At 31.6% G+C, this 72089-nt stretch overlaps 4 protein-coding genes and 1 long non-coding RNA gene across 5 annotated transcripts in view; 1 reads left to right on the plus strand and 4 right to left on the minus strand.

Moving 5' to 3' along the window:
• The first annotated feature begins 1488 nt into the window (after nucleotides 1-1488).
• LOC130963417 (uncharacterized) lies at nucleotides 1489-8962 on the plus strand. The gene is made up of 9 exons (XM_057889538.1): nucleotides 1489-1801; nucleotides 2740-2842; nucleotides 4951-5576; nucleotides 5667-5914; nucleotides 6086-6289; nucleotides 6380-6472; nucleotides 6582-6689; nucleotides 7690-8083; nucleotides 8272-8962. The coding sequence occupies exons 2-8, from the start codon at nucleotides 2835-2837 to the stop codon at nucleotides 8074-8076; spliced, it is 1674 nt and encodes a 557-aa protein (XP_057745521.1). The 5' UTR covers nucleotides 1489-1801; nucleotides 2740-2834; the 3' UTR covers nucleotides 8077-8083; nucleotides 8272-8962.
• A 14103-nt stretch (nucleotides 8963-23065) lies between these two features.
• LOC130961933 (cytochrome P450 83B1-like) lies at nucleotides 23066-24775 on the minus strand. Its single transcript, XM_057887978.1, has 2 exons — nucleotides 23849-24775; nucleotides 23066-23763 (listed from the first exon to the last, which is right to left on the minus strand). The coding sequence occupies exons 1-2, from the start codon at nucleotides 24737-24739 to the stop codon at nucleotides 23152-23154; spliced, it is 1503 nt and encodes a 500-aa protein (XP_057743961.1). The 5' UTR covers nucleotides 24740-24775; the 3' UTR covers nucleotides 23066-23151.
• Nucleotides 24776-46097: 21322 nt separating this feature from the next.
• On the minus strand, nucleotides 46098-49850 carry LOC130963418 (cytochrome P450 83B1-like). The gene is made up of 2 exons (XM_057889539.1): nucleotides 48914-49850; nucleotides 46098-46712 (listed from the first exon to the last, which is right to left on the minus strand). The coding sequence occupies exons 1-2, from the start codon at nucleotides 49805-49807 to the stop codon at nucleotides 46098-46100; spliced, it is 1509 nt and encodes a 502-aa protein (XP_057745522.1). The 5' UTR covers nucleotides 49808-49850.
• Nucleotides 49851-52428: 2578 nt separating this feature from the next.
• On the minus strand, nucleotides 52429-53454 carry LOC130963419 (uncharacterized). The gene is made up of 2 exons (XM_057889540.1): nucleotides 53233-53454; nucleotides 52429-52989 (listed from the first exon to the last, which is right to left on the minus strand). Exons 1-2 carry the CDS (start codon nucleotides 53452-53454, stop codon nucleotides 52429-52431), a joined length of 783 nt encoding a protein of 260 aa, XP_057745523.1.
• A 15091-nt stretch (nucleotides 53455-68545) lies between these two features.
• Nucleotides 68546-72089, minus strand: part of LOC130961864 (uncharacterized) — a 4200-nt gene continuing 656 nt past the window's right edge. The window contains exons 1-4 of the long non-coding RNA XR_009079645.1: nucleotides 71980-72089; nucleotides 71826-71908; nucleotides 71596-71683; nucleotides 68546-69074 (exon numbers count right to left, since the gene is read on the minus strand). The exon at nucleotides 71980-72089 is cut by the window's right edge and continues 656 nt beyond it. This is a non-coding gene — a long non-coding RNA (uncharacterized LOC130961864). The remainder of the gene's footprint in view (nucleotides 69075-71595; nucleotides 71684-71825; nucleotides 71909-71979) is intronic.

Consider the following 72089-nt stretch of genomic DNA (forward strand, 5'->3'; position numbering starts at 1 on the left):
TGTAACCAGATCTATAAAGTCTTTAGGTTTTGCTTGCCGTTCATCTATGATCTCTTCCAATTTGCCAGCGTTCTTCTGCTAGGGTTCATCACCGCTGATCATTGTTTTACAGGTACTCATGATTTTATCTCTGTTTTTCTTTTCTATTTTTGTGTTTTGAATCCTAAATTTTGGTTATATGAAATTTGTTGCTGTATGTGTGCATTAGTGTTGAAGCAACTCTACTGTCACTGTGTGCGTTTAATGGAACTGCATGTGTATTTTAAATCTTCTGGTTGAACTTAAACTTGTTTTTACATACATAGCTTTGTGCAGTACCATTTTATTTTGGTTTTTTATTATTGTGGGAGTTCTTGTTTCTGGACCCAAGGAAATGAGGCAGGAGGTAGCGGCTGTTTGCTCATTTAATTTGGCTGAAAATCTGCACTTTGAGTCCTTTAGCTTTTAACTGGTGATTTTACTTGTATTGCTAGAAAATGTAAAATGCTTAGCTATTAGCCAGAGTTGATCTTAGTTAGCTTATTTTGAGTTAGGATTTTGTTATTTTTTGATAGTGTAAATTGATTATGTAACAAATGTTAGATCCTAGTTCCTAGCTACCACCAATGACAATGCGTCTAAATTCTAATAGTCTCCTTTGCTTCTAGAAAATAAAATCTGTCATAAGGAACACAATAAAAAAAAAGAAGATAAAAAGGTTTTTTAGTTCCATATCTTTTTTTAGAATATTAACATACAAACAGTTTAATATTTTATAAATCTAAATCATTTCATAAATGGTTACATCAAACTCAAATTTATATAACACCAGATGCAAATTGACATGGACTAAATTTGTGCATTGCTAAGGCTTCCACAGCTTTTAAGCACTGATATTTCAAGTTTTCAGACCCAAAAAAATGAGATCACTTCAGTTCTTGGCCAAACTCATATTTGTATACTTTATCTTTTTCAAAAACTGAATAAAATTGGAAAAGAAGAAGTGAAAATATTATTAGCTTTCAAAGTTATCTTTCCGACAAATTTAAATATAGGATTGATGCAATGCTGCTTCAATTCAAGCAGTATTCTGTTAATACAAGATTATTAACAAACACTAAAAAGTGTGTGTGTGTGAAAACAGGAAAGTGAGTGGAAGCTGCTTGTGTAACTTCTATCAGCATAAGGCTTTGCTTTGTTGACTTGTGTGAAAAAGACAAAAAGGTGAATTGGTTATTACTGAAAATTTGTTATATATATTTTATTAATTTATATGTAAATAATATTAATTTATATATATAAATTCTAATAAATATATATATATATATTTATATATATAAATTATTACTGATTAAATACTGGATTAAAATAATAATATTTACCGTTTATGTATTATTGGTCTGTTTATAAGAGAATTCAAGTCAATTTGTAAGAACTCTATTAACCATCTTTTTTAGACGGTAAATGATTCATTATGTGCTTGTATACCCATAACTCCATAAGGCCATACCCCACAATACAGTAAAGCCCCCACTCCACCCCACCGTCCCCCTTTTCTATTCTCTGTTTCTTTCAGAATCTCTCATCCAGAGCGCCTCAGTTTCTATTCTCTCTCTAAATCCAATTTTGCTACCACTAACTAGTATTCAAAAATTTCATCATAGGGTGCCAAAACCAATTATATTATTTCTGTGTTTGTGCCGTAGATTTACATTTATTTCTGGGTTCATATCCTAGCTGGATGGATGCAATGAGGTGTGTCAAAAGCTTCAGATCTGGGAAACCATTTAGCTGAAGAGATCAAGGCTTGGTAATGATACATGTAAGTATGTAACATATTGAGAAACCTGTGCCATGAACTATGAGAACTAAGTGGTGTGGGAACTGGGAACTTAAACTTAAACTCTGGTCTCTCCTTCTTATAAGTAAAACTCTAAGGCTCAAAACCATGGCTTAAAAGAGAGTGAACATATTCCTTCTTTGATGCTTTTCCTGGGGAATGAAATGGAATTAGTGAATTACCACTTTTAAGCATAAACATATATAAGGAGGACCAATTATGAGGACTGGGTCATTGGGTGGGGCAGCTAGCTACTGTGGTTGTTTTTAGAAATTACATTATTGAAATTGACATCCTATTCATAATGATTAGTATAGTAGTGATGACAAATTGAGAATAGATTAATAGTGATTAGTTCATTTATGCAGAGTAGTCCACTAAACTAATATTCTTAGTCCTGTTATATTTGCGCATAATAAAATCCAACTAACTAGGCTTCTTTGGATGGCTTCTTTCAACGCCACATATAACTCATTATTTTACAGGTCTCGTCAAGAAAGAAACTAAAAAAGAAAAAAAGAATTGTGGTCTGTGTTCTTTATTAGAAAAAAAAGAAAATTAATATTTTTTTAAAAATAATTAGAAAATATTTATTTTTTAAGTTTCTTTTTTTCTCATTTCATTTTATTTTTTATTTGATCTCCTTAATGCATCTAGATGTTAGTACTGATCATACTTGAAGACAGTTTTCATTAAATAATACTGCACTTAAAATAGACATACATTAATCCTGACTTGAGTTATAGTTTTAGTTCCAACTTAATAATTCACTATGTGGTTTGCAGATACTTAATAAGAACTGGATCTGTTCTTTTTTAAATTTTCTAAATAGAATCCTATGTGAATGAAAATACCTCATTTATGCTGATCCTGTTTTGAATGTTGGAAAACATAAAGTTTTTAGTCTTGTTCTATTTCAGGTTCTTTTGTCAATTTGCTCATTATTGACGGATCCCAACATGCTAAGTATGAAGCTACTGCACGCAGCTGAACACTAAGTGCAAATTATTGCGGCATGACCTCGTAAGATATTTCTATCTTATAGTTATTTGCTTTTATATGTTTATGTTATTCTTTTGCACTTTTTAATATATTTTATATTAAGCAACTGTGCATATATAGCAAGTTTCAGATTCCATTTTGATAAATAAAAATTGTTTTTAGTTTAATAGTAATATCACTATGAACAATTAGGTTTTCCCAGGACTCATCCAAGAACTGGATGAGTTTACCAAGACATAGCCAAGAGTTTAGAGACGGCGTCAATATATTCTTGGACTATGCTTACTCCGTTGGAAATCCTCAAGGAGAGGAAATTCTATGTCCTTGTGCAAAATGTTGCAACTTCCTTTGGGGTCAAAGAGAGTCTATTTATAGCCATTTAATATGCTTTGGATTTGTCAAGGGCTATACACGATGGGTTAATCATGGGGAAAGTGTAATTGGTATGGATGTCGATACTGGTGATACCGGTGAGATTTATTCATGCGATGACATTGAAGGCTTGCTAGACGAAAGGTTTAGGAATGTGGCAGATGTTGAGGGAGAAAAAGAAGGTATGAACGAAGATGCAAAGAAGTTCTATAATTTGGTTGACGAGGCTAGCAAGGAACTATATCCTGGTTGCAAGGAATTTTCTACGTTATCTTTCACCATCCGACTATACTTGTTGAAGTGTCTACATGGATGGAGCAATGCCTCGTTCACTTCCCTCCTGGAGTTGTTGAAAGAGGCTATTCCTAACTTGAATCTCCCTTCTTCTTTCAACAAAGCCAAGGCTATGGTGAGAGATTTAGGTCTTGATTATAAAAAGATTGATGCTAGGTAAATTGAAGACTATGTTAGGTAAATCCTACTTACCAAACATATTATTGAACTGTCCATTTCTTTTAATTTTTTTAATTATGAATCATGGAATTATCTCTAGGTTTTACTTACGAAAATCCTAATTTTGGATTTAGAGAGCATGAGGCTGATCAACAAGGAACAAGTTGGGTGAAAGCTAAGAACCATAGTATGAACTTTCCCTCATGGTTTAAAGCACGTGCCATGCGTCAGAATGTTCCAGATTGGATTAAGGAGCTTTCTAGAGGGCCCAACAAGATTGCAAAAAGATATTCGGGGTATTTTATCAATGGGTATAGATTTCATACTAGGCAACGTGAGGCAAGACGCAAGACGCAAAATAGTGGTGTAACTTTAGTTGCGTTGACTACGAGCTTTGCAAGTGCAAAAGATCCAAATCCAATTCGTGTAAAAGTTTCCTACTATGGCAGAATAAATGATATAATTGAGTTAGACTACTTTGGCAATTTTAAGGTTGTATTATTTAGATGTGACTGGTATGAGACTCAAGAGGATGGCTATGGCTCTTCGTATGTTCAATTCAACAAAAAATGCTATCAAGAAGAGCCTTTTGTGTTGGCATGTCAAGTACACCAATGCTTCTATGTGCAAGATCCATTTGATCAAAATAAACATTATGTTATGAAGTCAATTCCAAGGAATTTATTTAGCATAGGTGACGAAGCTAATATTGATCCCCAAGCTATATATGAAAAAGAGCCATCTGACCAGTCAATGGGTCCTTCTATACCCAATGATAATGGTGAAATTGATTTGATTAGGGGTGACTTGCACGAAGTTGTTATAGATGCTTCAAAAGGAGTTCTTCTTTCACAAGAATACAACACAGAATCAGAAGATAATTCCGAAGACGACATTGAATGATTTATACTTTTTTCCTTTATTACACTAAATAGTAGGGAAGTAGAATGAAATATGTATATACTTTAACTTTTTAATTGCATTAAACAGTAGGGAAGTGGAATGAAAGATGTATCACTTTTTTATATATGTGTCGTATGGCATGCCTTCTTGTTTATTACTATTAAATAGTAGTCTTCAATTACATCCTCAGCAAACAGCTCCTTCAGTTCCACAATGTTATCTCCTTCAGCTCCTTCTTGTTTATTACTATTAAATAGTAGTCTTCAATTATATCCTCAGCAAACAACTCCATTCAGTTTCTTAATGATTTATTAAAGGCTGAATTTGGTGTTGGGAAAGAACTTTATTTACATTGCCAAATTCTAATGTCTAATGTCATCTTTTATTTTGTTTTATTTCAGAAATACAATGGAAACAAGAACTACTCCAAAGCGGAAAAGACTGGTAAAACAGTATCAAAGCAACAAGCAATTCATGCAGAAAAATACAGCAGAAATTCATAAGAAACAGCATTTTATCTCTCCAATGATGGCTGGTGGTCATGGACAAAAGAGAGTGACTCCTATGCCTTCTAAGCAAAGCACTCAAAATGAAGTCCCAATTTCCAAAAGAATGAAAAGTATGCCGAACCAGAAAATTGGAGCTAGTGAAGAAGAACCAGAAAATCTTAAAAAGCGTCCAACCATGGGTATGGATAATTTTTTGGAGACACATGGGGTTCATTTGGAAAGAGAAGATGACGATTTTGAACCAAGTGCTGAAAACGAAAGATCTATTCAAGAAAAGCAACAAAATCTTAGGAAGACAAATACAAAATCAAGTTGTCAAGCCATGACACTTGATACATTTTTGGAGACAAATGGGATTCATGTGGAAGGAGAGGAGGAACATAGTGGAGCAAATGCTAATGAAGTTGGAAATGATGATGATGATGATTTCTCGGATGATGAGGACTATGTTGGTGAATATGAAGATGAAGTTCTTCATGGTGATGACAATCACCTTATGGAAACTAACAATGTTAAAGGTGCTGTACTTTATAATTATCATTTTACTTATTCATTAGCATGTATAGCTATATAATTCATTTAAATGGTTAAATTGCACATATTTATAGATACTCCAAAGACTAGAAGGACACGAGGAAAAACAAGGTGTGCTAAAATCCATGCAAGAAGTTGGGAAGAAAGAGAAGAGGTGACTTTTTATGAAGGACAAGCAGTGGGACCAACTCCAAGAAGAGTGAAGGATTTAACTTACTTTATTGGAACAATGGGAAGGAATAGCGATTTCATAACATTGATGTACACTAGTTGGAAAGCTGTGCCCCTCAAAGTCAAAAAGCGCATATGGAAATATATTAATGTAAGTGTTTTATTTCTCATCTATTTTTTATGATCTGAAATTTTTCAATTTCGTATGGCTTAGCTGTAGTTTTGTGAAAATATATAGCTGCTGTTTTACACTGCAGTTTTGTCTTTGTTTTTAGTGTTCTTGAATTGTCATTTACAATTTTTGTTTTGTACTTTTTCGTAGTCAAAGTTCATTCTTCCAAAAGAGGGGAAAGGGTGGGTGATGACTGGTGTTCGAGAAGCTTGGAAAGGTTACAAAACAAGAATCAAGGGAAAGCATTTTGAGAGATATAACAACATTGAAGATATGCTGAAAAATCGCCCTTTAGATATTCCAGAAGTTCAATTTCAAAAGTTAATTGCATATTGGAGTATTCCTTCTGTTAAGGTGAGTTGTAGAATAAATAATTCTGTTTCTTTGTCTTTTTTATGCTTTTGGTTTATTACATATAACTCCCTTTAATTTTGTTGGGTATAGGCTCTATCTTGTTTAAATTCTGAAAATCGTAAAAAGCAACAACATCAACATCGAATGGGACCTATAAGTTTTGCAAGAGTGCGTAATGAAATGGTAATAATTTTGATTTTTTATAAGTTTTTTCTTGTTGTATAATGACCATCTTAAAACTAGATAAATATTATTTTTGGCCATTTTTAATACTCTTTTCCCTTACTTGTAGCGTGAAATGAATGAGAACAAAGAAGACCCATCACAGGTTGATGTGTTTGTTGCAACTCGAACTGGACGAAAAGGAAAAGAGCTTGATTCAGGAACACAAGCTGTTATTGTAAGTCATAAAGTTGAAGTAGAACTGCCTTAATTTACAAATTGATCTAAAATAAAATTGTCTTAATTTACAGTATTATTTTAAGTCAGATTGTCCTGTATAAAACTTAAAAAGTATTGTTATAGTATGTAATATGTATATATCTTGATTTTAGAGCCTTCAAAGTCAATTTTTCCTGGAGGAGGATTCTTCTTGAAAGCTAATATAATTTATAAATAACTAATTAAGTAGATTTAAAACATACATGATCATGTTTTGTGGGGTCCATAATTAAAATATACATGTGAATTGCTTATGCTTTAATTTATTTAGATATAGCAGGCGAGAAGTCAAAGATACAAATGTTAAATGATATATTACCTCTTAATTCTAATTAAAATAACAGTGACTTGTCACAAACTCACAATAATGTCCCGTGTCCTTTTAGAGTTTGGGATTTGGTAGGCATTAATTTAAGACAGCTTGCTTTTTTAGGTTTGAAATTAATCAAATCATCCTTTAATTTCTGTCATCTATTTATATTTAGTGGGTAGCTGATATGGACATGACTGGTAAACAGAGCTCTCAGCCATCAACTTGAATAAAATGTGTGTTTCTAAAATACATATTATTAAGTGAATACAATTTTTGTGAAAAGGACAAAAAATCTAAGTTTTAACTTTTAATATGTTCATTATATCATTATTAAAAGTATTAAAAGTTCCCCCAATGAAGTTCTCATCTCAGAAACTTCCATTAATGCTGCATCCCTACTCTTATTTGCTTCCATTAACTCCCTCTTGAGTGTCTCAATTGAAACTATTCACATGTCCTTAAGAACTTGAGAAACTTTCTCAGATCCAGTTCTGTTTGGGGAACTCATCATCACATTCTTGCTATGCTTCTTCTTGAACCGAGGAAATAGCCATGACATAACACCTTTACTTTTAGGCTGTTTTGGAAAGAAGCATGAGAATCAGTGAGTGGAACAAGCTAAAATTGTTATGTTTTCTTTTAATAGGATAAACTTAAGAGCCACCAAGAAGCTGGAGACACTCCCGAGAAAGCATTTACTGCAGTATTTGGCAAAGAACAACCAGGAAGAGTTCGATGTTATGGGAGGACAATCACAAAAACATCTCTGCAGAAAGAACGGGAGATTGCTAAAATTAAGCAACAACATGCAGAGACTATAAGTTCAATGAAAACTGAACTTCATGAGACAAAAGATAGAGTCCAAAGTTTGGAGGATCTTGTGAAGCTTCTCTTGCAACAGAGTTCTCTTGGCACAAATATTGATGAAGCACTATCTTTATTACGAGCCAAGGAATCAACACATGATATAAATAGTAAGCAATGTTCGAATGGCAACGATCGTCCTTCCTCATCAACTCGTGATCCAAAGTGATGACCAGGTATAACAAAAAAGTTTGCAGTAATTTTTGTGATTTATCATTTATTGGGAATGGACTATCAACATTTTTGGCCTTTGCTTTCTCTGTCTTCTGCCATCTTACTTCATGGTGGCTTCTGCAATACACTCTTGCTATTTTTAATCAATCATCTTTTTTTCTTTTTCCTTTTTAATTACTTATTTTTGTAGCGTTGTGCTACTGTGAGGAAGAAAATTTTTTCCTCATTGCTGAAATAATGTGGCTATGTTGGGGAGTGATGCGTGTTGTCACTGCAACAGACTCTAGTAACTGCTGTTTCATTCGCAGGAATGACAGAAATTGTCAAGGGAGTTGTTTCATATCTTTATCTTTTCATTTTTTTCCCTTCAAATTTATGTTTCAGTCATTTATTTCTCTGTTGCTTTCTCTCAAACATAAATTAATTAATTTTATACGATAGTGATAATAAAAGAATAATCATTAAAAAATAAAAGAGAAAAATCTAATATAGCAGTAACGTTATTTCCTTCCACACCAAACAGTTATGTGAGTGAAGTCTCTTCCTGTGAACTTGTTCCTTCTGATTCTATGATTCTAAATAAGAACTACTAAGCTAATACCTTTTTGGAGCAATCATCGTTATCTGAATTGCATTTCTCTTTCTCAGTTTACTCAGGTACTTCATCAAACACATACCATGCATCATTTTCCGTTATTGCACCTTTTATGTTTCAATTTCTTTTTTAAATGCAACTTTAACTAAACCCCAATTCATTTAAATGCAGCAGTTATTGGACTCAGTGGAGGCAAGAGGATTTTGAGTTCATCATACCATTACTCTGATGTTACCGAAAAGCTTTCATTTGGCACTGATTTTGGATCCACACACTATCAGATTGTTCCAACAAAGTCAAGCATAGATATAAAATATGCAAATAGATTGACATTATTTTGATAAATATTAATTACTATTTTGTTATGACAATTATTGTTAGACAAGAATTTTATTATTTTGTTGAGAATTATTGATGAACATGTATTAGAAATACTAATTGAACTTTTTAATATCTATTTTAATTAGAATTTTATTTTTAGTTATTTTTTCTCTTTTATAATTATTTTTTATTGTGCACAAATTTATTTATTAATTAAAATAATTACACATGTATGAACAAAAAATTTTATTGTAAATTTTATTTTTTATATTTTTATTACAAAAATAATTTTTATTTTTATCAAAAAGGCAACCCTTTTATTAGTTGCATATTTTGAATATTAGACAACACTTGTATAGTTGCATATCCAAAATAAAAAGCAACACTTGTATAGGTTGCATATCCAAAAGAAAAGGCAATATTTTAAAGGGTTGCATATTCAAAACTAATAGGCAACACTGCAAAGGATTGCAAATTCCAACTTATAAGCAACACGTAAAAGAGTTGCATTTTATTGCAAATAGACAACACTTCAAAGGATTGCAAATTCCAACTTATAAGCAACACGTAAAAGAGTTGCATTTTATTGCAAATAGGCAACACTTTTTAGAAGTGACCAAAATACGAGAGAAGAGACAACACTGCAAAAGTGTTGTCTCAAACACACCTTTGAAGTGTTGTTGTTTTTCAACCAAAGGCAACACTTACCAAGTGTTGCTCTCAAAAGCGTTGCTTTTGAAACAAAAAAGTGTTGCCTTGATCTAAGGCAACGGCTGCATATGCAACGCCGATAAAAAACGTTGCCTTAGGCCCAAAAGTGTTGCCATTGATCAAAAGCAACTTTTTGTCAGCCTTTAGGCAACACTTTTTAAATGTTGCCTCAACCTGAAAATGTTGTAGTGAGATAATCTTATACATCACAAAATTATCTGACTAATATTTAAAGTATACTTACTTTAATATATATTTCAATTTTTTTATTTATATAGAATAAAGAATTAGAATAGTAGTTGATATATAAATAATAATAAATACTAAATATTAGCTTTTTTAAAATAAAAAAAATATACGAAAAGGAAAACCATCCTGTTCCAATTAAATCAACAATCCCGTTACATTATCAACAGTATTTCTGTCAATTTCTGTCAATTTTTATTTATGACTGTATTTAATGAAAGTGTCTTTATGAATATGTCTAATAAAAATGTCTTTTTTATGATTGTATCTAATGGAAGTATCTTTATATAGGTATTTTCTGGATATATCTCTTTATACGTATGTTTAAAATATAGTAATTAATTATTGTTGGTAATAAGTTGGCAAATAGTATATTAGTACCCTATACTCGCAGCTACGAGTTAAACTCTAAAATGGTATCTGAGATTGCCATCGTGTACTAAAATTGTCTATGTGATTCTAATTGCACAAATTACGTCCCTGAGATTGATAAAAATGTACCACGTTAGTCCGTGACCCATTTTTCATTAACGACGTGATGACATGGCTTGATGACGTGGACTGTTAGTGACACATGTCACTCCATGATTTAAGCACGTGTAATGGTATGATGATGTGTTGACTAGTGACACGTGGCATACTGACGTGGATGGTTGTACCACGTGTCACAGTGCTATTTGGCCACGCGTCTGTTTATACCACGTATTATAACAATATTCGTCCACGTGTCATCCATTATGTCATCATTGTAGATACACCAAATTAGTCATTTACTTTGCGTTAAGTGACTCATTTTAGTACATGAAATTGAATGTCATCACCAAACTAGTCCATTTACTAGTTTTTTCTCCTTTTTTTTCTATAAATTCAAAATTCTCAATATCTTTAAATCCATTAATTTCAATTCTATTTTTTCACATATTATTTAAATACAAGTGCTTTTATTAAAAAAATTTACGAGTACCCCTAAGCGCCGTCTTGGAGTTGACGTGAAGATATTTCAAGCACCCCCTATTACCATCTCCGACCTCGTTCGTCTAGACTAAAGAGGTCGGAGATGGTAGCGAGGGTACTTGAAGTGCCTTCAGTCTAGCACATTTACACACAATAGAAACGTGTATTTCATAAGAACTAAAAAAATGTGTATTTTAATTCTTGATTTCTTGTTAAAAACACGTTTTTTTTTTTGAAAAAATATGTCTAATCTGTTGTAAAATAAATAAATAAGACAAATGTACTAAATATAAAATAAAGATGTATAAATAGAAGATACTAGTATTAATATTCACCAATATAATTATCTCACTATAATAGAAGTAATTTATATATTGACTAGTATATTGCAACTTAAAAACTCACGGAGACAAATAGAAAGAGAGAGAGTTTTATATTTTATTATTGTGTGTCTTATATCTCAGGCTATGAAGCCTTATTCATACATGTACAAATTCATTATTTTCAACCTTTATTAAAAATTGGTCTTCGTAAGAATTTTAAGTCTCTCCCTTGAAAACTTCAGCCGCTCATATTATTAATGGGCATCCACCTCATTTGTTCTTAGCACAACACTTCCTCTTGGATGACCATTTAAGATTATGCCTCATTAAAATTTTACTAAAGAAAAATCCAATGGAAAAAATTTTAGTAAAGGAAAAAGAGTACAATATCCTTTGTGATAGGGACTGCTTCATTAAAAACCCTGTCAAGAAAAACCCGATGGAAAAAATCTGACTAAGGGAAAAAGAGTGCAGTCTCCTCCTCTTGTCAAAATTATTTAATATCTCAAAATCGGTGCATCCCAATCTGATGTACCAATCTTTCAAAAGAGGATTTTGGGAATGACTTTGTAAATAAATATGCTAAATTATCGCTTGAGCGGATCTGTTGGACATCAATTGTCCCTTGATTTTGAAGATCATGAGTGAAGAAGAATTTGGGAGAAATATGCTTTGTTCTATCACTTTTGATGTATCCATCCTTAAGTTGAGCAATGCATGCTGTATTATCTTCAAATAGAACAGTTGAAACTATCTTCTGATAAATCAGTCCACATGATGACAGAATATATTGGATCAAACTCCTGAGTCAAAAACACGCGTGACTTGCTTCATGTATCGCTAGTATTTCAGCATGATTAGAGAAAGTTGCTGCTATCGTCTGTTTCGTGGATTTTCATGATATAGTTGTACCACTATATATGAACAAGTATCCTGTTTAAGATATCCCTTTTGTGTAGTGAATCTGACAAGTATCTTGTATCTGCATAATCAACTAGTTGTGATTTGGATCCATAAGGATAAAACAATCCCATATCAACCATTCCATAAAGATATCAAAAAATTTGTTTGATTCCATTCCAATGTCTCCTGGTTGGAGAGTAACTATACCTTACTAGTAAATTCACCGCAAATGATATGTCAGATCGTGTATTGTTAGCAAGATACATTAGTACTCTAATGGCACCGAGATATGGTACTTCAGGATCAAGGATATCTTCATTTTCTTCTTTAGGATGAAGTTGATCCTTCTCCACATCCAAAAACCTTACGATCATTGGGGTACTTAATGGATGTGACTTATCTATATAAAATCTCTTCAAGATCTTTTCTGTGTATGTTGTTTGATCAATAAAGATCTCATTTTTTGTATGCTCGATCTGTAGGCCGAAACAAGATTTAGTCTTTTTAAGATCTTTCATCTCAAACTCTTCTTTTAGAGTTTTTATAATTGTTGGAATCTCTTCAAGAGTTTCAATGATATTTAAATCATCAACATACATAGCAATTATATTAAATCTAGATGCATATTTTTTTATAAAAACACATGAACAGATATCATCATTCTTAAATCCGTTTTTTGACAGATACTCAGTAAGACGATTATACCACATTCGTCTAGATTGCTTTAGACCATATAAGGATCTTTGCAATTTGATTGAGTATAACCCCTATGAATATATTCATTGGATGATTTATATATATTTAATCCTTCAAGACTTTCATATAGATATCACGATCTAATGATTCATATAAGTAGGCGGTTACCACATCCATTAAATGCATATATAGTTTATGGTATACAGATAAACTGACCAAATAACGCAATGTATTGCATCCACTACATGTAGGGAAATATGTTTCTTCATAATCTATGCCGGGCCTTTGTGAAAAACCTTGTGCCACAAGTCGAGTTTTGTAGCGTACAACTTTAATTTTCTCATTTAGTTTTTCTCACAAATACCCGTTTGTATCCAACAGGTTTTACATCTTCTGGTGTACGGACTACAGATCTAAAGACTTCACGTTTTGCAAGTGAGTCTAACTCAGCTTTCATAGCTTCTTCTCATTTTGGCCAATAAATCTTTTGTCAACATTTTTCGACTGTTCTTAGTTCAAGATCCTTACTTTCATGCATGATATTTAATGCCATATTATATGCAAATATTTCATTGATAATTATCTTATTTGGGTCCCATTTTTCTCTTGTAAAGACATAATTTATCGAGATCTCGTCATTTTCACAATTTTTAGGTACCTGAACGTCTTCTGGCGTTAAAACTATATCAGAATTTTGGACAACTGCACGTGTCTTTACAATGTATTTTTCAACAGGAATAGTATTTACCTCTTTTCTCTTTCGAAGATTTTTGTCTTTGGAACCGACAGGCTTGCCACGCTTCTGGCGTGAATTTGCTTTAGTGGCTATTTGTCCGAGTGGGACATAAATTCGAATTGGGGCATTTTCCGCTGGTATATAAGATTTGGTTATCCTCTTTGTATTGGAAAATGCATTAGGCAATTCATTTGCTATTCTTTGCAAATGTATAATCTTTTAAACTTCTAGTTTACATTGCACTGCTCGAGGATCTAGATACATCAAGGATGATGTATTCCAATTAAGTTCTTTTTCAGGAAGCTTATTCTCTCCCCCTAATGTTGAAAATTTTGATTCATCAAAATGACAATCCGCAAATCGGGATTTAAATACATCTCCAGTTTGTATCTCAAGATACCTTAATATAGAGGGAGAATCATATCCAACATATATCCCTAATTTTCTTTGGAATTCTTTTTTGGTTCGAGAAGGTGGTACAATGGAAACATATATCACACACCCGAATATTTTTAAATGGAAAACATTTAACTGATGGCCAAAAACTAATTGCATAGAAGAGAACTGATGGTAACTTGTTGGCGGCCTCAAATGGATAAGTGATGCGGCATGTAAAATAGCATGCCCCTAAGTTAATGTTGGAAGATTTGTTCTCATAAGTAAGGGTCTAGCAATTAATTGGAGGCATTTAATAAATGATTCTGCTAACCCATTTTGTGTGTGAACATGAGCTACTGGATGTTCAACGCTTATTCCATTAGCCATACAATAAGCATCAAAGGCTTGGAAAGTAAATTCACCAGCATTATCAAGACGAGTTGCTTTGATTGGATTTTCTGAAAACTGTACTTTTAATCGAATAATTTGAGCAAGTAATCTCGCAAACGCCAGGTTACAAGAAGACAACAAGCACACATGTAACCATCTCGAAGATGCATCTATTAGGATCATAAAATATCTAAAAGATCCACATAGTGGATATATAGGTCCACATATATCGCCTTGAATCCTTTCTAGGAATTCAGGGGACTCAAATCCAATCTTTATTGGTGATGGCCTTAAAATTAGCTTTCCTTGAGAACATGCAACACAACAAAATTCACTACATTTAAGAATCTTCTGGTTCTTTAGTGAATGTCCATGGAAATTTTCAATAATTCTTCGCATCATGATTGTTCTCGGATGACCCAATCAATCATGCCAAGTTATGAATTTATTTGGGCTAGTAAACCTCTGATTTACAATGGCATGTGATTCAATTGCACTAATTTTGGTATAATATAATCCAGGTGAAAGTGAGGTAACTTTTCTAATATAACCTTTTTATTTGAATCATGAGTTGTGATACATAAGTACTCATGATTTTCCTCATTCATTATTTCAATACGATATCCATTTCGGCGAATATCTTTGAAACTCAATAAGTTCCTTAGAGACTTAGTAGACAATAGTGCATTATTTATTATGAATTTTGTTTCTCTGGAAAACAAAATTATAGCTCTTCCGGAGCCTTCTATCACATTGCCCGAGCCAATAATAGTATTAACATATTCTTTTTTTAGCACAAGATGAGTAAAATATATATTACTTTTGAGAATGGTGTGCGAACTTGTCCTATCTGCAAGGTAAACATCTTCACTATATGTCCTTACCATTTTCTTCAAAGACAAATAATAATAATAAAATTATTTTATTATTATTATTTTAGAACTTAGCACATTTAGTAATTTTGAAATTCATAAATATTTTATTAAACATTATTTATATATATCATACTTGAAATTCCGATGCATAGAAAATAAAACTTAATAAGAAATTTTTTACATTATTTATTTACATGAATACTTAACAATCCCACATATTAAACTATTCCATCATTGATCAAATGACCAATATTTCTTTTAGGATCCTCAAAGAAATCAGATACATCCTAATGAGTGGTGTAATTTTTAGCAACATCATTTGAAACAAAATTTGTTTCCTTTCCTTTGTCAACCTTTTTCAAATATGCTTGATAAAGATCGACTAGGTACCTTGGGGTACAACAGGTACGCGACCAATGGCCCTTTCCACCACAACGAAAATATTTATCCTCTATTGATTTATTTTTCCCATTGTTTCTTTCTTTATCCCACTTCTGGTGAGATCTTTTTTTGTGAACATAATTTTTTTTCTTTCCATAATTTTTTTTGTTGCCAAAACCTTGCCATTTACCTCTTTTGGGGTTATGATTTACTGCATTTGCTTCGGAAAATGGGGTGGCACCAGCTAGGCGCGCTTTATGATTTTTTAAAAGCAACTCATTGTTGCATTCAACAATAAGAAGGTAAGAAATTAACTCAAAATATTTTTAAATCCTTTTTCTTGATACTGCTACTACAAGAGCACATTCGAGGCATGAAAGGTGGAAAAAGTTTTCTCTTACATGTCATTATCAGTTATCTTTTCCCTACATAATTTCGTTCATGAGGTGATTTGAAACATTACTGAATTATATTCACTTATAGATTTAAAATCCTGGAGACGCAAGCGTCCATTCATATCGGGTTTGAGGAAGTATCACTGTCTTTTGATGATTATACTTTTCTTCAAAGTTTTTCACAGATCTGTAAGATCTTTTAATGTGAGATATTCATTTTTCAATCCTTCATCATGATGACGACGAAGGAAGATAATAGCTTTGACTTTGTCCTTTTGAGATGCATTATTTTTAACTTTAATGGTATCTTCAAGATCCATTAAATCAAGATGGATTTCAACAACTAGTATCCATGATAAATATTTGTTTTCAAATATATTAAGAGCATTAAATTTAAGATGAGAGAGTTTTGACATAATAAAAATTTATTACCTGAGTCTTCCTAAAATTTTATTAGAGTCTCGTGCTGATAACATGTTGTAAAATAAATAAAAAAGATATACTAAATATAAAATAAAAATGTGTAAATAAAAGATATTAGTATTAATATTTACCAATATAATTATCTCACTGTAATAGAAGTAATTTATATATTTACTAGTATATTGTAACTTAAAAACCCACATAGAGAAATAGAAAGAGAGAGAGTTTTATATCTTATTATTATTGTGTATCTTATATCTCAGGCTATGAAGCCTTACTTATACATGTACAAATTCATCATTTTCAACTTTTATTAAAAGTTGGTCTTCGTGAGAATCTTAAACTCTCCCTTGAAAATTTCTGCCGCCTATATTATTAATGGGCATGCACCTCATTTGTTCTTATCACAACATAATCAATCATATAATTTTTTTTATAATAACATATTTATATATTACAAAATTTACCAATGTTAAATTATTATAGAAAAAAATTATATAATTAAAACTAAAATCTCAAAATTTTTTATAAAAGTACTTGTATTTAAACGATATATGAAAAAATAGAATTAAAATTAATGCATCCAAGATATTAAAAATTTTAAATTAAAAAAAAAAATGAAAAAAACTGATGAAGGGACTAATTTAGTACATGACATTCAATTTCAAGAATTAAAATGAGTCACTTAATACAAAATGATGGATTGATTTGGTGCATTTACAATGATGACTTAATGGATGATACATGGATGAATTCTGTTGCGACACGTGACACAAACAGACACATGACCAAATAACATTGTGACACGTGGCACAACCATCCACATCAACATGCCACGTGTCACTAGTTAACATATCATCATACTATTACATATGGCTAAACCATAGAGTAACATGTATTACTAATAGCCCATGTCATCAAGCCATCATCAAGCCATATTATTATAGCGTTAATAAAAAATAGATCAAGACTAACCTAATACATTTTTATCAATTTTAGAGATATAATTAATATAATTTAAATTTTAAAAATAATTTTAATATATGATATCATTTTGGATTTAACTCACTGCAACTACTATCGCTTACTTGTCAAGCAATTCCCCAAAAGTACAAATCGGACTGACTTATTCACAACTTAAAAAGGTAAAGTTTCAATTAAGGGGAATGCTAGGGGGACAATGACTTTGTTGAACAATATGAACAACCACCAATCAAATAAAAACACACTACACCTCCAAATTAATCCTCTAAATTTTAATATTAAAATAACCATCCATACACTAGTAAAATGAACATCCGATATATCTATTGTTTACATTGTTTAATATTTTCATTGTTCACCTATACTTTTCCTTAAATTAAAAATGATAACTTGCTTATCCAACCCCTCTTAAATAAATATCCCGCCGTAGTTTAGATGAGATTCTTGTAATTTAAGGTTCTGAAGAGAAAAAAAATAACGCACTTTTGAATAAATTAAAATGAGTTTGAGTTCTACCATATCAATTTATTTCGAAATTGTTAACAATGAATGCGCCGCCATTGATAATTTGTCTTGAATAAATCAAAATGAAATAATAAAAAAAACTGGATAAAATAGGCGTATTAATTTCTCATAATTAGCTAGGGATGTTAAAATGGATCACCTGTTATGCCCACCAAGGTTTGTCCAAAAATGTGGTAGGTTCGCTCGTTGGTTTGGCCATCAAAATAAAATGGGTTAAAATATTAATCTATTTAAGTTTTCTTTTTAAATAATAATTAAAATCAAATCATAATTAACATACTAATAAGAACTAATAAAATCACAACATAATTTTTTCATAATCTTGTTTTAATTTCAACATATCCATAATATATATGTATGTACATACACACAAAGAGTGCAAAATAAAATAAATAAGTAAAATTAAAAAAAAGTGTGTTTGAAAATTTAAAATTTTAATTTTAGTATATTTATTCTTAAAGTTTAGTACTCATTCATTTTGTATAAAAAAAAATTCTGGTGTTGCACGATTGTCCCTCCCTATCAAAACATGCGAGTTTGACAAGAAAATTTCTATAATAGTTCCTGAGATTTACAGAATTATTCAATTTAGTCTTTGAAGTTCCATTTTTACTATAATGGTCTCGTAGATTGAGTTTCGGACACCATAATGGTCCCTAAACTTATTTATGGTGATGACTCACCTATTTCAATGCTGACGTAGCTATTTTGAGCCACGCTGTCACCCCTCAGCCACCCTCCTCTCCTTCTCCTTCCTCTTCACCGCACTCTTCTCCTTCAACAGCCCTTCTTCTTGTCATCCCTCTCCCCTCTCCCCTATCCTCTCATCCTTAACTCTCTCCATCCCTTTCTCCCTCTCCCTCGACCTACCATTCCCTACCCTCCACCACTTCTTCTATACCCTCTCATCTCTCACCTTACAGTCCATCCCTCACAGCTGCATAGCTTTGCTGTCACTTTTCGCCGATCGCATCCCACTTGAATCGAAGTAGTACCGGCCGAACGAATACTATATAGTTGAGACGGTCTTTCTGTTTGGCATAGGATGAATGTATGTGACAAGAATCTGAAGTTGTTGTAAATAATGATGGAATGGATGCTACTCCTAGCTCAACAATGCCGAAAACAATATCAATTTATGGGGTTTGCACTTGAGCAGCATTGAGTGAACATGTAGAAAGCTTTTTTGAGAAAGTTTTTGTTATCTCTCTATTGTGAATCTTGACATCAAAGAATCTGAAGATGGTGTTATTAACCAGGAAAATCAAATTGTACAAGATAATGAATTGAAAGACGCAGCTTATATGAGAAGGATATAGTTGTTAAATCTTCTGCAAATCTTGATGCCAAAGAATCTGGATATACTAATAATAACCTAGAAACTCAAGTTGGGCAAGATGATGCATTGAAAGACACAGAAAATGTAAAGAACTTTTCGGAGAAGGATGTAGTTGACTATTAACTCTCCTTTAGTGAAGGATGTAGTCTGAGGTGTCCATGAACTTTGAGCCATAGTTTGGGTTGGGGATGAGCCAGGTAACGACGTCGTTGGAGAATCCGTCAGAGGAGATGCTGTTGTCAGTAGCGTCAATTGGGTTGACAAAGCTAAAGGAGGCGGCAGAGGCCTCGACGATAGAGTTGGCAGAGCCAAAGGAGGGCTTGACGGGAATGCGCTCGTGGCGGCAGGTGAGGGGATGAGCAGAGTGGATGTCAAAGTTGCAAGTGATGCAAAGCGCTGCCGAAAAAAGGGCTGCAGAAGGAGAAGAGTGCAGTAGAGAGCGAGGGAAAGGAGAGGAGGTGTAACACTCTATCACACAGAACCTTACGCTTAAGTCATACAGCAGAGGTGGCGAGGTATTACGACCTCTAAAAAAAAGACTTATATAAATATAGTTGAAAAATTTTTTATAACAAGGAGCCTTAAGAAAAAGAAGCTAAGCAAAAACGAAAAAAAAGAAAATCGTATCACACTCGTATAAAATCGTGTCACACTCGTATGCATTGTTTATGTTTATTTTGATAGAACAAGGATAACTTGAAACACTTCATTCTTTTATTAATGTTGTTTGAATCTATTGCAAGAATGTGATGACGTTGCATCTTGATATTCGGATTTAAATTCCTAGGATAGGTCGTTTCACGAAAAAAAAATCAAAATTAGAAACAACACGTCAACAGCCTCAAACAGTAGTGCCTGTGGCTTCAGCCTCCCACCACGATGACTCTCTAATTCTCCCGCACAATGGTGATGCTGTTCCCGCAACTACATCTCTACGCCCATTCTATCCACCCTGTAGCGAACCAAGGACTGCTCCACAGACTCGCACAAATAGTGCCCAAAACTCAGAGCAAGGCGATGAAGAATTGGACCCAGAGACAAATGAGGTAGATTCTTTTGACTAACACATTGACAATTTCTTTACTGAATCACAAAGGATGCAAGCTACAAAATTTTGGAAAGTTAATGTCATTAGTAATAATTCTTGAATTTTTCTTATTAATAAATTATTTAGACTCTATTTTTTTTTTATTACATCTTGGCCACAACGGTTACATACATAAGATTATTCTATTCTTTATAGATTCCGATGGCACAATCAAATAAGCTCATTTAAGTGTGACGGAGGCTATGGAGCGACCTTAATGATAGGAAGATCATACTCAAGTTTAACAGTGAACTACAACCAATTGGATATGAAAATGGTCTATTAAGTGGTGTTTTTGGTTTGCTAGATGCTGATTATGAAAAATTTTCTATTTGTGAGAAAAATTAGAGAAAGATTACATCCAAAGAAAAGGTTTATAACGATTATATAAAGGTAAAACTTTATAGTTGTTGTTGAATTAAATCTACTTCGTTTATTACTTACTAACATTTTGAACTTATCATTTCAGCAAATTTTTTCCTTTGATGAAGATAGTGAAGGAAGTATCAAGCATACAATTTTAAAAAGTTTAGGGAGGTCTTGGAAGGAAACACAGAACAAGTTATATCATCAGTATTCTGACTTAAGAAAAATGGCTGAACAAAATCTTGAGCAACGGCCGCTGAAAATTGATAAAGAGCATTAGAGATGGTATCTTGAATATCGATCATAATAAGCCTGAGACATAGGTAACCTATTCTGACTTTGTAACACAATTATAATCTTTATGTTGCATTCATGAATTGGACAAAATCAATGTCTAATCACTCTTACCTCTGATGGCATAATAAGAAAAGTGCAGAAAAAATGATGTTAATCGATTGAAACAAGTATACACTTACATTGATAGTCCGAAAAGCTTGGTGAGGCAAAAAAAAAAAAAAAAAGAGGTAACTTACGTTTGACATCACTTTTTGAACTATTTCTTCATCTATAATTTCCTTAATTGGGTTACGGTGATGGTATAAACTATACTGTTACAGTCAAAACTACAAGGGAGACCAGTTAACAGAGGAGAGTTATGGAACTTAGTGCAAAAACGAACTAATGACTCCTATATCCATGAAGAAGCTAGGGCAATTGGTGTAAATACTACATTGAAATTTTTTATGTTGTTTCTTGTTGGTTTTAATTATAAAGTGTGTTGAAAGTCTTATCAATTATGCTCTAGTTCGTAATTGTTTATATTTGCTTATTTATGTCTGTAGGATAAAGAATTGTAGAGATTGAGTACTAGGATGAGTCTTCTATAGTGTTGTCTCAAAATAATTTACTTGCTCAAGCTCTCGGAAAAGAGCACTCGGGTAGAGTATGTGACGTGAGTTTCGGACCGACTCCTAATCAACTCTTTGGCCCGAATTTGCATCAACCAGGCAACGAAGTTCAAATAGAAGAGACCTAAAAGGTGCTGCTTGAATTATAGATAGAGAGGGTGGCCGAAAAATTGAAAAGGAAGATGGTGGATAATGAAGTGGCAGCAGAAAAGAAAAAGAGTCAGACAATAGAGAGTACTTTGAGATATCTAATTGAATGGCACGGTGAGGAGCTGCCACCAGACATCACTGCAGGAATGAATTCTTTGAAGAGACAGAACAAAAAATAGATATTAGGATTAGATGTTATTTTACTTGAATTATATATTTTTTTAAGGTTAATTATGTAAGTCTTAACTAGAGATACACTTTATATATTTATATTTTTATAAATAGATTAAGTTATTTTGTAGGTATATCTTCATTTGTATATCTCTAAAATATTAAAAAAAAATAAAACTGCAGTGATTTAGGCTGCAAAATCCAATATTTTTGCGGCATTCTATACTGGAATTAGCAATGGCTATAAAACCACTGGCAATAAGTTTAAAAATTGCACGGTAAAAATTTGCGATGATTGGTAACTGCTGCAAAAAAAAAAAATTAAAAAAATTAACCGATTTAAGTGATTTGTGTCCGCCGCAAAATATGAGATTAATCCTTTTAATTTTATATTGCGGTGGCTATTACTAACCGCCACAATATTATCTGATGCAATATAATGATAAGCTGCGATTATACTAGCAATTGTTAAAAATTGCTGTAAAATGTATTGCTTGCGCTACGAACTATTGAAGTTGGGTTTTTTAAACTGCCGCAAAATGTAAATAAATCCGTCAAAATTTTCTGTATTTTTTGTAGTGTCTCGAACGTCCCAATAGCGATGAAGAGGCAATGGCTAACAGTGAGACATGACAAAAAGGGAAGAAAGAAGGTAACAACGCAATGAGAAGGAAGAGAAAGTATCAACACTGACAGAGTTGCATGCTACAAAGAGATTGACGAGGGCTAGCAAAGAAGAGAATAGGCAACTTGGTTTTAAATTAGCTAGGATTGGGTTCAAAATGTTGGGTTTTCTTTTTTTTTTTTTTAATTTCAAAAATCTTTTAAATAGAAAATTAAAAATCACAATAGTCCAACTAGATTTTTTTATCGATTTTGTGTGAATGAATTATATGAATCCAACGAAATCAGATTGAGAAGTCGGCTCTCTATTAATTAGATTGAACTGATAGATCCAATCTAATTTTTAGAACATATAGAATTATCCTTGTTTAAAAAATAATATAATTAGCGTAATATAGTTATACTCAAATGATTCTTTTTTTTTTAATACATATAACCGTTTTTTATTTAAGAACTTACTCACATACATATCTATTAAAATACTTACAACTATGTGACATATATTTAATCATAGTCTTGCACTTCCTAAGCTAAGAAAATTAAATAAAAGATACAACAAACTTCAACTAAATTACACTTTTACATATCTTTACAAATCCTTGTTATTTTTTGCAATAAGGTAAAGAGGATTCTTCTTATGTTGTGTTAAACCTGGTAACACTTGAGTATCAATATCTTCTTTTTTCATTCCTTCTGGAAGTCCCCAATCAAAGGAGTAAAGAAGATTAGCAAGAATAAGGTCAAGTGAAGCAAGTCCCATATGCATACCTGGACAAATTCTTCGACCAGCACCAAATGGAATCATCTCAAAATGTTGTCCAAGAAAATCTATATCACTGCCTAAGAATCTCTCAGGATAAAATTCATATGGGTCTTTCCAAGCTTCAGGATCTCTATGAATAGCCCAAGCATTCACATACACTATAGTCTTGCTTGGAATTTTGTAGCCTTGTATAATGCACGTTTTGTTTGTTTCTTTTGGTACTAGTGGTACTGGTACATGCAATCTTAAAGTTTCTTTCATCACAGCTTTAAAATAGATACACTTTTGAATATCTTCTTCTTCTAAGAAATCTTTTTGACCTCCAAAGTTTCTAATTTCATCTTGAACTTTCTTCATTACTCTTGGATTTTTTATTAGTGCGGTCATAGCCCAAACTGTTGTGGCTGCAGTTGTATCCGTTCCTGCTACAAGTATATCCTATAAAAGAAAATTAAATAAAATTAACAAAGAAAATGGCCCTTAAGCTTTTTTATAATTCTAAAGCTAAGAAAAAAGTACAAACCATAAACATCGCTTTGATGTGATTAATAGTGAGGTCAAAGGAGAATGAACGTTGGTTCTTTAATTGAAGCAAGACATCAATGATATCTTCTCCCTTAGAAGAATCTCTATTAGGATCCATGTGTTCATCGATCACTTCTTGATAAAACTTATCCAACTCCTTGAAAATTTTATTAAGACGGGCATGCATTCCATTGAGTCTATCAATCCAACCCAAGAAAGGAATATAATCCGAAACAAAGAAGCCACCCAACATTGCTTGACATTCATTGAACAAATCATGGAACCTACTCCTTTCAACTCCTTCATCTTCATACCTTCTTCCAAAGGCAATCCTACAAATAATAGTGCTTGTTAGAGAAAGTATCATTTCATTCAAATTTGTCACCTTTTTTGATGATGCATGGCTTGATATTTTCTTGATCCATTGCTTGACTTCAAATTTTCTTATTGAAGAAAAGCTTGATACACGGCTAGAGCTAAGAACATGGGCTACACATATTTTTCTAGTTTCTCTCCAAAATTCATTGTATGGAGAAAAAGTTATCCCTAACCCATTGTAGGTTAATTTTTGCTGACCAATTAAGTTTGGTCTTCCGGCAAATTCACGGTCATGGTTTTTCAATGCTTCTTTGGCTAACTCAGGAGATGAAATAACAATTGCTTTCCTTAGACCTAATTGAAGGGAGAATATAGGGCCATATTTCTTTGACAGTTCAAATAGTTGAAGATAAAGAGAAGAATCATCTAATTGGTGAAGATTTCCAATTATTGGTAGCCCTCTAGGACCTGGTGGAAAAGCTTTGTTCTTGAATGTTTTTTGTTTTTGGAAGAAGAAGCACATGAACAAAGGAAGAGTTAGACATAAAATTAAGACAAGTGCTGATACCATGTTGTATGTGGCTGGCCTCAACGAGTGATGAGGAGAAGAGCATTATCATTGGGTTAGAATATTAGAAGATTAGAATATACATAATATAATATAAATTTTTTTAATTATTTAATATTTAAGAATAAGTAATTTGATGACAGATTTTACTATAAACTTTTTATATAGTTAGTCTCAAATCTAAATAAAAGATAGAATTATATTAGATATTTGATAACTAACACAAGACTTTATCAAATCTTAATTAGAGATATATTTAGTATTTGTTATGTATATATTAAAATAAGTTATCAAAATATAAAATAGATGTTAAAATATAAATATATATTGAAAATAAATTAAACTACACATATCTTTATATATAAATACGTTAGTGACTGATTTTAGTAACTAATTTTAATGTACGAATAATATTTTTATTTGCCTATATAATATGTAATAAACAGTATCATAAATATATATAAAACACAAAAAGTGGTAGATTATTTCTAAAGAAGTATTTAAAAAAGAAAACCTTATTATTTGTGCTCTATGATCATATTAGCTTTTACTTTTGATTTTCTTTTTTCCCTTTATAATTTGTATATAATAGAACAAATGAATCACTATCTAAACTTCTGGCTGTGGGACTCTATCGGTTCATACTGTCCCTAGAAATAATTGGATCCACTCGACAGGGATGCAGACATGAAGTGGACGGTGGAAATTAATTAATTAGTATTTTGATAAATTTTGTTTATTAAATACTCTAACTAATACTCTTAAAACACTTATGAGCATAATTCTAATTAAAAATGTTTTCCGAAATTTCATTTATATCTGATAAAATAGATTCTCTGAAAGCACTAGATTGAGACAAAAGGATTATGTCCATGTACATTTTATATTTATAATTGAATGAGACCACCTATAGTTTGATCACGTGCACACAACTTTGGTCCCCAGATGCATGTGATGTTGCACAAATGTTATTTTTATGGTAAAAAATAACTAAATGTTAATGAAAATATTATCAACAAAATATTTTGTTAACAATTATTAGATGGTTGTCAAAAATATTTAAATATAACTATTGACTGTCAAGATTGTTAAAATTTTTTTTTAATAATTAGTAACTATAAAAAAATATTTGAACTTTTTTGATAGTTTAGTGATCACAAAAACTATTTTCTAAAATAATTAATTTTATACAATTAATTATTGATAACAATAATGATGCTAAATTATGTGGTAACGAAAGATGAAAATATGTGTATATGTATCCGTACATATTGAGAATTTGAGATTAGAAATAACAGACAATAAGTATGGTAGAGTGAAATTTAAACTCAACTCTAATTCTATTTACAGATTAAATTTGTTATTAAAATTTAATTCTATTTTATTTGTTAATTGATGAGAACAATACAACTCTAATTCTTTTGCAGTCAATATGTGGATATTCGACTTTACTCATAAAGGCTTTTTACAAATATGTAATATTATTATATAACCTAATGAGTATGCATGTAAATTAAAAATTCAATATAAACAGTATAATCATCCCACAAACAAGATAATTATCAAATATTTAATTTTACATAAATTTTTTTGTTTAAATTAATAACACAAACACAAATATAATATTACATTTATATATCATTAAAATAGAATCTATTTTATATAAACAAAAGTGATAAATTATTAATTGATTATCTTAACTTAATAGTAGAGATTTTTTATAGTTTAGTTGGATAGGATTGAGATTTAATTCGTATCCTATTCTACCAGTGCTCAAATTCATTCTATACTCAATCTTACCTACAGCAAATTAGATTGACAATTCTACTCGACTGAATTGAGTACTTGCGAATAGAATATTTGTTACCACTCCTATTTGAGATCGACTACTATAAAGAGTCAGATAATGTAAATGATATAAGTGAAGTAGAGTAGCAGCAGTTAAAAAATGAAGATAAAAAAATGTTTATTGTGACTGTGAAAATTAGTAAAACTAATTTTAGAAAATAAATAAATAAATAAATAAATAATTAAATAAAATGAAAGGTAATAAACAATCCTAATTTATAATCTTAAAATTTTAATGATTGAAAAAGAGAAAAATTATATATTTCTAATTGACAGATGGTTTATATTGAAGAGACTCACCTATAAATTGAGTTTTTCTTTAATTCATTTCAATCAAGTCATCCAGATAGAATAACATAATATTTCTTTGAGTAGTTTTCTCCTACATATGATAGAGAGAAGTGTGTTCTCCTTTTGTCAAGAGAGAGTGTTATTGTAGTCTCCTTGTAATAGAGAGAAGTTATAATTCTCAAAGAAAGTTATTCAATTGTTTCCATATTTTATACAAATTTCTAATTATTCATATCTATATTTTGTTATGTCGTATATCTGGTACCTAACAGTGGTATCAGAGCCAAAGATTGCTGATTAATATATTTTTTTTTTCGCTGCGAGTTACCGTCTAAAAAAATGACAGCAAAATATAAAATTCCAAAATTCAGTGGGAGTAATTTTTCCATTTGGAAATTGAAGATAAAAGCCATTATGAGAAAAGACAATTGCGTGACAGCAATTGAAGGTAGACCCACTGGAATTACAGATGAAAAATGGAAAGAGGTGGACAACAATGCTGTTGCAAACTTACACTTGGCACTAGCTCACTCAGTTTTATCAAGTGTAGCAGAGAAAAAGACAGCAAAGAAAATTTGGGATGCTCTCACCAAATTATATAAAATCAAGTCACTTCGCAACGAGACATTCTTGAAGAGAAGACTTTATACTCTTCGAATGAGTGAGTCCACGTCGACAAAGGATCACATCAACAATCTAAATACGCTATTTTTCCAACTCTCATCGTTGGAATATACCATAGCAGAAAACAAACGTGCAGAGCTCTTAATTCAAAGTCTACCAGATTCATATGATCAGCTTATCATTAATTTAACTAATAATGTTTTGACCGATTATCTTTCTTTTGATGACATGACTGATGCGGTTCTTGAAGAAGAATCTAGGCACAAGAATAAGGAAGATAGATTAGATAACTCAAAACAAGCAGAGACTTTATTGATGACAAGAGGAAGATCAATGGAGCGTGGTTCCGGTAGGAGTCAAAGTAGACCAAAGTCACAAAGTAAGAAGCAGGTCAAATACTACAATTGTGGTAAGAGAGGGCACTTCATGAAAGATTGTTGGAATAAGAAGAGCATAGAGAAGGTTTCAGAAGGATCAAGTTCTCAAGGATGTGTTGCGAGCACCTCTGATGATGGAAAAATTCTGTATGGCGAAGCAACAATTGGTTCTAAAGGCAGCAAACAGCTCACTAATGTTTGGCTTGTTGATTCAGGAGCAACATGGCACGTGACTCTTCATCGTGATTAATTTTGTACATATGAACCTGTCTTGGAATGATCGGTGTTTATGGGAAACGATCATGCCTTAGAAATTGTTGGAATAGGTACTGTCAAAATAAAAATGTTTGATGGTTCTATTCATTCACTTTAAGGGGTAAGACATGTGAAGGGCTTGAAGAAGAATTTGTTGTCGATTGGGCAATTGGATAAACTTGGTTGTAAGACCCATATTGAAGGTGGGATCTTAAAAGTTGTTAAAGGAGCTCTTGTGGTAATAAAAGCAGAAAAGATTGCAGCAAATATATACATGCTTGTGGGCGATAATTTACAAGAGGTAGAGACATCAGTTGCTTCATCAAGCCAAGAAGAAATGACGATGATATGGCATTACAAACTGTGCCACATGTCAGAACGAGGCTTGAAGATTCTTGTAGAGAGTAATCTCATTCCCAGGCTCAAATCGATAAACTTACCATTTTGTAAGCACTGCTTACAAGAAAACAACAGAAATTGACGTTTGGTAGATCAACTGCTAGGAGCAAGCACATATTGAAGTTGATTCATTATGATGTGTGGGAGTCACCAGAGATGTCCCTAGGAGGAGCAAAATATTTTGTATCGTTTATTGATGATTACTCTAGGAGGCTAGTGGGTGTACCAAATTAAAAATAAGTTAGACGTATTTGCGATGTTCAATAAGTTCAAAGAAAAGTTAGAACTTGAATCTGGAAAGAAGATCAAGTGTTTAAGGAGAGATAATGGAGGAGAATATGTCGATGGTGATTTTCTAACATTTTGCAAGCAAGCAGGTATTCAACAGAAATTCACAGTTGCATATAAATCTCAGCAAAATGGTATAACAGAGTAAATGAATAAGACTCTCCTAGAAAGAGCACGAGCTATGTTGCAAACTGCAGGTTTAGCCAAGTCTTTTTGGGCAGAAGCTGTTAAAACTGCCTGTTATGTGATAAATCGGTCACCATCAACTGCAATTGTGTTGAAGACACCAATGGAGATGTGGTAAGGTAAGCCACCTAATTATTCTTCTTTACATATATTTGGTTGTCCTGTGTACGTGATGTACAATTCCCAGGAAAGAACAAAACTGGACCCAAAGTCTAGAAAATGTATATTCTTGGGTTATACTGCCGGAGTTAAGGGTATCGCATGTGGGATGCCACTGCCCGCAAGGTAGTTGTTAGTAGAGATGTGATATTTGCAGAAGATGAATTGCAAAAAGAACAAGAAAATGATAGCACTGTTAAAGAGATAACCACTGTTCAAATTGATGAAAAATGCAGAGAATGTGATCTTTCTGAAGCAGAACCACAGCACGAAGAATAAGAAGCAGAGGCTAATGATATAGAAGTTTGTCGATCCACTCGACAAAGAAGAATACCATCATGGCACTCAAATTATGTTTTGACAAACTATGATGCATATTGTCTTTTGACAGAAGATGGAGAGCCAACAACTTTTATGGAGGCTATGCGCAATCCAGACGCTTCTATGTGGATGATAGCAATGCAAGAAGAAATTGAGGTATTACATAGGAACTATACCTGGAAACTTGTTGAACTTCCAGCAGGTCGAAAAGCCATTGGTAGCAAATGGGTTTACAAGATCAAACAAGATCAAGTGGAACGATATCGTGCAAGATTGGTTGTCAAGGGATATGCTCAGAAAGAAGGTGTTGACTTCAATGAAATATTTTCTCCAGTAGTGAGACTAACTACTATTAGAGTAGTTTTGGCTATGTGTGTTGTATTTGATTTACATTTAGAGCAATTAGATATAAAGACTGCTTTTTTTCATGGAGAACTTGAAGAAGAGATATATATGCTCCAACCAGAAGGTTTTGAAGAACAAGGAAAAGAAAACTTGGTTTGCAGGTTAACTAAATCTCTGTACGGTCTAAAGCAGGCGCCAAGGTGTTAGTACAAGAGATTTGATTCTTTCATTATTAGCCTTGGATACAACAGACTTAGTTCAGACCATTGTACCTACTACAATAGGTCTGGTGATAATGATTTCATCATTCTGCTGTTGTATGTGGATGACATGTTAGTGGTAGGTCCCAACAAAGATCAAATCCAAGAATTGAAGACACAGTTGGCTAGGGAGTTTGATATAAAAGACTTAGGACCAGCAAACAAGATTTTAGGAATGCAAATTCACCGAGACAAAAAGGATAGGAAGATTTGGCTAAAAGAATTATTTGAAAAAGATCTTGCAACGCTTCAACATGCAAGAATGTAAGCCAATTTCAACCCCACTTCCTATGAGTTTTAAATTATCCTCAAGTATGTGCTCTAGTAGTGAAGCAGAGAGGATGAAAATGTCTCGAGTACTGTATGCATCAGCGGTGGGAAGCCTTATGTATGCCATGATCTGTACAAGGCCAGATATTGCTCAAGCAGTTGCGGTGGTAAGTCAATTTATGGCAGATCCGGGTAAAGAGCATTGGAATGTTGTTAAGAGGATCTTGAGATACATCAAAGGGACCTCGAATGTTGCATTATGTTTTGGAGGATCGAAATTCAATGTCAATGGATATGTCAACTCAGACTTTGTAGGTGATCTTGATAAACGAAAATCTACTACAGGCTATGTGTTTACACTTGCAGGAGGAGCTGTGAGCTGGCTATCTAAATTACAGACAGTTGTAGCTTTATCTACTACAGAAGATGAATATATGGCAGCTACATAAGCATGCAAGGAAGCTATTTGGATCCAAAGGTTGATAGAAGAACTCGAGCACAAATAACAACAGATTTCTATGTATTGTGACAGTCAAAGTGTCTTGCACATTGTAAGGAATCCTACCTTTCATTCAAGAACAAAACACATTGGAGTACAATATCACTTTGTTCGGGAAGTACTAGAAGAAGGAAGTGTTGATATGCAGAAGATTCACACTAAAGACAACCTAACAGATGCCATGACAAAACTAATCAACACAGAAAGATTTGAATGGTGTAGATCCTCATACGGCCTATGGAATACATGAGCAACATGAATTTTGAAAATTTATCAAAATTAGCTTTAAGTGGGAGATTGTGAAAATTAGTAAAGCTAATTTTAGAAAATAAATAAATAAATAATAACTAAATAAAATGAAAGGTAATAAACAATCTAGTTTATAACCTTAGAATTTTAATGGTTGAAAAAAGAAGAATTATATACCTCTAATTGATGGATGTAGGGGTAGCAACGGAGCGGGTAGGGGCGGATTTTTGCTCTACCCGACCCCGCCCCGCTCAACAAAAATCCGCATCGAACCCGCCCCGCTTCTACCCGCAGGTAGTAAAATGTTAAACCCTAACCCGCCCCTGCGGGTACCCACCCCGCTCCTACCCGCCCCAATAATTATTAAATCTAAAAAATAAAATAAAATTTTAAAAATTATATAACCATTATTTACATTCATAACATAAATTGAAGTAAAAATTTAAATATGATACAATATTATTAATCATTTTACTAATTATTTTATATATATTTATATATCTATTATATATACAGGGGCGGGTTTAACCTAAATCCGACCCGCCCCGTCCAAGAACCCGCCCCGCTAAAACCCGCCCCGGTGCGGGTGCGGGTAATTACCCGCCCCGAACGGGTAGGGGCGGGTGGGTACCCGCATGTTCGGGTAGTGTTGCCACCCCTAGATGGATGGTTTATATTGAAGAGACTCACCTATAAATTAAGTTTTTCTATAATTCATTTCAATCAAGTCATTCAGATAGAATAACATAATATTTCTTTGAGTAGTTTTCTCCTATATACGATAGAGAGAAATGTGTTCTCCTTTTGTCAAGAGAGAGTATTATTGTAGTCTCCTTGTAATAGAGAGAAGTTGTAATTCTCAAAAAAAGTTATTCAATTGTTTCCATATTTTATACAAATTTCTAATTATTTATCTCTATATTTTGCTGTGTCATTTATCTGATAACTAACAGTTATTTCAATTCCACACTAGATTAAAAAAATAAATAATGCATAACATGTTACTTTTTTTTATTAATCAAATTATTATAATTTAAATTAATTTTAAAAAAATTAAAATTATAATTTCAATCTTATCAGATATATGACATAGATAATTATACTTATTAATAATATACATGACTCTGCATCTATATAATGCAGAGCTTCATATAGTGCAATTGATATTCACTTTTAATTCTGTATTTTTTTTTCTAAGTTTTACTCAAAACTTTATAGATAAGATGTCTAAAAATTAACCGGACTAATCAAAATTATCCGTGTCTTTTATAATTGTATCGTTAAAAAACTATCACAATTCTATAATGAAAAAGTCTTTTTTACAGTGAAAATTGATTAGATGAGTGTATAATTTTTTTTAAAAATTAATAAATATATTTCCTTAAATAAGTATCTAATTATTTATAAAAAAAAACCTCTTGATTTTTTCATCATTTTCTCCCTTCATCATAGCATGCACCAAAAAAAAATATGAAATTATCAAAAATTCTATAAATTAAATTAGTCAATAAATCAGTTAAAAAATTGATTTGATAATTTATATACAGTTGTTTTTATTTAAAATTGATAATTAAAATTTTTTAAATAATTATTTAATATTTTTAATTATCAATTAAACATGAAAATAATTGCATATGACTCTTCATTTTAAATTAAAATTTTATTTAATTTTTTTTTTAATCCAAATTAAAAAAGTCGTCGCACTGGTTCAATTGGTTTATGACCAATTTTCTGTTAACAGATTTCGTATAAATTGAATCGGATCAAATAGAAGGCCCGGCTAATAGTGTGACTCGAATTGTTAGTTCTCAGAACATTGAGCATTATCTGTGTTTTTAAAAAAATTCTTCCATTTATTATCTTTATTTTAAACTTTTATAAGAAAAGTATATGTATAATAGTTTAAAATAATGATACTATCAAAAAAAAATTTTATCTCTTAGGAGAACGATAATTTTTTTCCCTCCAAATATATATTTTACACCAACTCAACTATTACAAAAATAACTAAAATAATACAAACGATAGGATCAAATTTCTATATATACTATCATTTCCTTAAAGCGGATTCTAATATGATTATCTTTCAATAGTTATAATAATTAATGATATTATACCAGTGTTATTAAAATTAAAATGATATTTTTTATATCTTAATAATATTTTTTTAAGTAACACTTTTTAAAAAAATATTATTTAATAATAAAAAAATTACTTTAATTTGAACAATATTTTTTAAAATAATATAATTAGCATAATATAGTTATACTAAAATGACTTTTTTTTAATACATGATTCGTTACTCTATAGCTCAGTTTTTATTGTGCATTATGAATCATAATTTGACTTTATTTTTTTTCATTCTAAGTTTGTAACGGACGATCTTAATAACCATTATTTTGACTTAATGATTAACTGTCATAATATCAACTCTATTCATCAACTCCACGTCTATAAAAAGCATTAATTTCTATATCTCCACACAACACATACACATGATAAGTTCTATTTCATATTTAACATTCTATAATCATAAAATTCTTATACCTCTTAAATACTTACTGACTTGAGCGTCGGAGTGTCTTTTGCAGAGACCCACCCTCCGTGTTCTTTTTGCTGAAGTATACCTCCTTAAGACGAGATATACCTCGAAGTTCACCCACACAAGAACAATTGGCGCCATTGTGGGAACGAATAAAATAATCCCTACTCCCCTCAGGTTCATAAATCTTTATTTACATTCAAATTTTTGAACCAAGTTCAACAATCTTGTTTAAAATTATTTTATTTAATACCTTTTATTAAATTTTAATCTACCGTAACTTTTTATAAAGTATGTACTTTATACATTCGAATTACTTCACTTTTACATATCATAATATTTCATGTCATAATCAATCAATAAACCAATCCGAGATCAAACTCGACTTTCAACAAATTCGAGAACAAACTCGGCTTTTTACCAATTCGAAAACAGATTTGACTAAAAAAAAACTCGATTTTCAATCAATCCAAGTACAAACTTGCATATCAATTTTGCTAACTTTTTTAAAATTCTCTACTTACGCAACTAAAATCATATATTTTATTCACACACATTTTTGCATTTATATTTTGTATAACTAATATTTACTAATTTATTAGTTATATTCAAACCTCAATATATGTTCTATACAATAATAACCACAATTAGAAAATGGATTAATACAGACAGATTTACAGACGGATTTAGTCTTTATTACAGGCGGATTTTTGGTTACCGACGGATTTTGTCCCTCTGTAAAAGCCTCGTAGAAAATTATTTACCGACGGATTTTTTTCCGTCATAAAATTACAGACAGATTTTTAACAGTTACCGACGGATTTTTCTTTTGTAAATTTTCTATCCATTTCACAAAGGCGACGAACTTTTCGACGAATTTTTCGTCTGTAATTACCAAGGTTGCGAGAACCGGACCGGTCAATGAACCGGTAAAGTAACTGGTTCACTGGTTCAAAAGTTTGACTGGGGTTCAACCGGGATTCAACCGGTTTAATTAAATATTAAATAAAATTATTAAAAATTAAACATACAATGAAACATGTAGCATGACCTTTTTTTGTTACCATAACAATATCTGGTAAGTAAACTAAAATCTGATCTCTTCTTATTCTTTTCAAAATTAAAATAAGAAAAATCTAAACCAACATTTAATTTCCTAAATTTAGGATAAAAAGAGAAATTAAAGAAAGAAATTATTGTAGAATTAACAATGCTGAAATGGAAGGGAATAAAGATGAGGGCATGAGGGTGAAGATTTTATTCTGTTTTTAGGCATGTCTTCTGCAACCTTTCTGCTGGGTCTAACAAATTTGTATAAAGAAGCTGTAAGTCTGTAACACATGTATGTCCTCATATGCAGATCAATGTAAAACACCATGACAAAATTAATTATACCACCACCAACTCTAATTTAGAAGTCAGAACTCAGAACACAACAAACAGAACAAAATATCAACTCACCCCAATTCAGATTCAGAACACAACAAACAGAAAAAGAAACAGCAACTCAAGAATCAGATCTTAGATTTCAGTAACTCCGTAAAATTAACAAAATACACGACCATAAATTGAAGCAAATAGAGTTGAATCTTTAAAAAATAGAACCTCAAAATCATAAAAATTAACAAAAAGGAAAAACTAAAGCAGAGCAAAGGCAACCAAACTGACAGACGGAGGAACGAAACAGGCGGCAAGACTACCGGCAAGGGAGGAACGGCGAGACAGACAGAATCGAGCAAACTCACCAACAATGGAGGAATCCAGCCGACCGCACTTCGATTTGCAAGACCACACGACGAAGATGAAAACGATGTAGAGAAGACGACGATGGACGGCCAAAGGCGACGACTTGGAGGAGACGAGGATGGACGACCAAGAGCTCGAAGCACCCTCTATCTGTCACTGCCGGCGGCGAGGCACCCTCTGGCTGACGAGAATATTTCGGCAACGGCGAAGGCAGTGACTGCTGTTGGTTGAGAGAGACAGGGGCTGCTGGCTGAGAGAAAAAAGGGAAGTAGCGCCGTAGTGGGTTAGGAATTTTGTGCCATTTTGGTGAGTGAGTCTGATGAGAGTGAGGGAGAAGGGAGAAGGGATTTGGGCAGAGAAGAGAGCAAAGATAAGTTGTTGTTGCTGCTGAGTACGATGGGTGATTTAGGGATTAGGGTTAGCTACTTAGCTTAGTTCGTTTCGTCTTTTTCTTTTTTTTTTTCTGGATAAAAGTGTAAAACGACGCCGTTCAGAGTTTCTTTCCAAACCAAAAACCCGCTAAAAAATCGGACGATTCTACCGGTTCATCGGTTAACCGCCGGTTTGACCGGTTTTTCCACCAATTTTTTGTCAGGCGATTTTTCACGTTATTCGGACTGGCTAGGTAACCGGTTCCCGGTTTTTTCGGTTGAACCGACCGGTCCGGTCTGATTTTCAGAACCATGGTAATTACAGATAAATTTTCAGACGAATTTTCTGTCTGTAATTACAGACGGATTTTCTGACAGATTTTCTGTACAGACGGATTTTTCGACAAATTTTTTGTCTGTAATTTGAACTTTGGAAAATCATCCCATGTTCTGAATTGTAAAATAAATCCGTCACTAAGGTAAAATAGAATTTTTTTATTTTTCTAATTGTAAAATAAACTTGTTTTCATACAAAATAAATATAAATTTAATACAAATTTTCATCTAATTTGTATTCGAATATTTATAATATTTCAAAAAATAAACAAATTCATCGTATTATGAAGTATTATAAACAAACAAGTCAATATAATTCAAAACATAAACAAAATGTATTGATCATTGATGATTGGATTTTTGATGGTTTAGAATTTCACAAATGAATTCTCGTTGCAAGTATAGTTCCTAAACCAAACAATAATCTTTTCATACAAAAAGTGTTTGTCACTAAAACAAACCCCTAAATTTATAAACCGAAGTATTGAAACCTCGGGTCGTTCTCCCTAGGAATTACAATAGAGTGTCTTGTTATTGGTTGTGAGTTATTTTGGGGTTTTGATATGAAGCATGGAAGATAAATGGCAAGAAAGTAAACTAAGGCCTAAAAAGGTCTTGGCAAGGGTTGGTGGTCAAGGATCTCTATCCTAATCACTAACCACAATATGAGAATTGGCAAGGATTAATCTCATTAAATCATCCTCTAACTAGTAGTAAAGGAAAGTCAAATGAGCTATATCAATCCTAGTCCATAAGTCTTAACTCTCTACTAATTCAATTAGTGAGAACTAGAGTCAATGGATCCCAATCATCAATTATTTGGACATTAGTAACTCAAGAGGTCCTAAGTTACCTTTCCAAGCCAAGAGTATAAAATTCTACTCTAAAATCCAACCAAGCATTTCATCAAACACTTGGAAGGCATAAAAGGAAAACATAATAAATCAACAACAAGAACAAAACCTAACAACAATTATTGCAAGGAATTAATAACAACAAATCAAAAGGAACACAATTATTATGATTTACCTTGAATTGAATTGAAAGAGAAAGGAAGGAACAAAAGTAGATCTACACCAAAACACAAGAACAACATAAAGGAAATTACAACAAAAGAATAGAGGAAGATGAATGTAACAACAAGGAATTGAAAGGTAGAAGTAGAAGAAGATGAATAAAATCTAGATCTAAGAACTAAACCTAATCCTAATCCTAATTCTAGAGAGAAGTGAGAGATTCTCTCTCTAGAAACTAACTCTAACTACTAAACTAAACTAATGGTTAAAAATTCAGTTGATTCCTCTTCAATCCTTGGCTTAAATAGCATCAGAAATGAGTTGGATTGGACCCACAAGGCTTCTAAAATCGCCGGCCACGTTTTGCTTCAAGTGGACTAGGTGGCAGCAACGGCGCGTACGCGTACTATACGCGTGCGCGCCACCATACGTGTAGCAACTATGGCAAATCTTATATCGTTTCGAAGCCCCGGATGTTAGCTTTCTAACCCAACTGAAACCGCATCATTTGGACCTCTGTAGCTCAAGTTATAGTCGTTTAAGTGCGAAGAGGTCGGCTTGACAGCTTCCCGGTTCTTTCATTTCTTCATGAGTTCTCCAACTTTTCATGCTTCTTTCTTCATTCCCTTGATCCAATCTTTGCCTCCTAAACCTTAAATCACTTAACAAACATATCAAGGCATCTAATGGAATCAAGGAGAATTAGATTTAGCTATTTTAAGACCTAAAAAGCATGTTTTCACTCTTAAGCACAATTAAAGGAGAATATACAAAACCATGCTATTTCAATGGATAAATGTGGGTAAAAGGTCATAAAATCTCTTAAAATCAATACAAGATAAACCGTCAAAACGGGGTTTATCAACCATCAACTATAATTTCTAGTATATTGTTCAACTATACTAAAACTATCAACTATAATCTTCAGTGTCATCTTCATCCTCATCATCATCATAGTCCTCATCTGAAGACATTGAGGGTGGCGGCGGTGGTAGTAGAACTGCACTAGAACTACTTGACGCTCTAACCTTCTCATAGTAGCTAATCTTTCTTTTGTGACACATTTAACTTAGACAATAAGAGCTATATTTCTCACCGGAAGTGCTAGTTTCCACAACAGGACTTCTGGTTACCACAGGAGAAGAATCAGGTAATTGTTTCTTCTTCTCAGCAGTAAGAACTTGAGAGAGACCAGCTACTGCTGCTGCTTTGTGATCCTTGACTTCTTCCAGTTGTCTTAGGGCTAGAACTTTTGGTTCCGGATGATGATTTAAATGTAGAGTTTAAAGCAGCCAAAGCTTCTGCTCTTTATCTTGGTCCTCCTTGATTCAGTCCATTCAATCTATCCTGTGACTGTGAGAGTAGAAAGTATTAGAAAGAAAGGCAAGTTCCAACGGAGTATGAAATCATCATGATCTGTGACTTGATTTGGAGATGTTCAATTTAATTTAAAAACTATGATATCTTTCCTTTATTTTTCTTTTTGGCAAATTTAATTTAAATACTATGATATTCTTTCCTTCAATTTTCTTTTCGGCAAAGATGGAAAAACCTGAACCTGTACCTACCTAAATATAATTATTAAATTTACCACTAATAACAAAAGAAAAGATACCATATACAATATGCTTAAATGCTTCATCATTATCCTACACCCTCTTGTTAGGAGAATCTACTTTTGGTTGAATTTCATTGACTATAAAACAACAAAGAAAAACATAGTTTATACAATCTTAAACATGTTGCCATACCATACTGGATGTCATATCAGAAGATGAATTAAAGGCATTAGATAAGGCAGCCAAAGCTTCAGCTTTGTCTTGGTCCCCCTTGACTTGGCCCATTAGACTTTTCCTGTCAACATATTCAGCAAGCATAGTTAAACAGATATTCATTGCACAACATATTTACTGTACAACATTAGAGTAAGAAAAACAGCAAAACTTTTGTCATCAGAATTAATAACTCAGGTCTATACCTCTACAGCATGGCGAATCCCGAAGAGTAATGTCACCTTTTTCTGGAAAGAGTTCTTCTGAACCTACATTGCATCAGGAAATAATCCATAAGGTGGCTCATTTTGAAACATGGACATGCACATGGATTACCTAATCAATTTTAGAAATCACACATATATCTGATATACTTCGGCTAAGTATATGTATTGATAGCATTATGTAGCACTATGCCAGCAAAAAAGTAATTGTCGGAGTCAAGTTGCTCATAGCTGATCCAAGAGTGTGAGAGTTGTAGCTTATGCCAGTGAAAACACAATTCTGCATCATAGTTATGCTGCAATGTATATCTCAGCAACAAAAGGTATCATCACTGAATGAGAAATCAAAGATATAAGAACAATTTCCGAAAATATTATATTTTAGCTACTTTTGGGGCATACATAACAACGGTAAGGAGGAAGAATTTGCAAAGAAGCGAGAAAGGAAAAGGTGGTGTTGTAGTTCTGCAAAACAAAGGAAAGGAAGAGAATTAGGTAGAGATGGAATACAGTCCAATCACAAAGTTGGAGATCTGACAAGGGAAGAAGACAAAAAATCCTGGAACAAAGTTGGAGAAGGAGGACTCACCGGAACAGAACCGGCCAAATGGCTGGTGGGGAGGCCGGTGGTGTGTGACTCTTCCATGGAACGCAATATATCACAGCCATCAATAAGTGGTAAATGAACTTAGATTCCAAAACCCTGGAAATAGAATTCTATAGCCATTACATAAAAGAAAACAGTTTATGCACTTTCACTTTCATGTTAGAGAGAGTGTACTAAATAAAAGATTTATACCGTTTCAGAATTTTGGATCATTAAGTTATGAAAAAATTTATACCGTTTCAGAAAGCATTGCTACTTCAGCTTGAACTTGTTGGTTCATCTCAGATGAGTTATACGAGTTTACAAGAATCTGGATTACTGCACTTGACCACCTTCATTTCCCCACACACCAGGCCTAAAAATATTTTAATTTGAGAGGGAGAAACAAGTAAGCAGCTAATTTGAGAAAATGTCCAAAATAGTGCAATCACAGATGGAAATTGGCATTGATTGTATGAAATACCACAGTTAGCAACTTACGCATCAAGAAATAGCCCATCATCACTGAGACACTTCACTTTTGTACTCCTTGAAAACAGACCTCGAAATTCCTTGCAGTGTATGATGGTAGCCAGACCACCAGCTGAGCATCCGAAAAGTAGAGCCTGGAGTACAAAAGTTGCATTTAACTGGGAGTAGAAAGAAAGTATAATTTCAGTATCAGCATATCTGCAGATATGAATACAACCCTTATATAACTGGAATTGTAGACGTGCAACATATCTCAGTAGACAACATTCACTTAGTTTTGTGTGGTAACCCTTATTCTATGAATGTCGTTACCAATGTGTTATTTCTGAGATTCAAACTCTACCTTATGTTCACTGTCCCCAGCAAATGAGGCACCATCACAATAATGAATTTTCACTCTGTCCCAGTTGAAAAAATCTACAATCACAAACGAACAAGAAGTCGAACGAGATGGTTAACTCTATAGGTAGAAGAACAAAAAAATACAAAGGGAGCAGCAATCAAAGTAGTTCAATTGAATGGAAACCTGGATTTTGTTCAGCCTTATTGCTTAATATTCCTGTAAAAGGTATCTCCTTTTCCATGAATGCTGAAGATCCGCGCCGAGTTTTTTTGTGATAAATGCATGTCCTGACATCATTACACCATCTTCCTCCGTATCAAAGAATTTACACTCTAATATCAATAGAAACTTTTGATATTAATGACTGAACTGCCTATTCAAAATAGACATCAATGTAATATGCTTCTCATCATGACAAAAACTTCAACAATGGTGGAAGGAAAAAAAAAAGTGATGGAATTTTGTACCTCAATAATGGTGGAAGCATGGCAGATGTTGAAGGGAGCTGATTTTTCAGGAAAAGTAAACTCCTCCAAAAGATGCCCTTTTATGTAGCTGTTGCCTAAACCATCTGCTCCGAAAATTGTGGAGTTTTCCCCTGCAAAATTTTGCTACTTGCTTTTAGTTCATTGCTTCTGAGTTGTCACTTGCAGTGTCAAGAACTCATATTTCTATAGACACAAGGACAAAACATCAATAATATAAAAGAAATGTAATCATATACTGAACCATTCTAAAGAAGATAACAATATAGGTCATAAGTGTAGCAAAAAAGTAAATAGTGGAATGGTAATGGGAATGTGAAAGTAGTAATCTTCAGAACAAGATCCCTCAGGTCTCTTTGCACTCAAACAAGATCTAAGAACAACCCTATTTTTTTTTAAAAAATATCCAAACTCTATAACACTAAGCAAATATTAAAAAACTAAAAATTGACTTAAACTCTTCCTAAAATCATAAAATAAAACAAAAGAAAAGATAGTCAGCTGTACCTTTGTTCGAAGGCAGATTGACTTAAACTCTTCCTGTAAAAATTGAATGACAGCATTTAAAATTGGAACTTTCATCATGATAATAGGAACTTGTTATATGCTTAAATTAACTGCCTAGTCTATAATGGCATAGCTGGCATAATAACTAGAGTAGGAAATTATAAGCATACCTCTATGTTTTAATGCAACAAAGTGATGAGCTAAAAGGTTCAGAATTGCGAAAGAGTGAGAGTGAGAGGCATAATTGTAAGTTGTAACAGCAAAGAAAGAATTAATATGACGATGTGATACCTGAAGAAATAGACAATGAGAAAATTGTGTTTCAGTGTCAGTAAAAGTTGAGAAAGCTTGATTGAACTCCTACAAATGGAAAGAAAGAATAAGAGATTGTGATTAGGGATGGAAAAGAAGAAAGTAAGAGAGACAGAGAGAAAGTTAGAGCATTATTTTTATAAAAAAATTCTAGCAGTGAAAAGATAATAAACATTGCATTGGTGTATTAACAAGGGAATGAAAATGGTGATGCAAAGAATTAGCATGAGTTTTGAAAAAATGAGAGCAAAAACACATACTTAAGTACTAACATTCAGTTTTTGCATAACCGCACGCCCCACCCAATTGATAATAGAATTCCATGAGCGCAACCAATGCAAATACTGTAAGCAAGAAAGGAGCTATCATGAAAAAGTTTAGTTTTTTGTTCTCTTTTCTAAGCATCTAGTTTATTATCCTTAAAAAAGTAAAAAAAATTGGCACCAATAAGAACTTTTCATTTTAAAAGTAAAACTTGTGTGTGAAAAGGGTAGCCATAGTACAGAGAAATGGCTAAGAATAGAAAGATAAATATTGTCTCAGTCTATTAACACAAGAGAGTTAATCTTTATAATTTTTCAATAGAGCTGCCTCAAGAAGATAAAAAAAATATGATCTTAATTTAAACTATAATTTAAAAGATTGTAAATGGCATAAATAATAAAAATATAAAGTTCATAAGAAAAAAAAAGTTATTAATTAAGCTCTTGCTCTAATTTGTTAATCTTTTGTTAAATGAATAAAAATATAAATAGATGAACAACTTGCTTAGTGTTTGCTCTAAAAAATCTGTTCTTTTCCCCTAATCTTCAGAACATTTCTTAGGAGTTTAAAAAAATGGCTTTATATTATAATATTAACTATTAACGAAAGATCTAACTAATCAAATTCACTCTTCACATTCATACATACAGAATCAGTGCCTCAATTAAGAAAAAGGCTACATAATCAATTAAGAAAAAGTCACATGACCTTTTTATTTTGGTCATTCATGTATAAATTGGATAATACATTAGGAATATAAGGTTACATAATAACATGTATTGATAAAACTTGTTACTTGTCCTACTTTCATCAATTAAGAAATAGAAATAACTAAAAATGGATATAAAAGGGATCATATGGAATCATTTACCTGGTCTCTCATTAAGTTGTCTTGCATCTGATATCACCTAAAAAAAAGGTAAATTGGTAAGCTTTTAATCCACACGCATCAAAACCTATAATAAATTCATAAACAGTATAAAAATAGTACAGCAACAAGAATTAAAAACATTTGAACATTAAAAAAATTGTTGATTTATTTTGTTATTTAAAATGAAAAAGGTAAGGCTAAATAGTAGTACAAAGTGAAGAAAACCAAAAAAGAATAATTCAAAAATGATGTGAGCAAGGAAGGGTATACGTAGTACCAAAGCACTATTGTCAAATGTGTCATTACAAATCAATATCCTGTTTCTCAGCCTTTTCATCAAATAGCTTACATGCATCATTCGAAATGATTTGATTAAATAAAAAATTCATCACATTAACCAAATAAATCACAAAAGCAAAAGCAATAGCTAGCTTAATCCCAAATCGAAAATAAAATCAAGCAGCAATTAAACTAACTGGAAGAAAAGATAGCATACCTTGTCATCAGGCAGGAGCTGCAAAAATACATGCCAGTCAAACCGAGAAAATAACTGAGCTAACACAACATGACTAGCTTCACGAACAGCAAGTAGTCTCTTCTTTTCCTTTTTGCTTTCTTTCTATCTACGCCACAACACCAAAAATTGAAAAACCATGAGGAAAAAAGTTCCAACAACAAATTTTAAATCAAACTAATTACTAAAATCAGAAAAGAAACAAATCTAACTAAACCTAATCTAATCAAAACCTAAAAATCCACTAATTAGAAAATAAATCTAACTAAACTAATTACTAAAATCAAATTAACTAAACAAAATTAATTGAACTCAACAGAAATTAAAAAAATTTTGAAACCAAAACCTGGAAGCATTGACTAGAGGAGATGATGGCTGCGGCGCTGAAAAGATATGCGAGCCAGAACTGAGTGGGAATAAAAGGAGAAAGAGAGGCACGGCGGTGGTGGGGACAGACGCTGCTACAGGTGGCGCCGGCGTGTTGGAGCTCACCTGAGATGAAGAGAACAGGAGCTTGAGCTTGATTTGTTCTGCGAACAGGAAAGAATGAGAGAGACAGGATCTGTGTTCTACTGGTTCAGTGTTTAAAAGAGAGGAGAAGAAGGAGAAGGTAGCTGCGGTGGTTAGGGTGGCGGCGGTGGCGCTGTGAGTGAGGAAAGGAGAAGAAGAAGCTCGTGCGACGACGGAGAAGCTCGTTGAAGGAGAGAGGAACAACTCGTTTGATTGTGATTTTGTGTATGTGAAAGGCTGTCGATAGGGCAAGGATGAAGTTATCCCTAAATTAAAATTTTTCGACGGAAAATTTTAAATTACAGACGGATTTTTCGTCTGTAATTATTTAATAAAACGCACTATTTTCGTCTACTTAATTACAGATGGATTTTTCGTTTGTAACTATTTTTTACGGAAAAAAATAATTTTTTTGACAGAATTATCGACGGATTTTCTTTTCCGTCTGTAATTTATGCTAATCCATTTTTTTGGTTTTCCGACAAAAAATTCTTCTGAAATTTCCTCTGTATTTCCGTGGGATAAAATCCGTCGGAAATATCCGTCTGTAATAACTAGTTTTCTAGTAGTGAACATATAACAACCATATTAATTGAATTTTTATTTCATTATGTATTATATTCTTATTGTTTAATGATTTTATTTATACAATTAAATGTAGGTAACGATGAGTTCAAATCTTAAAATTGGATTCTATCAAAATTCAGTTGTATATAACTGTAATACTATTCACTTTATACTATTAAATTTTATGTTATTATTTGTTTAATGTAAAAAGTTAAGCAAAAAATAGTTACGTACAAACATACAAATTTATTATTTTTACACAAAGAATATACCTCATAGCTAAAAAAGATTTATTATATTATTAAATGACTAACTATTTTATTCCTTTATTAACAAGTTAATGCAGATTCTAGAAATAAAGATCAAATATTAATAAATAAAATTAAATAATTCATATTTGACATGTATGACATTTATATACATCCTCTTCTTCTCTACAATTATCAACTTTCAATGTATATTTTTCTATTTTGAACTCTTTTACTTTTACAATATATATTATTCAATATATGTTGCGACTTTGTACATGTTCATTTTCTCAATTTATCTTATTCATGTCATGTGACCTTCACTATAAATTATAAATATTCAATAACTAATTGCTTTGAGCGAGAAATTCATCAATAAGCTGTTGTTGGAAGGAAAAATTCCCAAGACAATTAACCATTATATCATCGAATCATACAATCGATTCCGCCAATGAATATCTATTTCTGAACTTTTCAGTTCACATACAATCAAATGCTATATGCATGTCATGAAAAATTATTCTTAAGTGGAAAAGTATCTCCCACACAACTATCTTGATTGAATAACTCTTACCACTCAATTATTTTTTGAATAAGTGCCGACATAATAACCCGACTAAACTTGGGGGCTCACTATATCATTATTCACTTATTTTTTAATCGAGTTATAACTCATTTTGTTTTCTAAACTTAGCCTGGATCATATGATCTATGATCGGCAGACAAAGCTTGCGAGTTGTGATTCGTCATCTTATGAGTTATAACTCGACTTTATTTGCCTTCATTCTAAGTTTGTAATGGACGATCTTAATAACTATTATTCTGACTTAATGACTAATGGTCATAACATCAACTCTATGTCTATATATAAAAGACACCAATTTTTATTTTCGACACAACACATACACATAATAAGTTCTATTTCATGTTTAACATTCTATAATCATAAAATTTTCATACCTCTTAAATACATACTAACTTGAGTATCGAAGTGTCTTTTGCAGGTACTCACCCTCCATGTTCTTCTTGCCGAAGTATACCTCCTTTGAAGATGAAAAAACAAATTCAATTTCCTTTAAGGCGAGATATATCTCAAAAGTTCATCCACACCAGAATAATACACATAATCGTTTTTTATTTAAGAACTTACTCACATACATATCTATAAAAATACTTACAAATATGTGAGATATACTGAATCATAGTCTTGCACTTCCTGAGCAAAGAAAATTAAATAAAAGATACAACAAACTTCAACTAAATTATACTTTTACATATCTTTAATTACAAATCCTTGTTATTTTTTGCAATAAGGTAAAGAGGATTCTTCTTATGTTGTGTTAATCCTGGTAACACTTGAGTATCAATATCTTCTTCTTTCATTCCTTGTGGAAGCTCCCAATCAAAAGAGTAAAGAAGATTAGCAAGAATAAGGTCAAGTGAAGCAAGTGCCATATGTATACCTGGGCAAATTCTTCGACCAGCACCAAATGGAATCAGCTCGAAATGTTGTCCAAGAAAATCTATATCACTGCCTAAGAATCTCTCAGGATAAAATTCATATGGGTCTTTCCAAGCTTCAGGATCTCTATGAATAGCCCAAGCGTTCACATACACTATAGTCTTGCTTGGAATTTCGTACCCATTTATAATGCAAGTTTTGTTTGTTTCTTTTGGTACAAGTAGTGGTCCTGGTAAGTGCAATCTTAAAGTTTCTTTCATTACTGCTTTAAAATAGCTACACTTTTGAATATCTTCTTCTTCTAAGAAATCTTTTTGACCTCCAAAATTTCTAACTTCTTCTTGAACTTTCTTCATTACTCTTGGATTTTTTATTAGTGCCGTCATAGCCCAAACTATTGTGGCTGCAGTTGTATCTGTTGCTGCTACAAGTGTGTCCTATAAAACAAAATTAAATAATATTAGCAAAGCAAATAAATTTAACGGTAAAAGCAGCAGTGATAGAGAATATTTACCACCAGTACTACAATATGTTATTAGAGTAGTGCTACACATACAAGTTATTTAGGTTTACAAGTCATACAAGTTGGGTCAAATCAAACGCGTGCTACTCAATGATTTTAATAGTGTGCTTCGCGTTTCTCTTCCACCTCCTCTTCCTTCTTTTTCTTCTTCTTTGTGTTTCTCCTCCTTTTTCTTCGTGTGTTTCATATTCATCATTGTTTTTTATTACTATTGTTATTGCTGCATTTTTTTTTCTTTTTCTTTCTATTGATTTTGTAACATTATGTATTTTTTTTCTTCTTTGTTTGATTTTTTTTCCAAGAAGAATTATAAGAAAACAAAATAAGATGAGGAAGAAGAAACAGTAGAAGATGAGGAGGAGTAAGAGGAAGAGTTTTGAATTATGCAGAATTTATCAGAATAAAAATACACCCAAAATTCTTAAAAATACACCAAAATATCTTCGTGTTATACTCAAATATCTTCGTGTTACACCCAAATTTGCTGCAAATACAAAAAAATATTTCCTCTAATGCTGCATTTTTCCCTTCTTTTTTTTTCTTATTTCTTTCCTTCTCTTAGTTAAATGAATATAACTTCATCCTCTTCCAAGTAATTTTGCAGTATTATGTGTTTTTTCTTCTTCTTTGTTTGATTTTTTTTATTCTTGTTAAGAGAGTAAAACAAGAAGAAACTTGAAAAAGTAAAACAAAAAAAAAAGATGAATAAGAAAAAAAAAGAAGATAGTGATGATGATGAAAAAAAAGTAGTAGAGGATGAGGAAGAGAAAGAGAAAGAGGAAGAGTTTTAAATTATGCAGAACTTATTAGAATAAAAATACACCTAGAAATTCTTAAAACATACCCAAATATCTTCATATTACACCCAAATTTACTGCAAATGCAAAAAAATAATTTTTCAATGCAAAGCTTTTACATTATATTCAATTCAAATTATCAATGACGAAACATTATTCACCTACAAAATCATAAATTATTAATAAAAAAATTAACTAGAAGAAATTTCAATGAAAAAAAAAGAGAAAGAGGAGGAGACAGAAGTGGTGGTGGAGGAGGAGACGGAAGTGGTGGTGTTGGTAACGACAATAACGAAAGAGAAGAAAAAGAAGAGAAAGAAGAAGAAAAGGAGAAGAAAAAAAGGAGAAAGAAAAATGTGTAGTAAGAAGAAAATGCAGTAACAATTTAAGGCACATAAATATAAATAATTTATAAAGACTTATATAAAAAAACACTTGCAATACATAAAGATTATTCATGTTATTATTGTGGAATATATTTACCGTAACTAGATATTGTATACTTATGATAATATTTACAGTTATCTCATGCTATGAAAATAACTACTCAATCAACCAATTTTTTTTTTAATAAATAAATTTAATTATTCACAAATTTTAATTTTAAAATTATTATTTTATTTCTTTTATTTATTTTTTTCTTTTTAATATCACAATTTAATTTACCACCACCAATTATCTGCTACCATAGTTAGTTACCCCTAACAAATACAAATTTTAAATTTTAAATCTTAAATTCTATATAATTAATCAGTTTTATATTATTTGATTTTCAAATGCTCTTTTTTACTTTTATTTTGGATTTTTTTATAGCTTTTAGTTTTATATTTTTATATTCATTTCTTTTTAATTGGTGATTGATTTTTAAATCAGTTGCCTAAATTATTAATGTCGATTTCTTATACCTTTTCTAAATATTTTACACAATATTTATTGTATATATTTATCATAAAATTAATTTTTTTAAAAATTTAAACTGATAAGCAAAATATAAAAAATTATACCTCTAATATAATTTTCTCATACAAGAGTTTTTTTTTTTAATTTACATAAATTTTACATAAGCTTTATTTTTTTTCTCATTTGTCTCTTAGGTTAAAAAGAATTAAAATTCTAGGCCTACTTTTGATAATAAAAATTTGATATTATGTCATAAAATTATTTTTTAAAAAATATAAACTAATAAAAAATGATTATATCCCTATCACGACATCCTAAATATATACCAACACATACATAATTATGAGTGGAAATTAAAACCATGTATTCAATGAATATACTAAAACAAGATAATGATTCAAAAGAGAAGAGTACAAACCACAAACAGTGCTTTGATGTGATCAATAGTGAGGTCAAAGGATAATGAACGATGGTTCTTCAATTGAAGCAAGACATCAATAATATCCTCTCCTTTAGAAATGTCTCTATTAGGATTCATGTGTTCATCAATCACTTCTTGATAGAACTTATCCAATTCCTTGAAAATTCTTTCAAGACGTGCATGCATTCCATTGAGTCGATCAATCCAACCCAAGAAAGGAATATAATCCGAAACAAAGAAGCTAGCCATCATTGCTTGACATTCATTGAGCAAATCATGGAACCTACTCTTTTCAACTCCTTCATCATCATACCTTTTACCAAAGGCAATCCTACAAATAATAGTGCTTGTTAGAGAAATTATCATTTCATTCAAATTGGTCACCTTTTTTGATGATGCATGGCTTGATATTTTCTTGATCCATTGCTTGACTTCAAATTTTCTTATTGAAGAAAAGCTTGATACACGCCTAGAGCTAAGAACATGGGTTACACATATTTTTCTAATTTCTCTCCAAAATTCATTGTATGGAGAAAAAATCATCTCTAACCCATTGTAGGTTAATTTTTGCTGACCAATTAAGTTTGGTCTTCCGGCAAATTCACGATCATGATTTTTCAATGTTTCTTTGGCCAACTCAGGGGATGAAATAACAATTGCTTTCCTTAGACCTAATTGAAGGGAGAATATAGGGCCATATTTCTTTGAGAGTTCAAATAGTTGAAGATAAAAGGAAGAATTATCTAATTGGTGAAGATTTCCAATTATTGGAAGGCCTTTAGGACCTGGTGGAAAAGCTTTGTTCTTGAGTGTTGTTTGTTTTTGGAAGAAGAAGAAGATGAATAGGGGAAGAGTAATAAGGCATAGAATTAGGACAAGTGGTGACACCATGTTGTATGTGACTGGCCTCAAAGAGTGATGATGAGGAAGAGTATTATCTCAGGGTTAGAATGTTAGAACACAAACACTCATTTATAGAACTGATCTTTCGTACATATCATACAGAAGCTTTGTTTTGCTTCTTATTTAAATATATATAATTATTTATATGCCTCGATTAACTCTTTTATATGTAATGTTAGGAATATTTTATGAAAAATATTAGAAGGTCAATATTTTGTATTAATATGAACTAACATTTTAAATTAGGTGATTGTTAGAATTTTTTCAAAATTTTTTAATCTAAATATTATTTATGTTAAATCATTAAGAAAAAAATACTTGAATGCGAAAACGTACCTGAATTTATTTAAAAAAATTCAGACTTTATAGTTCTTTCGATCTTTTTCAACCAAATTCTTTTATATTTCTAATAGGGCTAAACTGTGACTCTTCTGATGGGAAACGGGTGTGAAAGACACCTTTGGTATATTGGGGACCGAAACCCTAAAAGCACTATTTATATTTGAGTGTAGCACCCATTAAATCTTAAAACCCAAATAAAAATAGTATCTAATATCCAAAAGATAATATCTAGTTTTATTCTCATTTAATTTCAAATCAAAAGCAATTATGACTTATTCAAAATTTAACATTTATAGCAATAAATGATATCACCTTTATATAAGTCATTTAATTTAAAATAGCATAATTTATTATTATAATTATATGTATTGGCAATATTGCCCACAAACAAATTAGGAAATTAAATAATTTCCTAGTGAATTCTACTCAACTTTTTTTTAAAATAAAAGATAAATTATCCCTTATGACATATTTAATAATTATTGGATGAAATGAATTATGTCATTATATAGTTAATATTAATTTTTAATTTAACTTGAGTTTTGACAATTAAACTAATTAAATATAATATTTTTTTAAATTATAAAAGTTACAAAAGAGATCTTACTTTATAATTTTTTAATTTTTTTAAATCATACATATATTAATTAATTAGATCTAACAATATAAAAAAAAACTAAAAAAAAAAGAATAAAAGAAAAAATCAAAAGACCGAATCACAAATTTAAAATAAATAAAAAAGTAGATAAAATGTTAATTGAGTAAGGGTGAAATTCATAGTTGTTAATGGAGTTTATGGTGATTTTTTAGGTATGAAGTTCAAGTGATTTTTATGATAATTAATTAGTTTGATTATAAAAAATTCAAGTTAAATTAAGAATTAATATTAATTATTTTGATGACATAATTCATTTTATTTAATAACTATTAGATTTATTATAAAGGGCAACTTATCTTTTATTTGAAAGAAAGTTAAATAGAATTTATCTTTAAATTAACATTTTAGAATTTAAATTTAAATTTAGTACATAAAATTTAACGTGTTGACAAAAAATAATAAATTTTATTAGTCATGTAGTATTATTTTTATTGGTTTAACATTTCATGAAGGGAGAAAACAAAAAATACTTCATAATTATTAGATTGAAATATAAGAATACCAAATATATTAAATTACTAAAATAAGAGAATTTTATGAAAGTAAAAAATTTAAATTTTTTAATGATTTTTAAATACGTTTAACTTATTTAATAAAAATTTATTATAAGTAATTTAACAAGTATTCTTAACAAAATCCTTTTAAGTAAGGTAAATTAATCACAAAATATAGAGGAAACCTTACTAATAAATTAAAAAAAAGATGAAGAAGAAGAAGAAACTAGTATACTTAGGCTTGGTTTGGTAAAGTTTTTCGAAGAGGTGTTTGAACTTTTTAAAAGCACAAACACCTCATTTTATGTTTGGTAAATAAAAAAGATCATGTGCTTGTGCTTGTAGTTTTTAAAAGATTGGGGTACTTTTGAAAGCACCTAAGATAGAGCTTTTCAAAGTTGGCTTGTGCTTTTCAAAATTTAAAAGTCTAATATAACCTCATATGTTAACTAATTTTTAAATTTAATACTTACATTTATGTCTATTATAGTATTTTTAAATAAGTTTAATTACCCGTGCCATGCACGTGATAAGATTAAAATTATAATTTTAAGTTGTTATGTTAAATTTCATTTAAATTATAATAATTTAATTAATAAAAAAATAACTTGTATGCGTTGTTTTTCTTTTTTTAATATAGTATTAATTGTATTAACTATAAAATAGTTATTTAATCTACTTTTTTCAATAAATCAGGTATATATACTCAATATGACCATAAATAATCTAGTAATACTTAAATCTACCAATAAAATTTTATATGTTGGTTTACTGTGAAGTAAGAAAATATCAAAATCAGCTCAAAATAAAGAACAAATTAATAGAGAATCCTAATGCAGAAAGTTTTGTAATAAACAATAAATAATTTAAACCAACTCAATAACAATTCAATGCTATCTTTTGATACCTACAAAATATATACATGAAACAATACCGTATCAATGTTTGTATATAAAATTATACGAATTTTAATGATAATTTTAATATTTTCACACTATTAATGTATAATAAGAATTCATCTATTAGTTCCTAGAATTTTTAAATTTTTTTAAGTGATAGTAATAAATTTTAATAAATAAATAGATTTAGTAAGACATTTTGTTATTACCTTTTTATTATAGGCTCTCAAAAACTTCTCTATATACCTCATTCATCATGCAGTTATCTTCCAAGTGTCCATGATCTTGCAACAGCACTCGCAGACCATCTTTACTCGTTACCCTTAATAACGTAACATACAATTGACCATGGGTGAAAACTGGCCTTGGAAGTTTCAATAGAGTTTGTCCATGGGACTTATTTATTATCATTGCAAATGACATGATAATTGGGAATTGTCTTCTTTGAAACCTGACCGGCAATGTTTCATTATTTGGAATTAGATTCACTCTTGGGATAAGAATAATACTTCTAACTTTGTTACCAGTTAAAGTCTTGCATTCTATCACATGATTTCCCATTCTTCTAACTTGCATCCTCGTTCCATTGCACAAACCATTAGTTTGGTCTATATTCCGCAGCAACATAACAGGAGCGCCAACCTTCAAAACCAACTTGTGTGGTGGTAGACCTGAACAATTTAAGTAGACTATTTCTTGTCCAGGTAGCCCTGCAGTCATCTTGTTGTTGACATCAGTGACACAAAAATTCAAAGTTGGTGCAAGAATTGCTCTATCCTTGAAATAATTTCAACGGATAAATTGATAACATATTTGGATACACGAAATCAATGAGGTCATCCAAACTGTCTCAGAGTTCTTAATCAAAATGTCAGATGGTTATGAACGATCGATTCACATCTGTTGTATCACCAGCCAACCATCACCAATTTTGAGTAGCCATTCTACAAAATTTCTGGTTCTTGTATATTGTTGTTTTCACCTAGTGACAATCTCATGTTTTTTGTAAGTTTTCAAAACCTTACAGTTATGCCACAAATATGAAAACATATTTGGATACACGAAATCAATGAGGTCATCCAAAACTGTCTCAGAGTTCTTAATCAAAATGTCAGATGGTATATGAACGATCGATTCACCATCTGTTGTATCACCAGCCAAACCATCACCAATTTTGAGTAGCCATTCTACAAAATTTCTGAGTTCTTGTATATTGTTGTTTTCACCTAGTGACAATCTCATGTTTTTTGTAAGTTTCAAAACCTTACAGTTATGCCACAAATATGAAGAATTAATAGAAGACTGAATTATATCTTACCTTGAGCCTCTGAGAATTACAGGTAAAATTTGTCTAAAATCTCCTCCGAGAACAACAACTTTACCTCCAAATGGCAAATGAGCATTATACGAATCTGAGCACCTTAAAATGTCTCTGAGGCATTTATCTAAAGCTTCGTAACAATACTTACTTATCATTGGAACTTCATCCCATGTGATTAATTTGGCCTTAGCTTGGATATTAACCTTGCAAGAGGACTTCCCTGTTTAATGCTACACAAAGAATCCTCATTTATGGCAAAAGGAATTTTAAACCTTGAATATGCAATTCTTTCATTAGGCAACAAAAGTGCAGATATCCCACTCGAAACAACATTTAAAACTATACCTCCTTTAGACCTAATTGAGCATGATATAGTTGACCATAAAAATATTTTTTCACAACCACCTTGACCGTATAAGAAGAAAAATTCACCCATATTACCGCTAACATCACCAATTATTTGATCGTATGCAAATTTCTACTCATTAGTTAGCCTTTTTAAATACCCACTTAGTTCATTCGCAAGAGCATTAACGTCAAAATAATTGAAACAATTGACTATTACGACTTATATATATATATATATATATATATATATATATATACTAATTACAAACGATATGAATTTTTAATGAAAATACTTTATACTAATAAAAAATTATATAAATAGAAATTATTTAATTTCAATTTCAATTTCATATAACAAACAGTGGTTTCAAAAATTATGGAATCTTTTTTTGACATATATATTATGCCATACGTATAAATTATACGGGTTTTATATAAATTCATATATATGCATAACAAACAGTTTAATATTATATATTTTCTACATTAATTATATGTCAATATTTTAAAAAAAGAGATAAAAGAAGAGATATATAAATATGTATAATATTATTGCTATATGAAGCAGTTTTTATTGCTTTAATTATAGAGACTTACTATAATTATATAAAATTTAATTTGAGGAAATAATTTCCCTTGTCATAAATAATATACTAAAACTATTAGTATATTATCTTCTTTATTAATTGAATTTATCAATGATTTTCCCGTGTAAATCGTTATTACCCAATTTTTAATAATTACTTAATACAAATTTGAAATTGGAAATTGTTATTACTAATTAACTGGTTAATTGAGTAATAATTGTCAAATTATTAAGGTACAAAATCATTGATTTACTCAATTGATTTTCATATATTATTTTATTTCAATAATTTGAAATTATATTATTTATTCAGTTAATAATACTATTATTAAAAATTATATTTTGCATTGATTTTTAAATCAATTATTAAATAATTATTTTTGTTAAGATAATTATTTATAAATTATTTCAAATTATATTTTGTTAAAATATAATTATTTGATTATTACTCATGACACGGGTATAATTTCATTTTATACCAATTAATCAATATTATATTACACGGGTGTAATTTCAATTTTATCTACGAATTATTTTTCGTAATAATATACAACATATTATTTACCGTGATAATTTAATTTGATTGATTTCTAATTATTTACTATGATATAATTATAATTAACATATTTATCATAATTAAATATTGATTTGATAATTATAATGAAAATACTTTCCCAAAATAATATAATCTACTATTATTCATCCACTAATTATTTGGAAATAAACCTTAATATGATTTTTTACATCTCCACTATGAAAAATAACTACTTAGATATACAAATAATGTAACATATTACTATTTGTATAAGTTAAGGCACAAAGATAGGATTTATTAAGGTGATTAAAACTTTCACCAAATAGAATATGACCTCAATCGAATAAAAAAAGGTACTCGATTTTGCATTAATTAGCTAGTCGAAGAAATAACATACTCATTCATTATTCATGTTTCATTATATTTTTTAAATATATATAGAAAACATATATCTTGTGTATAAAAATGTGACTATTAGTAATTATTAATAACCTTTTTTAAACTATTACTAATTTCAATTTAATAGAAAATATGAGGAAATAATTTCGCTTGCCAAAAAATATACTAAAACTGTTAGTATATTCTTCTATATGGTTAATTGAATTATCAATGATTTTCCTGTGTAAATCGTTATTACCCAGTTTTTATAACTACTTAATATACAAAATTGAAATTGGAAATTGTTATTACTAATTCAATTAACTGGTTAATTAAATAATAATTATCAAATTATTAAGGTGCAAAATTATTGATTTACTCAATAGATTTTCATATATTATTTATATTTCAAGTAATAATTTAAAATTATATTATTACCCAGTTAATAATACTATATTAATAATTATTTTTTGCATTGATTTTTAAATCAATTATTAAATAATTATTTGTTAAGATAATGTTTATAAATTATTTCAAATTTATTTTGTTAAGATATAATTATTTAGATTATTACTCATGGCACGGGTATAATTTCATTTTATACCAATTAATCAATTAATTATATGACACGGGTGTAATTTCAATTTTATCCACCGATATTGGTAAATAAATTTTATTCCAATTATAAATAAAATCTGTTTTTATTGACAAATAAATTGTCTTTAGGTCAACGATTTAATATATGTGTAGGTTCTTTTTTGTCAAATAATGAAAATACAAATAAAGAAATAAAGGATAAAAATAAAGTTAATAATATCTTACACTACTTCATTTTATTAAATTATTTAAAAATAGCACATCCACAAAAAATAATCGTAATATATAAATTGAGACAATAATTTAAAATTCTATAATTATAATTTAATCAAATACTAATAGTAAAACCAAATTACCTAAACAATATTGAACCTATTCTAATCATTATTCACGTATAGTATAAAATCATTCTTGTAACAACAACCAACTGAAATAACATCGTAAGTTTTAATATTTAGAATTCGTGCAAAATTAGACCATCCTCTTGTTAGATAAGCTTCATCATCCGCTATCCATGCAATGCGGCAAGGTATAGAATTCCCATACCGAGAAACCAAACTAACTCTTATTTCCCTCAATGGCATTGCATACATGCAAAAGAAAGCTGGTAATTTCTGAAAAAAATTAAAATATGTTAAAAAATTATTCTAATAATGAACATCTTAAACTAAGAAAATTTAAATATATTACCAATCGTTGAAATTGCATATCTGAATTTGTCATGAATTTAGCAAAATTGAACGCTTACATCCTTCGGTAAAGTAGAGACTATTGCCTCTTCTTTGAACGCTTACATCCATGTAGTTGGAACCCGAATCAGTGAAGACAACTCGATGAGGTATTTCATGGATGTGATGCATTGTAAATGATTGTGGCAAAAGACAATCGAACTGGAACATTAGACGATAAGAATAACTTAGAGTAACAACAAATAAAAAATTATCAAAAGAATAATATAATAGAATGAGTATATAAAAAATATTATAAAAAATTATAAATTGTACCTTAAAAGGATCGGATCAACTTCAATAAAAAACGAATAATACATTCTTATTCTATGAAGTAGTAAAAAAAAAACACTAAATATAAAATTATGAATTGACTCTCAAATTTAGATTCATGTACCACAGGAAAACACTATATATAGACTTTAGTAAAACAAAAATAAATATGTAAATTATCTATTATTAAAGTAATTTTTTAATAATGCATTAAATTTGATTTGATACAATTATAATGAAGATATGTTTCTAAATTAGTATAATTATATATTATTCATTAAATATTAATTATAATATAATATATTAAAGATTTTTTTATAAATAATTTAAAAAAATTATTTGATATACGTGAATTGGGTAACAAATATTATTATTATTATTATACTATTATTGATATTATTATTATCATTAAAATTATTAAAAGTATTTTTAATTGATAATTGATAAGTAGTTTAATAGTGCATTAAATATTAATTTGATATAATTATAATGAGGATATGTTGCCAAATTAGTATTATTATATATTATTTATTTAGTATTAATTATAATATAATTACAATAAATAATTTAGAATAGAAAAAAAATTATTCGTTTTGGAGGGAAAACGGAGGCATGAGAGATCGACACGTCACCTTTAGTAGCTGGGGAAAACCCAGTTTTAGTATATTAAGTAGATTTTAAAAGCTATTTTACTAAATGCAATTGTTGTTACTTGTGTTTATTAAAAGTAATTTTAAATTTGATTTACCAAACATAAATACTACAACTTTTAAAAATTAGAATTCGGTGGTCCCAGAACCTTTGGACCACTTAATTCAATCGATTGAATTTCAAGGAAACACAATTTAGAAGCCATGGACGAACGTCACGAGATCAAATTTAATATTTTAATCGATTGGAATGGCCAAAAGCTTTATTAGGATCAATGGAGGATATAATTGGTTGTTGTTTTTGTATTTGATTGTTAATAAATATAATAGGTAATTGATAAAATAATAATTTATAAAATAAAAAACAGTTTTTATAATTAAATAAAATATATGGGGTTAATTTGTAATTAAAATTAGTTCAAAGACTATGTAGCAATTGTTAAAAACATTCTAAAAACATGTTTTCTAATAGGACCATTAAATGGTCCAAAGGTTATGGGACCACCGAATCCTGAGCCTTGTTACTTATGTTTATTAAAAGCAATTTTAAATTTGATTTACCAAACATAAATACTACAATTTTTAAAAAATTATTTTTTAAAAGTTAACTTTTATAAACTACTTTTAAAAAGTAAAAGTTTTATCAAACTAAACCTTAATTTTCAAAATCTAGAGTTAGTTGCGTATTTACCTGCATCACTACAAGCTAGTTATTTATAAGAGAGGACAAGCTAGTTATTATCATTAGCCGAAGACAGAAGTGGGCGCCTTCTCCGCATTCAACTTTCAATGATAAGAGAGAATTGCACAATCTACATTAGCGGCCACCAGAAAAATTTATATTGATTAATTATTTAATTTAAACACACAATAAAAACACAGCCACAATATTTGGTAGATTATTAAAAAAGAGAACCTTATTTGTACTATGATCTTACCTCCACAATATTATATCCACGAGCTCGTGCATTATTAAAGAATAATTTGTAGCGGCATTTATTTAATTTTCAAGGATAGTAAAAATAGTTGTTAATATATTTACGAATAATTACATATTATTGTTTTATTATGTTTTATCATTAAAATTTTAATAATGATAAAAAAATTTAATAATTATAAAAAATATATAATTATCATTATAATTAAGATTTTTTTAAATAAAATAAAAAATTAATTAATTCTCTAAACAAGATATTTCAGTTTCATTTTTCATAATATAATTTTTTTTTTTTGTAATAACGGCAAGTTCATCGTAACTTCGGCGAACTCTATATAAATTATGAAGTTCGTTACCTCCCGTCCTCGACGAATTCAATGTTAGGTTTTTAAAATAAAAGCTTGCCTGTTGGAGAGTAGATCAGAGAGGCACAATTTTGTTGTTCACTTTTTTTTTTCTTAAAGTTGACATTTTTTTCTATGATGTCAAGGAATTTATTGTTATCCATTCATTACGATGGTGAAATAGTGTATGACGAAAAAGGTTCTATCGTTTTTAGATCGGGGCAACTGATAATTACCTATATGATAACAGAAATCAATAGTTTAACAGCTTTGAAGAATTTGATATTGAATTCCGTCGGGCTGCAAGAAGAAAAAAGAGTGAAAAGATTTATTATAGATATCCGACGAAAGTAGATGACAGTTTGTTTTATAAACGATATATTACAGTTGTATTGTCTCTGTTACTAGTATATTTATCAGACCACAGTCGTGAGAAATATTTCTATTGTCTTGAATTAGGTACTGTTTGCGCGACGATGAGGATGTACGGCTTATAAGGTCGTGGCACAACCGATGATAAATTTTCATCTGTTGGAATTATTCGTGTATCTTGTTGAGGTGGGTGACCGAGAATCATCTGCAGATACTATCGTTGATAGTCCGTTGAGTGGAGCTGTTAGACGAACTATCAACAGGACTATGGTGGATCTAAATATGCCACCGGAGGATAGTCAGGAGGGATCTAATGTTGAAGTTCGTAATGTGGACTTAATGGATGACGGTGTTGAAAGTCATGATGGTTCTACTATCAGAGATCCGATGATGGATCAGTATGAAGTTAACCCCGATGACGAAGACGATGCTAACGAAGAACCACCCGAAATTTTTGATGATGGTGACGAGAAAGAAGAGATGAACTACTACGGTGACACACAAATCACTCTGACACAGCCTACCATTTCTCGACCATATGACCGGCCGGATTATTTCACGAGGTTGAATCTCGATGCAATGACTTTGGATTGGTCGTTTACCCAGGGAGTCCCTGAAGAGGATCCAAGTAATGAGTTTGAGGTCGAACAAAAATTTAAGAACGATGAAGAAGTCCTGTTGGCAGTTAAGCAGTACAGTATCAGGAGGGCTACGGAGTACAAAATAGTAGAAAGTGACTAGTTGAGGTACAATGCACAATGTATCCAGTTCGGACCCGGTTGTAATTGGAGCATACTCATATCGTATCGCCGAAAGTAAGAAAAGTGGGAAGTTGGGAGATACACTGGTCCTAATACTTGCATGCATGGGACAAGACCATGGTAGGTTAGATTCGAAGGTGATTGCGTAACATATTTTCACAATGGTCAAAGTCGATCCAACAATCAGCATCAGGATTCTCCAAAGAGGTGTGGAGAATCACTTTGGTTATAAGGCGTCCTACAGAAAGGTTTAACTTGCAAAACAGAAGGTCATTGCTAGAATATATGGCGATTGGGAGGAGTCATACAACGAGCTTCCTCATTGGTTATTCGCTATACAGATGTACTTGCCGGGTAAAATTTATTTCAAGTTTGTATATGCAGATGTACTTGTCGGGTAAGATTTATTTCAAGTTTGTTTATTCACTATTTCAAACCTTGGTCTTGGCTTGAAGAAGTGCCATGGTCACAGTGGGCACAGCATGCTGATGAGGGTCGTCGATTTGGTCACATGACGACCAATATCTCCGAGTGCATTAACACTGTTATGAAGGATTTGCGCAATTTTCCAATCATGACTCTTGTTAAGTCAAGTTATTTCCGTTTGGGTGAATTTTTTGCAAAGAAGAGTTTCGAGGCACTAGCCCAACTTCAAGTCGGTGCTGAATTCTCTCAGACATTAGTGAAGGCCATAAAATTCAACTCGAAGCACGTGATTGATTGAGGACAAACTTCATGGTTCAAGAGTTAGCAGCAGTTCCTAGGTCAAGGTAACAGAATTATCAGGTGCTACTTAATGAGGGTAAGTGTGACTGTGGGTATTTCAGGCTCTTCACCTTCTTTATCGTCACGTCCTTGCAGCTTGCTCTCATGCAAGACTTGATTGGAAGCGGTTTGTACATCCTGTGTACCGTATGGAGTCGGTCTTCAATGTTTATAGATCAGAATTTCGACCGATAAGGCACGAGGATGATTGGCCGTCATATGACGGACCCCGAATTCGGCCCAACCCTAGGATGACGAGAGTGAAAAAAAGTGAGATATAGGCCACATACTCAAACCCGAATCATCTGAGATATGACCTAATATGCTCCGGCAGCCGTGTCATCAAATTTCGCTTGGTTTGCAAGATCCAAGGTGCCTACCAAACGGAAAAAAAAAATTAAAAAAAACCATGACGGTGAACAGATAAAATAACAAGTTCACCGCTTATTAATTACAATAAAATAAAAAATTGTGAAAAAAGTGTACCACTCGATCAAGTCTGCCAGCAATGTGCTCAGCGTGATCCAATCTGTATATCTCATCCTCATAACCCAATAACTGCTGCTACATCTAAATACAATCTAGTAAAATCAAATCACACACACTGAACTCAGTTCCTTTTACATTAACTAAATTATTAAAAAAATATTTAAATCCAACATAGCTTATAAACTTAATAATTTTAATTCTGCCCCAACTAACTGACACCGTCAACTAACTAATTAATTAATTAATAACTAACTGAACCCTAAATTTTACTAATCAAGTTTTTTTTAGTCTAACTTAACCTAATTAATTATTTTTACTAATTACCTTCTGATTCACAACTTAAACTAATTACTCTGACTAAACTAACTAACAATTTACTTTGTTATACTAATTAACATGTTATAGACAATACACAAACAACAACTATACTTAAAAATAATAACATAAAAAATCTAACTAACATAAAAATAGTTAACATACAGTAAGTCTAACTAACATATAAATAGTAAAACTGTAACTCTAACTAACATGCAACATATAACTACTAATTTTATCTAACATATAAATAGTAACTCTAACTAAACTAAAAAAATAACTCTAACTAAGCTAAAAAATTAACTCTAATTAACCTATTATTATTTACTTACCTAAAACTGAGAATGTCGTCCACAGTGAACTTCACGGGTGTCAAAAAGACAAAAATCAAGGAGGAATAGAGTAAATTTGAAAAAGAGATTAGAAAAGAAAGGGATAAAAGAAAATGGTCCCACTAGATTTATATAGTTCAACTCATCATAGAGTTCGTCGGGAGGTACAGCGAACTTACCATTATTACAAAAAAAAATCTTATTCTGAAAAATAAAGCTGAAATATCTTGTTTGAAAAATTAATTAATTTTTATTTTATTTAAAAAAAATTCTTATAATTATAGTAATAACGACAAATACATAATCACTATAAAAATATAAGTTAAATAAGACATATAAAAATTATTGTGTTATTAATTACCATTAAAAATTTGTCACTAAAAATAATTTTTGTTTATTATATTAGATATTTCTTTTGATATTTTTCCCTTTGTTTAATGGTACAAATCAATCACTGCACAAAGCTAAAGTCGTGATCGTAGTACTTCATCAGTAGAGCTGCACAAAGATAGTGTAACGACCTAACTTTTAATACGTCATGATCATACTAAAAATAAGGCATTATTAACCTATTTTCATTACTAATTATTTTATATTGAGCCTATAGTTCGATATCGCATTTCAATATTGAATAAAATACCAGAAAATTGCTTTTAATTCATTAAAAATCATATATCAAACATCACCAAATATTAATAATAACATAATTACCAATAATAATAAATCTTATACAAGTAAATTAAAATAAAACTCAGATGCAACACCTATCCCTCTGTATAAAATAAGAACTTAAGCAACAAGCGAGTGAACACTGTAAAAGTAACTTAACTCATAAATAAAGTCAATAATCACCCACAGCTTCAAACTGACTCTTCAAACCTGTATCACTGAAAAGGGTGAAAGATATTGTGGTGAGAACAAACCACACGTTCTCAATAGGGATGGGAATACTATCAAAGTAAAGAAATACTTGCAAATAGAATTAACTTCATTATAAAGCAGTTTATTCTTAAAATAGCTTTTGAAAAAGTTTGGTGAAAGACCTATTTTAAAAGGTGTTTAAAGAAAATTCCTTTAACTTACAAATCAGAAGGATTAATAGCTTAAAGAAACAAAAGGATCAAAAACGTGCCTAGTGACTTTTTGTCCAACTTACTTCGCTCACTGCTATCCAAATGGTACCATACATTAGAATACTCAAGCGACACCTAGTCTACCTGCCCCAACCTTCACTACCATATACCATGAACCACCCTCTTCACGCCTCCACCAAAAAGGGTTTCTTAGACAAACACATACATACAAGACAAAAAAGAAAATCACAGATAGGATTCAAGTACAGCAAGTAAAACAAGTAATAGGTGAACATGGCTGAGCAAATAGGCAAACCAAAACAAACACACTCAATCAAAACATACAAATGCATATGATGCATGCCTGTCTTATGGCTGATGAGACTCATCTGTCGGTTATCCAGCCAACCCGACAAGTCCAAAAACCTTAGACTGTCTCTCGACGTGTATTTCCAAGAGTCTATGCATAGTTTTTTCTCAAATAATCAATAGTGCTTAATGAGGGTTAACATTCCCAGAAATTTATAGTGCCCGGTCACCCTTACGTCGTAGGGTCAACAGAGTATCGAGTTTTCAACCTGGTACACGTGGTGGCAAGCCACGGTACTTTACTCAAGAAAACTCATATCTCAGATAATTTTAAATAAATAAGCCATATGAATATTTCAATCATAATTCATCAATATCCACATCACTCTCAACCACGTTTCATTCATCACAAATCTTGTCATCAATATCATAACCAACGTTATCAATCCCAGTCATCACCCCACAACACTATAACCAGAATCATCACCAGATCTCAAACAACCCAATTGTACTAAATCCTACCTCAATTTCAAGGACAACCCTCAAACAACTCACTAAGTTCGCCTCCAAACCAATACCACATATATTTCATCATATTTCTTAAAATAACTTTCTTCCTCTTAACTGTTATGTTCAATTTCATTAAAAACCTTAAACTCACCTTCCTATTCCCAAATCCTTAAATTTATACTCAATTTACTATTTTAAAGTATTTTGCTAGTTAATCAAATCTCGTTTCATCATTAGAAAACAAATAAGTTTTAAAACCACAAGTTAACCAAATCATAAAAATTCAAGTCTCTTTAATAATCTTTAAAAACATTCAAAACATACTTCTCTTATTAAAGATACTTAAATCAAAACCATCTTCGAAATCACAATCAAAACTTCTTCAAAATTCTTAGAAAAATTTCGGCAGCACCTCCCCTAAAAATTGGAGTTTGTCACCCATTACGAGTCTCCTCTTTTCAACTTTGACTCAATCAAAACCAACATTTCGAATTAATATTTTCAAATCCATTTTGCATAATCAATAAAAATCATTTTCAAACCAAGGTTCAAAATCAATATGTTCAATCATTTTTTGCCAGAAATTCAAAAAATTGATAAATCAATAATCAATTCAGCCACAATTTCAATCACAGCAGAAAATCATTTTCAGCACAGAAATCAATTCACTTGCATTAATCCACTAAACTCATCAGGTATTCAACCCCAAAATATGTTAACTTTTAAACAAATCCCTACCTCAATTTAGTTGAACCCGCGTAGATTAAACGTGACAACTCCCTTCCCTTTTTGTTTTATGGCAGCAGCCGCAACAATTCCACAATGGTAATAGTAGTTACAGCAGAATAGAGAATTCAAATTGAATAGGTATTGAAAGTGGACACAACCCTGAGAATTTCAAAACAGGACATATACTAGAATTAAATCAAAACAAACGTGGCAATGATAATAAAATGTACAAATGGAACGTAATCAAAGAGAAGAGCAAACCATAATTGAAGTAGCGATATTAAACTCATCAACAGTAGCTCTAACAATTTTCTGATAGCCTCAACATCATCATAATGGTCCTAGTAACAAATAGAAAAAACAGAGTAGCAGTACTAAACAGAGACATAGGTTCCCTTAGCTAGAATAGGAGAAAGATAAGGAACAGGATGGAACCAAGGCAAGAACTAAAGCTTAGAGTCTCAACAATGAAGGAATTGGAACCGAATCAGCAACTTTAACGACAACTCTATTGACGGGAATAGGCACAACCGCAACGATTCTGACCCCAATTGGCGGCAGTGGCGGCGGTGGCATCTTCGATGGCAATGGCTAGGGCTCTCATTGGCGGCAAGACTTGGCGGTGGCTCGGCAAGAGCGGTGCGACGGAGCTCCCACGAAGCCCCCTGTTCTCTATCCACGCATTTTTTTCAGCTCAGACCAGCGGCGGTTTCGACTCCACCAGCGGCAGCAAGGGCACCCGCCAAGGATGACGATGGCGAGCCTTGAGGCAACGGCGGTGACCTCACACAGCACAACGGCGGAGCACAGCTTCGACATCCCTGCAAGCGCGCTTTCTCTTTCTCCACCGCAGACTCTCTCTCCCTCTGTCACCTCTCTCCTCATCCGTGACAGCATAGCCACAGTGACGCGATGGCGCTTGGCTCGGCAGCAACAACAGCGCGCGACGGTGGCGATACGCGGTGAGGGCGACGGCGAGCAACGATGACGGCAACATCTCCATCATCAATGGCGACGCACAAGGCTCCTCCCCCTGGCTACTGGCTCGCGTTCCTCTTCTCCCTCTCTTCTCTTTTTGGCGACCACGACGGCACCGTGGCAGCGGCGGGATGGGCTAGATGGTGGTGGCGCGGCTCCCTTCTCTCTTCTTCTCTGCTGGCGCCCTCTTTTTCTCTCTTCTCCATCTCTGTGCGTGTGTGTGTGTTGGTGTTTCAAAAAGGGGAAATTAGATTTTTGATTAGGGAATTGGGATTAGGGTTCCCAATTTAGGAATCAAGGTTAGGGTAGTTCAATCATTTCACTAAAATTAGGAGTAATTGAGAACCAAAAACTAATTTTTAATCCACTAATAATCCTTGTGAAAATACTATTTAATTATCAATTTATAATTTATTTTCAAATAAATACTCTAATTCAATAATTAGAGATAATATAATTAATTTTCTTTATTCATAAAAATTAAAATATTAAATTTCAAAATCTCAATTCTTTACATCAATTTATACAAAATTCTTATTATTTTACAATTACTAAATTTTATAGTTCAAATATAGAAAATTATCCAACAATTATAAAATTAGAGAAAAATTCTAATTTAATTATCAAAACTTGATTTAATTAGCTTTAATTAAATAATTTTTAAAATTAAAGTCTTTAATGAATAAATAAATTAAAATTAACTCATAATAAGACTTTTCAAGAGTTTTGGATCTTACAGATCGAATCGAATATAACCGAAAATTCAATTCAATCAATATTATACTCATTGGATTGAATCGAATAATATCCGTACGCATTTTTTTATGTCAAATCTAATCCGATTTGCAAATCACAAATTGGGTCGAGTATCAAATATACCTATTAAAAAAACAAAAATAAAAACAAATTTAAAAATTTAAAATTTTAAAATAAAAATTTATTAGTAGAACTTAAAAATCACAAAAAATATCATACTACACTATTCAGCCATAATTTGAAAGAAGAACTACCCAAGTAATCAGAATCTAAATTATTAGCACAATAGAAAAGAATCATAAATTTTGACGTCAGATAGTAGTACCAAATGTAAATCACACATCACAGACAAAACAAGATTTTCTAATAATATATATCTATAAAGGTGGGCATGATTTGGATTTTTAAAAATCCAAACTGGATCCATTTTAGAACTAGTTTTGTGGTTCATGAAATCAAACCGAAACTGAATTGAAGAGAAAAATCGATTTTAAACCAATTTGAAAAAACAAAAATCAATTTTAAACTGGTTTTAGAATTTAAATTTAATTTTACTTACAAACCGATTTTAAATCTAATTTTTTAATATCTAAATCTAAAATCTATTTTTTTTTTCAATCAAAAATTCAGTTTTAAAACCTAGAATGTCAGTAGCAAAATCCTTAAAATTAACTTCACTATGATAACCTTGATTTTGCTAATTAGCATGAAGAAAATAAATTATTGATATAAAATGAACTATATGACCCTCTATTCTTCCCTTGCTACTTCCATTATAAAATTATTACACAAACTTTGAAACCTACTAGTCTTTTAGATTTGCATTGACTTGGTTTAATTACATCTTAACTCAACGTATAGTAGTTTTGTTTACTCAAATTTGAGAGTAATGCAAAGAAGAATAGATACACATTTTGAAGCTGCTCAGAAGGCAATAAACTCAATGGGTTTGGGTTTTGACATAACCCAAGATATAGATTTTGGTAACTTTAAGAGTTCAAGATTGTATATCAATCAAAATTTTTTCCATTTGCATTTTTTTCACCTTATATAATTATACATCTCATAAAAGTTAAACATAACAATTTGGATCTCATTCTAACTAGACAAAATATTTCAAATTTTAAAATGGTACAACTTTAAAATTAACTTAGTTATCATTAAACCAAATCCACCACAGTTACAGAAAAAATATATAACTTTTCTGCATTTAGGTAATTTGAATGTCAAATTCCATACACACACAAAAATCCGTTTAATTTTAAAACTTAATTCATGTTTAGTTAGAAAAAAAAAAGTAGAAACACTTCTAAGTGTATTGTTCATGACCTATCAACAGATGTTCTTAACACAATAGAAAAAAAATTTTGGCTATGTTTATTGATACATTACATACAGAACTGTGCAATTGAAAATTTACATAAACAAAATGCACCAAACTTAAGTTTATCACAGTTTTATTGGCAAAAAGAAAAAGAGGAAAAATCATACCTCTTAGGCCACACTACAGTGATAAACTAAAATAAGGGTTTCTAGGTAAGTTTATATTATTCTTTTGAAATGATGGCACAGCAACTAAACATGGGTAGAGCGATGCAAAGTAAGAAAAAAGAGAAATGGGTGGTACTAACCCTATGAGGATGTGACCCAGAGGCAAGAAGTACGAGCACAGGCGAATGGAAAGTAAAAGAACCGGAAGCCCACACCTGTTACGGTGAGTCAGAGACGGTGAAGATGACGGCGGAGAAGACCAAAGGCAGAAGAAGAGAAACGAAAGTAAGGTCCGTTCAACGTCAAAGGAGACAACAAGGTATCGGTGCCAGTTGCCTGCTCCAGTGCCGGCTGCGGCGAAGACTACCCGGTCGAAGGAGAAGAGGCGAAGGATAAAAGGACTGGATTTCAGGATTTGTGCAAGTTAAGTGTGAACTGGTTCACCGAATCAGAATTAAGGTTTTTTTGAGATTTGGATCTTAATTTGGATCCTCGATGTGGATCAGGATTTAAAACTGTTTAAATGGATTGGATTAAAAACTAAACTATAAAATAAATTTAATTTAGTTTGGATTTTTTTTTGGTTTAAAATTAGTTTTTTTTAATGGTTTGATTTGGATTTGGTTAAAAATCTAAAATTTGGATTTTTTTTTTGTCCACCCCTAAATATCTAGACATCACATCATAGAATTGAATAAATTTTCAGAACACAAAATTCATTCAAAAAAAATTATCAACATTAGAGATTAGGCAAAACTCAAAGAAACTAGAAGTGATGTAGCTAAGCAGTAGAACTACAAATGTGATGCAAAACAACGACCACAAGTAAAATGGCTACGAGGAATAGTGGCGAGGAGACGAGGAAGGTTGTGGCGAGGGGACAAGGCAAGGAGGCCAGCGTCGAGCAGCATGATGAGAGTAGTGTAACATCCTAACTACCATAGCTCACATTTTCGGCTGCGCCACTCTAATAGCTCAAACATTACAACGACACTTATACTATTTAATACTAAAATATGAGCCTGTTTAAAACTTTAAACCGCAAGACCGCTCCCAAAAATACTTTCATCCGATAACATACATCCATAGATACCATACAACTTACAAAAACTCATAAGAGTACGTCCATATATATATAATATTACAAACATTAACCAATACAATCCATTTCCCTCTTACAGAATATATCAAGATAAAGGCGAGTGTACAATAAACCATAATTAAAACAATATAAAACTTCCCAACAACAACTAAATAAACTCTTCGTAACTTCTGCGCCCATATCCTGAAAGGAAAAAGATGTAGGGGGTGAGAATATCATCATTGAAATGGTTCTCAGTAAAGGGTTTTTGGGAATTACTGTAATAGGATACGTGAAGATAAATCGTACCAGTGATTAATAACCGACTTATGCCTCTTTTCAAAATCAACGGTTTACAATAAAAGAGAAATCTGAAATCTTTTCTGAAAGAGGAAACTGTTCATTTAAAACAATATTCAAAAGCCTTTCAAAAGGTTTATCTATGCTAAACCAAATTAGCCTTTCATACATTTCCAAACCATAACCACAAAATCGAAACCAACCATCGGTCCATCTCAATTCAACCACGGCCCTAGGCCCAAACAATCCAACCAACAACCAATCACCACAGTCCAACAGAGTCCCAGTTGCAAACACAAATAGGAAGTTCAAGCACAAACAAACAGTTACAGCAAGCAGAACAAGTAGCAGTTAATCTCAAGCAATCACATAGGCAAACCAAGTACAATATGCAAACGAAAACAATGTCACATAGATGCATATGATGCATGCCTATCCCTAGTGGCTGATGATATCATCTGTCGGTTATAGAGCCAACCCGACAAGTCCTGGTAGCTAACCATTGGACTGTCCCTCTGTCGTGCATCCCCAACTCGAGTTATACTCATCATAAACTTGATCATAATCATGATCCATATCCATCACCGTCACTGGTGAATATTTACGGGGGCGAGCTCATCCGGGACTTTCACAGTGCCCGGCCACACTTACGACATAGGGTCAGCAGAGTCTCGAGTCTCCACCTGGAGCACGTGGTGGCTATCCACTGCTTCCTCCCAGGGAACTCGTGCCTCTAATAATGGAAGTGCAAATAACAATTATTAATAATTCAGCATATACATGCATTCATTCTCATCCATGGATCAACATCCATCTCAGCCATCTGGCTCACGGTTCAGTCCAGAACTAGCCAATATTCGTATCATACACAGTCATTCTGGCTCACGGTTCAATCCAGAACCAGCCAATATTCATATCATACACAGTCATTCCAGCTCACAACAAAACAGCACTTCCACCATTCAACATCATCAAATTCATAAAATCGGCATTTAAGCCATAAATTACTTTTCTCAATTCATTTCACTTTGAAATCAAGTTTCAACTCTTTTCAGCCTTAGCTTTAAAGATCTCATTTCTCAAATCATCTCAGGCTTATAAGCCACTTTTACTCAAGGTAAATTCCCCTTTTAAAACAATGCCACTCTCGGCATCCTCTTTCCAAAACTTCCATAACCATGGAAGGTTAAAGATTTATTTTGAAATATTCAAAATCATCCATCCAACAATGGAATTTTATAACAAAGTTTCTCGGCGGAGTCCCAAGTCTTTAGGGGAGAGTAACATAACTCATTTCGCCAAATTCATTTGAAATCATTAAAACCTTGGATTTCCTATTTGAGTAATAAAATAGGATCTAAGCCAAACCGAGTCACGTAATCATTTACTTCTTTCAAACCATTTTCTTTACTTAGGCAAAACCAACTTCAACCCCCATGATAAGTTCTAGAACGTTTCAACTGTTCAAAATTGTTTTAGTCTTGCAAGAATTCAGAGTTCAAAGAGTACTTAAAACTTTTCTCAAAACATTTCAAAATGAAACTTGTCAATAGATATTCAGGTTCTTTCAAAGTCATTGAAACTCCTCTAATTGAAACCATCAAGTCAAATTCAAAGGCATTGCCCTTGTCACATTTAAAACAGCTTTAAAACATAAGTTTCATCTAAATAACTTTCTCCTGAAAGAGATACAATGTCTTTCTTAAGAAGCAAGACTAAATTGCAATTTTCTCTTTAATAATTCATTTCAAAAGCATGAATCATCCTTTTCTTGATAATTCAACTAAAATAGTAGAAGCCTTTAACTCATCATTTTTCCAGACATTTCAATAAAGACTCAGATTTTATAGAAATTTCGATAGCATCTCCCCTAAAACTTGGACTTTGCCACCCGGTTCGGGTCCCAATTGAACCATTCCACAACCTTTCTAACAGCCCAAAATCCAAAATCAGTTCAAGGCAAACCAAATCCAACAGTCATCTCAATTCCATATTTCAAGGAAACCGTTTCAAAAATCAAATCGTTATCAGCCGAATAAACTCATTTCTAAAGCTTTAAACAAACGGTTCAGCAACAGTCATTTATCAAACCAGATCATTTAAAGCAAACCAGGCTGAATTCAAGAGTATATTCTATTTTTCACATTATCAAGAAAATAAACTCAACTCAAATCAATTTCCAACGGATTAAACTCGATTTCAAGGCTTTAAAAGAATTAACTTCAAAAGCTTTTTGTTTCACAAAATCGCACAACAATCCATTCATCAAACCCAAATAATAATCCATTCAAACATATAATTACATTCATCCAGGACAATCAACATCACATAAGGCTTATACAATCACCAAATACATTGTCTCACATAAGTATCCATATGTAATAATTCCAATATATAAAATATAATTTTCGGAAAGCGCCCCTACCTCAAAACGCAATTCCATAACGACCCAAACGTCTCACAGAATCCTTTCCGCCTCAACCCGAAATCAAAGGCAGCTTCAAAGCACAGCCCTACACATTTTTGCAGCAGCATAAATAGCTCTAAATTACAAGAAGCAACCTCAGTTACTAAACTCTAAGAACATTAATATCGTAAAGGCTTTAATACACGTACGAGACACTAACGTAGGGCTTTTGAAACATAATTTCTTACCGAAATAACAACACGAAGCAGCTACGATTCTGAACCGGCCTCGGCAACAGCTCTGGTGGCGGCCAGAAGCTCTGATGGGTCAACTATAAAAATTGCACAGCATTAAAACCTCCTCGAAATCCAAAAAGGCAGAAACCTCAAATGAAACCCTTACCGACAACTTTTTCGGCGATGACAGAGATAGCCAGAAGCTCCGGCGGTGGTTCCGACGGCCTCAGAACTCCGGCGACAGTAGCAAAAGCTCCAATTAAGCACCGCGGAGTA

The sequence above is a fragment of the Arachis stenosperma genome, chromosome 2 (genome assembly GCF_014773155.1).
Source record: "Arachis stenosperma cultivar V10309 chromosome 2, arast.V10309.gnm1.PFL2, whole genome shotgun sequence".
Classification (NCBI taxonomy): domain Eukaryota; kingdom Viridiplantae; phylum Streptophyta; class Magnoliopsida; order Fabales; family Fabaceae; genus Arachis; species Arachis stenosperma.

What these genes read in the sequence shown, in the direction of transcription:
- LOC130963417 (XM_057889538.1), top strand. An exon ending in GGAAACTAACAATGTTAAAG is followed by an intron (nt 5,577 to 5,666) that starts GTGCTGTACTTT and finishes ACATATTTATAG; the next exon opens with ATACTCCAAAGACTAGAAGG. An exon ending in GCATATGGAAATATATTAAT is followed by an intron (nt 5,915 to 6,085) that starts GTAAGTGTTTTA and finishes ACTTTTTCGTAG; the next exon opens with TCAAAGTTCATTCTTCCAAA.
- LOC130961933 (XM_057887978.1), bottom strand. Translation starts at nt 24,739, where the DNA reads ATGGTATCAGCACTTGTCTTAATTTTATGTCTAACTCTTCCTTTGTTC. An exon ending in ACATCAAAGCGATGTTTATG is followed by an intron (nt 23,764 to 23,848) that starts GTTTGTACTTTT and finishes TTTCTTTTATAG; the next exon opens with GATATACTTGTAGCAGGAAC.
- LOC130963418 (XM_057889539.1), bottom strand. Translation starts at nt 49,807, where the DNA reads ATGGTGTCACCACTTGTCCTAATTCTATGCCTTATTACTCTTCCCCTA. An exon ending in ACATCAAAGCACTGTTTGTG is followed by an intron (nt 46,713 to 48,913) that starts GTTTGTACTCTT and finishes TTTGTTTTATAG; the next exon opens with GACACACTTGTAGCAGCAAC.
- LOC130963419 (XM_057889540.1), bottom strand. Translation starts at nt 53,454, where the DNA reads ATGAGATTGTCACTAGGTGAAAACAACAATATACAAGAACTCAGAAAT. An exon ending in ATTTGTGGCATAACTGTAAG is followed by an intron (nt 52,990 to 53,232) that starts GTTTTGAAAACT and finishes AATTATTTCAAG; the next exon opens with GATAGAGCAATTCTTGCACC.